The sequence below is a fragment of the Micromys minutus genome, assembly GCF_963924665.1.
Source record: "Micromys minutus genome assembly, chromosome: 20".
NCBI lineage: Eukaryota > Metazoa > Chordata > Mammalia > Rodentia > Muridae > Micromys > Micromys minutus.
Window position 1 is genome coordinate 20638402 of NC_137955.1, and position 72089 is coordinate 20710490.

At 44.2% G+C, this 72089-nt stretch overlaps 4 pseudogenes across 4 annotated transcripts; 2 read left to right on the forward strand and 2 right to left on the reverse strand.

Annotated features, from left to right (window-relative positions):
• Positions 1–11367: 11367 nt before the first annotated feature.
• LOC308433668 (ribosomal oxygenase 2-like) lies at positions 11368–12786 on the forward strand (annotated as a pseudogene). The gene has a single exon. The product of its transcript is annotated as a ribosomal oxygenase 2-like (transcript).
• Positions 12787–26673: 13887 nt separating this feature from the next.
• Positions 26674–31767, forward strand: LOC308433669 (BEN domain-containing protein 4-like; annotated as a pseudogene). The gene is made up of 2 exons: positions 26674–26798; positions 30574–31767. The product of its transcript is annotated as a BEN domain-containing protein 4-like (transcript).
• A 4012-nt stretch (positions 31768–35779) lies between these two features.
• On the reverse strand, positions 35780–36432 carry LOC308433747 (large ribosomal subunit protein uL16-like; annotated as a pseudogene). Its single transcript has one exon. The product of its transcript is annotated as a large ribosomal subunit protein uL16-like (transcript).
• Positions 36433–66953: 30521 nt separating this feature from the next.
• LOC308433670 (coiled-coil domain-containing protein 25-like) lies at positions 66954–70454 on the reverse strand (annotated as a pseudogene). The gene is made up of 3 exons: positions 70199–70454; positions 67187–67753; positions 66954–67029 (listed from the first exon to the last, which is right to left on the reverse strand). The product of its transcript is annotated as a coiled-coil domain-containing protein 25-like (transcript).
• Positions 70455–72089: the final 1635 nt, after the last annotated feature.

Sequence of the window (72089 nt, forward strand, 5' to 3'; positions counted from 1 at the left end):
GATGGACACATACGAAGTTGTTGGAGTAACTGAATGATGAGTGTCTTGATCCCGTCTCATGCCTCCTTTGATATGGGGTACTAACGCACCACTAGCCTGTACTTTCAGCTCCATATGGGCAGGGGCTGGTTCTTAGCCTTCCTCATTCCTGCAGTCTCCGCCCAGGCCTGTGGATATGCCTGCAGCCACCAGTCCGTCTGATCTGAGGCAGGCTGTTTAGAGTTGGTACTTGTCCTCCAACTGGATGGTTAGAACCTGCACAGGCTCCCCTTCTGGACCTCTAACCTGTGGTCCACCAGAGTGGAAGTGAATCTGTGCCCCATCTTAGTCAGGAGGTCTCTCCCCAACAGGGTGCAGGGACAGTCTGGCATTACAATGAATAAGTGGGATACCCGGCCCACTCCGAGATCCACAGATCTTCGGGTAGTCCATAAATATTTAAAACTTTGGAGCCACATGTCCGGGGCTTCTGTTGCTGGTGTCCCCTTTTTTTCTTGTTGGGGCAATTTTTTTGTCTCAGTGGCCTTCTTCTTTATAGTAAGCACATTGACCTTTGCCAAGAGGCTCCCTCCTAGTGCCAGACTTGATTCCTAACTCCCTGGCCCTTCACTACTGTGGCCAAAATCCTACAAATTCCTTTTTTGTCTACTACCCTCCGGTCCTCTCTTTCCTCTGCCTTCTGCTTCTCTCTTTCTCGCTTCTCTTCCTCAGTCTCCTCCTTATGAAACACTTTCTCTGATTCCTTCACCAAATCCTGCAAGGTATAGTTTTGGAACCCCTCTAGCCATTGTAACTTTTTCTTAATATCTGATGCTGACTGCTGTATAAAGGTCATAGCCACCTCTGCCTGCTGACCCTCAGAGGTTGGGTCAAGGTATAACCCCTGTCAAGAAACACAGAAGGCGGCTCAACAGGTCCCTGAAGAACCTCTCTTACCTTAGCCAAATTCGTGGGTCACCTTGCGGCTCCCTTGAGACCTGCCACTAGAGCCCGGCGGTAGACCTTGAGAAGCTCCTTACCTTCTGCAGAGTTGTAATCCTAGTCAGGGCGGATCAAGGGAAAAGCTGCATCTATAAGATTAGGGAGATTGGTGGGGGTCCCATCTGGTCCTGGAACATTTTTTCTAGCTTCCAGGAGGATCCTCTCCCTCTCTTCCGTAGTAAAGAGGACCTGCAAAAGCTGCTGGCAGTTGTCCCAAGTGGGCTGATGAGAAAACATCAGGGACTCAAGGAGTCCCGTCAGGCCCGAGGGGTCCTCTGAAAAAGAGGGGTGGTTAGTTTTCCAGTTATACATATCGGCTGATGAAAACGGCCAATACTGTAGCAGGACTACTTCTCACGGAGCTGGGGCGGGTCCATAAGCCCGTAATGGTAGGGCAATAGCAGAGCCAAGCCCCGCGCTATTTCCCGCTGGGCTTCGAACCCGGGGGCTTCGGGTCCCGGCCGCTGGTTCTGTTTCAGAGGCCGTCTGGGAGTCAGTGGGAGTCGGCGCCTGTGGGGGACTTGCATGAGAAGCCAGTTGAGGGTATGGGGGTGGAGGGTTGTCGAGGAGAAGAAAACCATCATCAATTTCAGGATAGATCTTCGTGGGGGCCGATGGCGCAGGTGCCAGCTTGTTCGAGGCCACGGCCACCGTTGCCGTTTCTGCCCCCGCTGTCCAGGGTCTCACCCAGGATGTCGGGTTTTGGACCAGGTCCTCCCACACGATGATGTATGGAACCTGATCAGGGTGTCCCCCTGAAGCCTGAAAAACAATTAGCTTAACAGTGGAAATAAGAGATAGATTAAAAGTTCCCTCCGAAGGCCATCCTACGCCAAAACTCGGCCATTCGGGACAGGGAGCAGAAAGTTTGCCACGGTCCTTCCTGACTTCAACAGAAAGATTATGGGCCCTTGTCTTAACGTCCGTCCAATGGTTCAAAGTCAGTGTTAGTGGGGTTGTCACAGTCTGGCCCATTTCTAGTTCTGACACACACACACAAAACACTCACAGATACTACAAAACAGAGAGACAAAGTCAGTCGCCGACCTCGAGTCGACCCGAAATCCCGAAAAGAGCCAGATGGCCCAGAATTGGCCCTCTGACACAGATCGTCAAGGAGAAAAACTGATCTCCCGACTTTTCCCGTGGGGGTCCACCAGGCGTCCCTGGTCCTCCCCCTGTCCTCCTGGGACGTCTCCCAGGGCGAGCAAACGGTGGACCCTGGACACGTCTATCCCCGTCCACTCCACTCCTCCCTTGGAAGAGCAGACTCGGTTAGAGCGTTTGCGAATACCGAACTGCGATCGCACCAGACCTCTGAACAAATCACAAACACAGAATCACAATCTAGACAATCCACAAACACAGAGTCACAACAGGACAACAAGAAAAGAAAGGAAAGAAAATCCTTACCTCCAAGTAGGTCTAGGGCCCCTGGGTGGTCGCGCAAATCCAGGACGAGCCCCCAAATGAAAGACCTCCGAAGGGAGACCCTCACTCAAATCTCAGGAGAGGCGCGCACCCAGCGAGGCACCGAGACCAGACTTGCTGCAATCGCATGAGGAAGTTTATTGAAAGTGAAAGAGTGAGATCTCAGACCAGCATGCTGGGGTCGAGACTCATACACCACACAGGGGTAGAGGAGTTCGACCCCGGCCTGAACTTGTAACAGGCTTATAAAGGCAAAAATCACAAAGGAGGGGGAGGACAGGGGGAATGAGGAAATTCATAAGGGGAAGAATCATACATTTTTTATCAGTACACCCCCAGGCACACCTAGGGCGTTGGAACATTCCACAGAAGTCATCCGGACCTTCTGTGGTATTTTGGGAACTCAAATCTCAAGAAAGTGGGATTTCCTGGGAGCGGCAGAGGAAATCCCTAGGGCAAGGAATCAGTGTCCTTTGACAACCTTTTACTCTTCAGTACATGTTCCCGAGCTGCCAGGCTTCCCAGGGCGAAACTGGCCCTTCACTAGGGAACTGTGATTGTCAGGCTGAATCTGAAGTGTGGTTCTGCAGACTGGAATGTGATCTCCGTGCATCTATAAGTCTTGACTGAAATGCACAAAGTAACTGTATTTTGAGGCTTAGATAAAGTCTGTGCCACCCATTACTTTCTGGGCCCTCCTCTCAGGATGCTTGCAGTGGTGCAGGGTGGTGTCAAATTCAATTGGCAGGTGATGTTTGGTTCTCTTTGTGGTGGGGTGGGGTCTTGAAACAGTGCTCTGTGGTTCTTTCTGATCCTGGGGTTCTGGGAAGCCAAAACAGGGAATCCAGGCCAGAGATTTCTCACCGGAGCTGGAGGCCGGAGGCTGGTGACTCTAGGGCTGTGCCTGATAGGGAGTGGTTGAGCTTTGTTTTGTTTTTCAGCCTAGTGGATATACTTCCCCCTTGTGAAGGCAAGGGGATGGAGAGAACTGGCCCTGAGATTAGGCTTGCTGGCTCTGTCCTTTCTGCAGCTGCCTGCTAGAGCAGCCTCTCTTAGTGTGGATCCTTCTAGGTGTTTTTGCATCAGCTCAGCATGGTCAGCCTTCGGTTTGCTTTTTGACTTTTTGGCTTTTTAGGGAGTGCATTCCCCTTTTGTTTTGGCCGCAACGTTTGGATTCGGTTTTTAAGAACGAAATAATTTTAAGCGACTTCTTTTCGCCCTTCGCGGGCTTGGTGAGTACTGGCAGCAAATGCCAGCATGACTCCTTGTCCGACTGCGTTCGGGTAGACTACAAAACAAAATACCTCCTACCAAAACAAACAAACAAACAGAAACGAGGAACCCAGTGCCTGAGGCAGACTCTGCCGCATTTTATCCAAGTTGTAAGCAACCTCTCTTGTAGTAACGTTATAAGACTGAAAAACTGTCACAGAGAAACTGCGAGACTCTGATATAAAATGCCGTAGCTGTACGTAAGTCCTCCAGCACTGAGTGCGCTGTTTGTGCACGGGAGCCAAAGGTCTGGTCTATGCAAGTAATGGAGATTTCGGACAAACAGCGACTGGGCTCCAGCCTCATGGGGTTATGACCTGGGAAGTTTCTGTCTTTGTCAACGCTTTGCTTCCTACCTTCAAGAGCACTTTCATAAGGTGATGGCTAATCATCTTTTGAGGAACTGGTTGTTCCAGGTTGCTGGGAAGGCTGGCAGGCTCTCCAGACAGCTGGACTTCTGCCTTCTCTCCTGGAAGACAGACAATAGAGCCTCGGTTCCAGAGTAAAGTTCCTCTGGTGCACTAGGTTCACCACTAGTGCAGCTCCCGGAGCACTCTCCAAACCCTGATGCAGGGAGGGGTGCCTTGGTCAGTGTAGTTAGCCTGTCCCTTCGCCCCAACTGGGGAAGAAGATTTTTTTTCCAGGCCTCCCAGAGCTGATTCACACTCAGTGCCCCCCTTCCATCTGCCGCTGCCCTTCAGCGTCTGGCACCAGGGACTCTCAGAAAACAGGAAGTGCTAATGCGCCATGCCTTCCTTTAAAATAAAAATGCACTGACTGCAGCCTCATGATCTTGGCCTATGTTTCATTTATGTTACTCTTTAAAATGTTATTTACAGAGCAGAACCGACCTGCCTTGGTAGGGGAGGGTAGCTGCAAAATTTCAGGCCATGTACTTTACAGCCTCTGTCAGCCCAGCACCGGGACATCTAGTCAGACTCTGTCAGTTTTCTAACATTGCAGTCCACATGGAGAAACAAAATATCCAGAACAGCCATCCTGTTCTGAAAAGAAGCAATGCAGGAAGTGTCATCCACCACACCTGATTTCTGGGAGTCTCATAGGGCCATCGTAGGAGAAACAGTCCTCAGAGTGCTGACAGTCAGACCCGAGCTTCCATAAGACAAGCTCATGCCAGAAGCAACACCCGAGTTTTCACCAAGATGCTGAACACAAACTTTTAAGAAGTGTCTGACCAGACCTTCAGCAAACTGTCCTTGGAAAACTGGATGACCACAAGAACTCTTGTCTGACACCAGTTCACAAGGATCCATTCTTCCTGTCATACCTGAAGTTCCAAATGCTGATGGATAAAGCAAAACAAACAAAAATCCAACCCCCTTCAAACAACAACAACAAAACAAACAAAAACCCCAAACAAACAAACAAACAAACAAAATCTCATGACCAAACACTTCCTGAATAGGAAATAATTTCACCAACTGGCAAGTGGAACATCGTGAAACTGAAAACCTTAGACCCAGCAAAAGAAAAGCTCAAATGCTGCAGTGGGAGAAACTTGCTGAGGGCTTCTCCTCTGGAAGAGGATTCTTGTCTAGAAGACACCCAGGGTTTTAAAGAAGAAAATACCAAGTTGCTGAACCAACGACATGCCTGACAGACTGGACAGCCTGTTCTCAGAGACTGAAGTGCAAATGCCAATCCTCATGGGTAAGGAGTTTGTCTGTCCTTGCTGGCCAGCTGAGGAAGGTACTAACACTACTCTGACAGTCCATCTGGTCCCAGTCAGAATGGCAATGGGGGTCTTCAGGAAAGCCAATCTGGAGAGGCTGTGAGGAGTGGGGATAGAGAAGAGGGAACTCTTGCAGACTGTTGGTGGGAAAGCAAACGACTTTGGCTTCTATAAAGGACAAGATGGAGAATCCTAAAAAACAAAGCCAAAAAAAAAAAAAAAAAAACCCTTTTCATGAGTCCCAGCTCTACCAGTCCTTGGTACTTGTCTCAAAGACTTCAAGTCAACACGGTAGCTCTTGGGATCCCTGTGATGCCACTGTCGCTTTGTCAGGACCATTGCTTTTCTGCATCTGAGGTTCCTTCATTTTTATCAGGTTTTCTTTACATCTGCTTAGATTCTCAGCTCCAAGCACCAGGTCACCCCAGGCGAAGGAGTAAAGGAAGCTCAAGCCAGATGTGAAATGGTTTGAAGGACAGGTACTGTCCAGCTCTCCCTGACTGTAATTCTATAGGGCTAATTCATTCGTGTCCAGTCAGGTATCAATCATATGCAAATATCTGCTGAGATTGTGGGTTTATAACCCAGCTTTCTGCAGTTTAAAGGCTGGGAGGGGCCAGGAAGTTAGAGTTATAATGTTAAGGTCTAAATAAAATACTAATGTCTAGGTAAAAGGTTAAGACCTAGGCAACTGTCTGTCACCTGTTTAGAGCGCCACTTTGTTCTGTTCCTAGTTTTATAAGGAAACTTCCTTATATGATGTTTCTGATGTTACTAGGAAACTTTCTCATGCCCAAGTTGATTTCATATTCTGTTATGTTCTGTGCCCCTGGAAACCAATCTCGACAGAGGTCAGTAGAGCTGCTTGTTACAGTTAACTACAATAAGCGTGGACCAGAACCAACCACCCAGCAGCACTTCCTGCACCTTTGCATGAGCTTTTTATTTGCCTTTGTAAGTTATCTCTGGATGGACCCCAACATAAGAGAGATACCTGCATCTATTTGGAATAAAACCCCCATTTTGATTAGGGGGTCTGACAGCCTACTTGGCAAAAAGAGATACAGACTGTATGTAACCGACATCCTGGTTGGCAAGTTAAGACGTGAATATTAGACAAGTCCCATCTTGGTTGACAAATTAAGACATGAATGTTAGAGAAGGCAAATCTCCTGCCACAGTTGAGTACCCCAACCAATGGGAGCAAGAAAAGTTTACAACAAAGACATGTATCTAAGGAAATGCCCCATCCCTAAATCCTGACTGGTGAAATAACTTGGCACAGATGTTTGCAGATCTTAGGCTTATAAAGTCCCATAAGAACTTAACTTAGGGTTAAGTTAGGGTTAAGTTAACTTAAGGTTCAGCTCTTGAGCCTGGAATGTGGCCCTGATTGATCAGTCTTGGGGTTTGGTGTTCAATAAACCATCCCTATTTGGCTGAGATCGGTGTTTGAGTGGTTTGTGTGGCGATTCTCAGACACCAACAGTTAAGTAACTGGTAACTTCTGAGTCAGAAGGTCTAGGAAGTGCCCTCAACATTACATCGGTGAAGCCAAAGTGACGGAGCAGTCCTGTCCATTTCATTCTGCCGAGTAGGCAGGCCAAGCTCACACATCTTGTCAGCCTTGAGTTTATGATACTCCAGGTTCTGGCTACTTTGTTTCTGCGCAAAGCCAAGCCAAGCCACTGTACTGAGGATGCCTGGATTGTTGACTGGAAACCCTACTACCTTCCCTGTGTATCTGAGTGCTGAGATACCACCCAGGGCTGAATTGTGCCATGAAGAAGGGCACAGAGGTCTTCTAGAGTAAGTCAGAGCCACATGTGTCTCCAGAAAATGTGGACAATGACAAAGACGAGGAGCCAGACCAACCCTCACTAAGCTTGCTCAGGGAGAAAGAGCTAGGATTGGGACCTGTGATGTTGGAGACTGCCCTGACCAGGATTCTGCTTCTGACAGTCCCAGGCACCTAGAGAGCTGGGCACGGCTTCAAAGGGCTTTTGATCAGAAATGAAAACATCACCCAGAATCTGTTTGGAGCCCAGAAGTCCCCATGCCTGCTAAAACTTACCATAAGAGGATTCTCTGTCAGCTCCTGCTATTACAGAGACACCTCCCTCTCACATGCAAAGGCAGTTCTGTCTTCTATGTTTATCTCTCTCATCTTTCTTAAGAGTATTAAACACCTGGAAATTCAAATGTCTTATTTGTTCTCGAGATGGTCCAGTTAAGGAGCCTAACACAACTCAAACACCAGGACAATGCATATGATAAAAAATTTACTGGACTCAAGTCACTACTGGTTGATCAGGGCAGAGAACAGACTTGGGAGCTGAACTGTGACTCTGCTCCCACACCCAGCCCAAATGTTACAGAGCTTTTAAGCTTGGAGACCACAAACATCTGTGCCAGTTACAATTACAAATGTAACTTCTAGTCAAGACTTAGGGAGAGGGGCTTTCCTTATGTGGTTGAGCTATGTCAACAGATATAGCATGTAGGTTTTATAGTCCAACCAGTCAAATCCATTTGTCCTTTTGTGGTTAGGAACAGTCATTATGTTTTATGGAAGAAAAGATGAATATCAGAAGCTAGTCAGCTGCCTTAGGGCCTAGGAACTTTTAAACTTAGTTTCACCCTATGACTAAAATGGAGTCTGACAACAAAATGGCAGTGCTTAGGACATGTTTCTTTTGCTTGTTCCCATCAGCCCTAGGAAAAAGATGAGGAGGAGTGGACACGTTGGTCATAGGGCTAACTCGTTTTCTCTCTTCAGAAGGAGTCCTCCTGGGGACCTTGGTAGGCATCCTGGTGCTCATGTGTGCACATGGGCAGCAACTTTGAGAATTTGGGAAAACTCTTTCTGGGTCAACATGGGATTCTATTGAGCTGCCCAGACCCCTCCTTTCAGATCAATCTAGGGGCTCCTCTGTCACTCCCACCTTACCTTGCTTTCTCTAGTCTGGATTCACCAGGTAGACCATGGGTCTTGTGCATGACAGGCAAGATAACCAACACCATACTAAGTCCCCCACTCTCCAAATGTAGCCTTTGTTCAGGGGAGCCTTCACCTTCTGCCTCCTTCAGGTGCATACAATGTGTCAGGGCTTTCTTTTTGTTTTGTTTTTGTTTGAGACAGGATTTCTGTGTAGCCTTGGTTATTCTGGAGATCTATGTAGATGAGGCTGGTCTTGGACTGAGATTTGCTTTTCTTTATGTCCTTAGAGTAGGGAAATAGGTGAATCACCACACCTTGTCTTAGCAATTTCCAGATCTCAAATTTGTGCTACACAATTTAAACTTACCTGGGATGGTTTAACAACCATTGGGGTGGATGATCACAGCAATGCTGGGCCAGGCACAGAAAATCCAGTCTCCTGGCTTTAAGAGTGTGGCCTTTATGCACTTTCAATCTTTGAAGAGCTGGGTATTTTATAATCCTTACTTTACCTGTTGGTCTTCCAGACAGTCTAGTGTCCCAGTAGGAAATGGATCTGAGGTTGTCCTGTTCACTCAGGCAGGTGGATCCTTGTGAGTTCCTGGCCAGCCTGATTTATACAGAGAATTCTAGGACAGACTGGAGTATTTCGTGAGGCAAAGGAAAAAGAAAGCATCTGGCTCCTGAGTCTTCACTGGTTAAAATCAAACAGCTGAGATTTTGTCTTTTAAAACAACACTCTTCCTTCTAGGACATTGCTCATTATACTCTCAGTAGAAAGACAAGATTCCCTGCCAGGGAAGCATTTCCATCGAATAGTAGGGACAAGCTAGGGATGAAGGGTGATCTTTAGTTCCTCCTGCCCAGAAACTTTGGTTTCTGATAAACCTACAAGTATGACTGTGCCCAAGTCTCGTGAATAAACCCCCATTCCTTCTGAACTGGGAAAATATCTGCTTGTCACCCTTCGTGCAAATACAAAATGTCCCGTGTATTTGCTTTCAGAGGGACAAATGTGTCTTGTTGGGTTGGACCTCAGAGGAGGAAAGCCCAGTGGGTGGAAACCTGTAAGGAGACCTGCCTTGGAGACTGAGCCTTTTGGAGCTCAGGTGCTGCAGCCTATACCTTGACTACCTCCTGGTGGTCTGTCCTCACAACCTCTTCAGATCTAAGAGTCCTAGGAGGATGGACTATTGTGGTTTGCACAGGTATGGCAAACCATAGACTAGTGTGTTTGAATGCTTACCTCATTCAAACAAGGGAGTGACTCTATTAAGAGGTGTGGCCTTGGTTTCTCAGAAAAATGGAATAGTTCTACCTCAAGACAGTTATACCATTCCTGGGCATCTACCCAAAAGATGTCCCACTATACCAAAGGGGCATTTGCTCAACTATATTAATAGCAGCTTTATTCAGAATAGACAGAAACTAGAAACAACCCAGACATCCCTCAACTGAAAAATGGAAAAAAAAAAAAACAACAACAACAAAACCCAAAACTGTGTTCCATCTATACAATGGAATTCAACCATTAAAAACAAAGACTTCATGAATTTTTCAAACAAATGATGGAACTTGAGACTATCATCTTGAGTGAGGTATCCTAGATCCAAAAAGACATGCATAGTATATTCTAACTTAGGCATAAAATACAGGACACCTATGCTACTACACCCAGAGACCCAGAGAAGTTAAAGAAGAAGGAAGAATGCTTGAATGTCACTTAGAAGGGGAAATAAAATAGTTATAGGAGGAAAATTGAGGGAGGGAAAAGATGGAAGAAGGGTTTGGGAGGGCAATGGGGGGCGTTCAGAATTAGGTGTGTAGTGGTGGTGGGGGACAGGAAACAGGGCCAGATGGTCATGAGAATGAATAGAAATCTGCAACTGGCTGTGTGTGTGTCGGGGGAAGCTGGGGGTATCTGGAGGATGTGCCAGAGACCTGGGATAGGGTGTGTGCCCAAGAATCAGTGACGGTGACCTTAGCTATGGCAGCACTAATGATATGGAACCCAAAGAGGCCACCTCCTATGGCCAGGCTGGAACTGTAGTGGAGCGATAGGAACACCAAGTCACCCACAAACTTTTGACCCAAAATTTATTCTTTCTACAAGAAATGCAGAGAGATGGGATGCAGTAGAGACTGAGGGAACAGCCAAGCAATTACTGGTCTACCCTCTCATCCCACCGGCAGGTACCAATCTCTGACACCATTAATACTCCTTTGCTTGCAGATATCATCAATGCATGGCTGTCCTCTGTGAGTCAGATGGATGCAGAGACCCACAGCCAAACAGTGGACAGCGCTTGGGGACTTGTACGGAAGAGTTGGGGAAAGGGTTGAAGGCCCTGAAGGTAATAGGAAACCACAGAAAGTCCAACAGAGTCAACTAACCGGGACCCTTGGGGCTCTCAGAGATTGAGCCACTAACTATGGACTAGACTTAAGACCCCTGCACATATTCAGCAGTGCAGCTCTGTCTTCATGTGGGTCCCTAACAACTGGAGTGGGGGCCTGAGAGACCGAACCACCATTACTCTCCCTCATTCTGCTGACAGACTCTCCCACTCAGGGTCTAGAACTGTAAGAGAAGGTACATCCAGGGACGTACCCAAAATGACTGCCTAAACATGACCTTACTAAGGTCCTATTTAACATGCTAAATGGACAGGGAGAGCTCATGAAGTCTCACTCTAGACAAAGCACCACAGGGAACTGAGGAGTGCTGAGAACTGGAGAAATAGTCTTTCTCAGGGAAGCAGACCCAATGGTTATCTAATAATAAATGGTCAGCCCTGAAAATGTTCATGTGATTTATATTATAAGGGCTAAGCCGATGTATTTATATATTTATGAACATGTATTTATATACACATGCACATATATGTAGCAACAAAAAAGAAAGAAAGAAAGAAAAAGAGGCTATGAATTTGAAAGTGAGCAAGAGGTTGGAGGGAGGAAAAGAAAATTAGAAATCACTCCACCACGCTGTAGCCTTGTCAACTTGCAGATTTGTGCCGGATTTGTATTTCCTCCCTACTTGTGAACAATGCCAAAAAAAAAAAAAAAAAAAAAAAAAAAAAAGAAGCCCACAGGGGATGAGAATAAAGAAGAGTCTATTCCTTGCAAGCCAAGCAGGTGAAGGAGGAGCTACCTGACATGCTTCCTGTATTAAACTTTGACAGCCCCAGTACGTTCTCTGAAAGTTTAATCTCACCCATCAAAATAGAAACTTTTTTCAAGAAATTTTGTGAACAAAAGCCCCTTCTCATTCAGAGGGATAACCCTTCACTGGCCGCATCTTACCAGTCTCTGTTCAGCCTGTCAGATCTGAAGAGTCTCTGCAACCAAGAGCTATACTATGGAAGAGATGTGAATATCTGCTGGTGCATCCGTGGGAAGAAGAAGGTTTTAAATAAGGAAGGCAAAGCTGAGTAAAAGTTTAGCGTAGAAGAAGGCAACAATGCAGTTCCACAAGCCACGGAGATGTAAGGATGAGCTCTGGGGGATCCAGGAAAAGCTGGGATGTTACTTTGGCTCCTTAGTAGGCTTGAATGTGTACATGACCCCCGCAGAATCTCAGGGCCTTTTCCCACATTATAATGATGTTGAAGTTTTTATCCTGCAGTGGCAGAGAAAGAAACCCTGGTGCCCGTACTCCCCAGATGTGCCCCTGGTGCACGAGTATAGCGTGGAGTCTGAGGGCGGGATTGGCTCACCAACACATGACTTCCTGCTGAAGCCTGGCGATTTTTTGTACTTCCCCAGAGGGACCATTCCTCAGGCAGAAATTCCTTCAGGCTGGGCCCCACTCTATTCACCTGATTATTAGCACCTACTGGAGCAATTCATGGGGAGATTTCCTTTTGGTTTCCATTTTGGGGCTTGTATTTGACATTGCAAAGGAAGACGTGTCGTTAAGGACTGGAATGCCCAGGCAGATGCTCATGAATGTGGAAACCCCAGCTGAGGTCACAGGGAAGTTGAGTGGCTTTCTGAGGACTCTTGCAGACCAGCTTGAGGGTAGAAAAGGACTGCTGTCACCAGATATGAAGAAGGGCTACGCATGCGCAGACTCCCTCCTTTCTCTGTGGGACACGGAACACAGACGGTGGACCCAGGTGAAAAGTTGCCAAGGTTGGACAGCATAGGAAGACTGCAGTTTAAAGACCACGTTGTCTTCACATTAGGGCCAGAGCAGAATCAATCTGATGAAGCTCAGCAAATGATAGTTTACGTCTATCATTCTCTAAAGAATGTGAGACAGATACACACGATGAGAAAAGAGGCGGGAACAGAGATTTATGTACTTCGCTTTCCTTTATATGTGGGTGCTCTAAAGCAAATCTGGTGCAGATCAACAATTTGAGTTAAGAACCTGAAACTCGACACAGATGAAGAAAAGGAGAACCTGGCACCAAAAAGAGACACTTCTCTCTGGACTAAGTCTTTAATCCATGTGCTCTAGTGCCTTTATGCAGAGAATGTTATTTTCTCTACAAGTCCTTTCAGTGAAGAGAAGACTTAATTCTTAGGGGAGTGTTCTGTTAGTACTCCGGGTGGAGGTGGGGTTACACAGAAGAACAAGCAGAAGAAGCTGGTTTATGTCCTCACTGACATGAGAGGGAAAACAGGAAATTATTAAGCATCCCAGGCTGTGATAAAACAATACTTCAGACAAGTTTATTTAATCCACTGTTGTAGAAAAGGCACATCTCCAGTCCATATGTCATATAGAATTATGTCATTTAAAAGAAAAAAAGTTAGAAATCAAGTAATTATAATATAAAAAATAATTATAATTAAAGTATATATATTTATTTATATTCTTCTTTTTCATATGTATGCACCATATTTCCTTGAGGTGGTACCAATTTACCTTACTTATGACCTTCTACCAACATGTGCAGTTGTTGGCTAGATCTATATAGCTAAATTTATCAAAGTTCCAAATTAATATCTGCTCTATGATAGCTGCTTTCTATAGTTTGTCTGAATCCAATGACACAATCCCACTTTAGTGACTGTGGATGTAGTCAAATGGCAGAACATTTTCCTGCCATAGGATAGTCCTCAGCACTGCAAGAGAAAACAGAAAAAGTGATAGTCTAAATTTTCTAGTAGCTGGAGATTTTAGTTTTTATATTTAGGTCTTTATTTGTGGTATTTATGTTGCATATGAAGTAGCCATTTAAAATCCTATCTCAATGTGGAAATAAAATTGCTACAGCATCATTTTGTCTTATTAATATGAAATGACTTATCATATGCAAAACATACATATATACTTGTAACTGTTTTGATCTGCTTCCCCAACTAACTGTCATTCCCAAGAGACTTGGAGTCTGAAGCCCGAGGAGAGAGGAATGGATTTGAGATGACTGTATTTGTTTCTGTCCCATGGTGGAGACACCTAAGACTCACGGCCATTTCTGATGCAGTTGGCCTACATCTCTCCCCATGAGCAGAGTGTGGATTTCAGGGCAGAGGCTCCATTGCCAGCTTCCTGACAAACGCCTGGGAAGTTAATAGAACACAGCAGAAAGAACACAACAGTTGTCACAGTGACAAAGGAAGAGACTCCTGATCCAAGTCTACTGACGTGGGGAGGGGTTGTGAGTCACCGTGTTCTCTCCCACTGTCTCTGCAGTCATGGCCTTGTGCTCAGTACCAACTCCTCTCCTCCCTTTCCGACTCAGCTCTCAGGCTACAGCCGACCCTCCGGTGATGGTCCCGAGTCTATGCCTCCAGCCTTCAGGTCCCGATTTCTACTTTAGTCCTGCATCTTCTGTGCTTTCTGCAGCTCTCACATCCTGTTTCTGTCCAAACACACTGGCTCCGGTAACAGAAAGAGCTGGGGTTTTCCTGCTCACTGCAACAAAAGTATCTTGTGTAAAGAGGTTCTTCCGGGTGGCTTATCAGCACATTTGTTGTAATCTTATTCGTTACAATAACAACAGTTCAAGGTCATTACTTGACTATGACAGTGTCTCTGTCACAGGAAGCTCCACATGCTTTAGAGGAAAGAGGGTTCTTGGGAAGAGTTGTCAGAGCCCAGGTGAGGGTGTATAATTCCTTTGTCTGGGCAATAAGAAATGAATGCAACACCACTTCTGCACTTCCTCAGTAAAAAGGACAGACAGGCCCTGAGTTGCCAGAAAACTCCAGAGACTGGCAGAAAACGAGAGACTGGAGAGGGCAGGACGGTCTGCATCACACGGCTCTCTTTATTCTGTTTTGTTTTTGTTTCTTCCTAATGGAAAAGGGATATTGGCACATCTGCATCATGCTAACAATTCCTTTCCTGTTCGGTGTTCAGTCACAAGCCAAACGGTTTAATCTTCCTCTCACATTTCACACATTTATCGATCTATGCTTCTGCTTTGTACTTCAAGGAGAATTCCATTTCTTCCTTTCTGCTAGTTTGTCATCTCTTGCCTTGGCGTTTCAAGGGTGATTTTGATTGGTTTTTCATATCAGATACTGTATCTTGGATTCACTGAGAGAATGACAACCCTTCATAATTTCTTCTGTAAAGAACAGTCCTGGGAGTAGAGTTCTTCAATACTTCATCATCAATAGAAAATACCAGACATTCTTGCAGAACCTCTGTCTCTAATACAAAAATGACATTACATAATTTGGTGGTAAGGTCAAATGAGTATTATCTTGCATCTCATAGTTCAGCATTCTTTCTATACCAGCTTTGATTGATTTCTGGACATTGCATGATTTGTTCAATAGAAATGTATACAAGTAGAAGTTTTTCAGATTGAATTCTGTGGAGATGGGATAGATAATAAACAACCCTGGGCTATTTTTCATTGTTTTATCACTGTAAATACCTGACTGCAAAAATGTTGTATTAGAGTTGGGTTTGGAGAAGGTGTTTGGCTTAGATACCACTTGCGTATCTTCAGGTCAGAATCACAGCCACCCTAGTGACCAGGACTGACTGGTTGGATCCAGAGTAGCTAAGATCTGAACTGTTCCAGCCTGGTCACTAAGCCATGGGTTAGTCTGGTATTAAAATGGCCACACCAAGTTGCACCTTAGGTCTCTTTGCTTTTAATATATTTTTTCACCCTTTTACCGTCAAGTGATGTCTGTACTTGAAGATAAACTGTGTTTCTTGGATGAAGCACAGAAGGGATCCCGTCTTCACATTCATTGTTGGTTTGTGTCATTTTACTGAGAATTTGAGACCATTGATTTTGAGAGATATTTATGAGCAATACTTGTTAATTCCTGTTTTTTTTTTTTTTTTTTTTTTTTTTTTTTTTTTTTTTTTTTGTAGTTGTACTGGCTTGTTTGTGTGTCATTGACACAAGCTGGAGTTATCACAGAGAAAGGAGATTCCCTTGAGGAAATGAGATCCAGCTGTAAGGGTTTAAAACTTTGTCTTACAAGTTGATAGATCTTTTAGTATATCCAAACTAGAAGGTAAACTGCAATACGTGTTTATTAATCATTCATAGGTAAAACCTGATAAAATTAATTTATGTACAAGATTTTATTTATTTATTTATTTTATGTGTACAGGTGAATGTCTGTCATTCGAGAGTCCAAGGCATTGGGACAGGGAGGGAGGAACACGCTCTGCTGCTGTTGGGAAGATGAGACCAGGCTAATCAACTACAGCTATAATGACCTAATTATATTATACTTTGAAAAATAAGATAATTATAATTAAAATATATTTTCCTTTACTTTATATCCTGTATAATTCTCCTTTATCATATGGACTTAATATGCTTTCTTGAGGAGTAAAGCCAGATTTAGATTATTTATTACCTTGTATCAACAGCAGCAGTTGATAAATCTGCATTGATAAGTTTATCAATACTTTCAAGTGGTATCTATTTTAAGATAGTGGCTTCCTATATTTTGCCTGAATTCAGTAACATTTTAGTGACTGTGGCTATAGCTCAGGGGCAGAGCATTTTCCTGCCATATCAGTTCTTGGCACTGCAAGAGAAGACAGAAGTAAGTGCATATTTTCTTGTAGCTGGAGATTAATTTTCATATTTAGGTCTGAATAAAATTATCCCGACTCTAATTTCCATATTAAGTGCCTGATGATGTGAAAAACTTACATCTATGCTTGTGACTATTTTAACCTGTGTTTCCCCAACTAACTGTCATTCCCAAGAGACTTGGAGTCTGAAGCCTGAGGAGAGAGGAATGGATTTGAGATGACTGTATTTGTTTCTGTCCCATAGTGGAGACACCTAAGACTCACGGCCATTTCTGATGCAGTTGGCCTACATCTCTCCCCATGAGCAGAGTGTGGATTTCAGGGCAGAGGCTCCATTGCCAGCTTCCTGACAAACGCCTGGGAAGTTGATAGAACACAGCAGAAAGAACACAACAGTTGTCACAGTGACAAAGGAAGAGACTCCTGATCCAAGTCTACTGACGTGGGGAGGGGTTGTGAGTCACCGTGTTCTCTCCCACTGTCTCTGCAATCATGGCCTTGTGCTCAGTACCAACTCCTCTCCTCCCTTTCTGACTCAGCTCTCAGGCTACAGCCGACCCTCCGGTGATGGTCCCGAGTCTATGCCTCCAGCCTTCAGGTCCCGATTTCTACTTTAGTCCTGCATCTTCTGTGCTTTCTGCAGCTCTCACATCCTGTTTCTGTCCAAACACACTGGCTCCGGTAACAGAAAGAGCTGGGGTTTTCCTGCTCACTGCAACAAAAGTATCTTGTGTAAAGAGGTTCTTCCTTCCGGGTGGCTTATCACATTTGTTGTAACCTTATTCGTTACAATAACAACAGTTCAAGGTCATTGCTTGACTATAACAGTGTCTCTGTCACAAGAAGCTCCACATGCTTCAGAGGGAAGAGAGTTCTTGGGAAGAATCTTGTCAGAGCCCAAGTGAGGGTGTATAATTCCTTTGACTGGGCAATAAGAAATGAATGCAACACCACTTCTGCACTTCCTCATTAATAATAACAGACAGGCCCTGCCCACCTAGAGGCTAGAGGCCCTTTAGTCAAAGATACCAGAAAATTCCACAGACCATCAGAAGACAACCTGAGAGTAGAGCAGACAGGACAGTCTGCATCTTGTGGCTCTCTTTATTCTGTTTTCCCCCCAAGGGGATCAACTTGAGCATAAACAATTCCTTTCTCCCTCACTGTTCTATCAGAGCCAAATCTTTTCATCTTCGTCTCATAATTTTATATAACAAACTTTCAATCTAAGCTCATGTTTTGTACTCCAAGAAGAACCCACTTTCCTCCTTTTTGCCAGTGTCTCATCTCTTGTCATGATGTTTCAGGGGTGATCTTGACGGATGTTCATGTCTTAGGCCCTCAAACTTAAAGGTTGTCATGCCTTACACCGAGCATGCCTAGTGTGGAGGTCAGAGGTCAATGCCGTGTGTCATCCTCAATCACCTTTCTTTAGGAGACAGGCTTTCTCACTGAGCCAGGCTGGCCAGCAGGACCCATGATCCTCCTTGTCTCTGCCTGTCCATGTTGAGTGTATAGGCACACTTTCTACCATCTGGCTTTTATGTGGGTGCTGAAGATCAAGTCCAGTTCTCATGATTTTCTTGGAAAACTGTTTTGCTACCTAACCATCCTCTCTACCTACATTTTTTTGTTAAAAAAATGGAAGTCTGAAAACTAGGAATTTAACTCACCGATGGACATTTGTCTACAATGATAAAGGCCATGGGCTCCAGTCTCAGCACACACACACACACACACATACATACATACACACACACACACACACACACACACACACACAAATTAAAAAAGAAATGTCTTAAGAGAGTGCAGTCCACTGATATTAGAGAATTGCTTATATGTAACTTAGCCTTCTCTTCTTCATTGTGCACATGAAATAAAAATAAAAAACAAAAGCACATAATAATTAGATGTCTAGTGCCAATTGCAACACAAATTATCCGTATAGTGATCAGAATCTACTGAAGACTTAATAACAAATATTCACATTTATTAAAATGAACATCTTATAAGTAGATCTGTCATATTTCATAAAAAGTATTATCCCCGTCTCTTTAAAGCTGTCCCAGAGAGTGCTCAGTGAGACTGTCCTGTGACTGCTGGGGACAGCATCTCTCTCAATGCTCTGGTCATCCTCCTGTTCAGAGTGAGACCCAGCCCCACGGCAACCAGGCTGGAGAACAGGATGGAGAAAGACAACTGAAGGACGGGCTCCTGGAGGATGCTGAGGGACTGAGATAATGTTTATCTGGTGGAATCAGGTGCTTGGCTGTTTTCCTTTAGAAATCAGAGACCTAAATGGTTTATTTTCAGATACGTGTATCTTCTCCATTCTCCCGAATTTTTCTGATTTATGTTGTTTTCATGGAAGAATAAAGAAGTTTATTGGAGGTCTTTTGTTTCATTTTTGGTCCATTTTGGAACATACAGCTCTAGTGTGTAACCTGGTAAGGGATATGTAATCAATACAATCTAGTGACTGATTACTTTTCAATTACCTTCAAATTATAAGTGTGACTGGGTCAGGTTTATTTTTGTTTTTTATTTTTGCTTTTGTTTGTTTCTTTTTCAGACATGGTTACCCCCTGTAGCTTTGAGTGTCCCGGTATTCACTGTGTACATAGACCAGTGTAGTCTCAAACTCACAGAGTTCTGCCTGCATCTGCCTCCCAAGTACTGGGACAAAAGGCTGTGTCTCTATACCTACCTATTAAGTGGTTTTGAGAATGTAGTTTTTAGAACTTTTAAAAATCAGTGCCTGACTTACAGGGGAAAGAAGTTGCAAAGACAGAAGCATGCTGTAATGTTTCCCATCATAATTCTTGTGATCATTCCTGTGTGTACGCGTTTGTGCATCTGAGAGTTTGTGAATCTGAATGCAGCTATTTTTGGAAGTCTGAGGACTGCAATGCATCCATCTCCTTGAACTGGAGTTACAGGTGGCTGTGATCTGCCTGACATGGATGCTGAGCCTTGAACTAGAGGCCTCCTCAAGAACTGAGGCCCCTAACCACTGAACCATCTCCCCATCCCCACTGTCATTTCTTAACCAGAGGTTATAAAGTTGTTGGTTTCTTTTTTAAAGAACTGAATTCTAGAGTTAGTAATCAATACAGCAGGTATTGATTTTGCCTTTACAGAATTTCTGCTAGTTCTTTTGTCTCTCTCTTCCCTTAACAACTTCATCCTCCAGCAAGTTGCTCTCCAGTCTGCCAAATATCTGGTCTGTGCAGGTGAGAGAGGCTTGGGAGGAACAGCTGGAGATCACCACTCCACCGGGTCCTGACCTAGGAAGATATGCAGAGGAAGATAGCCTCTGCCTTGTTTCCGTGTTGTTTTCTTTGGGCTACTGTTCCCTGCAAGCATGTTTCCTTTCCAAAAACCGTTATTTTTAAAATAGAAACAAACTGAAAACCGCCTAAAAAACCCCTGGCAAATGTTTCATTTACTTTATGATTAAAAATGTTATTTACAGGATGGAGCTTTGGTGTGGTGCAGCAGATTGAATGAGAAGAGGAGGGGGAGGGGGAGGGGAAGGAGGGGGGAGTAGGAGAGGAACCAGACTAGTCCTAAGGGGTTGAGAACTTTATTATGGATTTAAGAGAGGACACAGAGAGACATCTGAAAAACTCCAAAGTGAAACTGACCACACACACATCATGCTGGGCCAAGAGAGGAGAGAGGGGGAAGGAGAGCAAGGGAGGTCTCTTCTACCAAGAGGGTGGGCCTGGGTCATGAGGATTTTAGTTTTTTGATTTTGTTTTGTTTGTTTGTTTGCCTAACAAGTTCACTCCCCCTATGCTGAAAGCAAGTGATTAGTAGGGAACCAAGGATACTTCAGATACCAGAACAGCTAAGTATGCGCCCCCACAATTTCTATAAATTGCTGTGCATTTTCAGTGGAGATCTGGCCTTGACCTATGGTTAGCATCAGGGCCCACCCTGGCGAGCCCAAGGACCGCGTGAGGGAAGGCACTCCATCCAGGGTCCAGGCAGTGGTTTCTCCAGCAGCCCACCAGTACCCCACTTCCACAGTGCTGGCCTTTCTGGCAAATTTGGGTCCTCGCACCAGGGTAGGCCTTTCCAGCTCGTATCTTGTTGAATATATGCAACCTTCTAGGCAAGCAGCGTTTGGTTTCAGTCCAGGGAAAAATACCGATAAAATTTTAATTGTTTCTATCATAGTTTGACATCAGCCTCACATTCCGCTTCCCTAGGCTGTGCCAGTCCTCAGACAGCCAATGACACAGTCCCACGTGGGACTGTAAAACCAGAGAGCCCACACTGGCTGAGGAAGGGTCTGCCTCTCTGTCCTCAAACATGTTCAGAAAGATCTGTTGTTTTAAACCTTGCTAGACTGAAGAAACTGTCACTGGAAAAAATCAAATCAGTTTAAGACTTTACAGCAGACTGCCTGTGGCCAGCTCTGCCTTACTGTACCCAAACTGCAAAGTAAGACCTATTATTCTAAACCATACAAGACTGAAAAAACAGTTTCGTTTCCCATAACGGGTCAGGGCTGCCCAACACTCGGAGGGAGAGCTTCCCAGGGTAGTGGTGAGCTTGGGAGGCTGGTCACTGGTAATAATACAGTATTGCAGTGCACAGAGCAAGCCCAGCAGTTCCACGGCTACTTTCTATGCCAGAAGACAGAAACAAGGCTCTAGTGGGGAGACCGGGACTAGGGCCAAGCACCATCATGCCGGGTTGGGGTGCCATAGAACAGGAAGTCTCAGACTGCTGAGCCAGGGCTTTTTGCCCAGTGAGGTCAGCCCTACACTCTGTTGAGGAGATGGCCCATTTTTGTCTTGCCTTCTGGAGTAGATTCCTTGTCCAGGGTTCTCTTTCCTGGTTGCTCTTCCAGAGGTCACGAGTTCAAACCCCAGCAACCACATGGTGGCTCACAACCATCTGTAATGGGATCTGATGTCCTCTTCTGGTATGTCTGAAGACAGCTAGTGTACTCACATAAAATAAATATGTAAGTACATTTTTATGTACTTACATAAAATAAATCTTAGAAAAAAAATCATACCGAATTGGGCGTGGGAAGCATGTCTTTTGAGGAGGCAGAAGGAGGCAGAGCTATGATTAAGGACAGCCAAGGCTACACAGAGAAACACTGTCTATCCTGGCTGCTGCCCTTTATTCTTTGGTACCAGTGAGCCTTAGAGCACAGCAGGCTCCTGTGTGCTACTAGCTGCCTGCAAGCATGCTTCATTACCGAACGCCTTCATTTCTCAAAATAAAGAGAACTGCCTAACACTCCTGGCAATTTATTGTATGCTTTAAAATGTTATTTACACGGCGGAGCTGGGTATGGTAGTGCAGACTGAATGACAATAAAAAATAAAAGGAAAATTAAAAAAGAAAACAAAAGAAATCAAAACAAACAAAAAAAAAGAAAAAAAAAAGAAAAAAAAAAAAAAAAACGAAGACCAGAATACCCCTAAGGGGTTTCAGTTTTCATTATGGATTTACTGGCGAATACAGGCCGAGCTGGAGACATCTGGAAAAATCCAGAATAAACATGGCTAGACCTTGTGCTGGGCCAAGTGAGGAAAACGGAGAGAAAGAGCAAGAGGGAAGCTCCAGACCATGAGGGATGCCCGGGGATGAGAAGCTCTCCTAGCCAAAATGGCCAAGTTATTCGGGGGCCAGAGGTGCTCAGAATCAGCGTTAGTGAAGGGAGCATGTAGTCCCATGTACTTGAGGTGCTAAGAGAATGGCAGTTAGGTCACATTTCACCTAGAACCATAACACACCCCACCCCCAGCCAACAGAAAATAAAATGTCCAGAACCGTTTTGTCTTCCAACAACAGTGAAGGATGTCACTTCATATAAGTTCAGCGTTTCATAGAACCCAGTGGAGAGATTTCTGGCTACAAGCCGCTACAGTTGGCTCTCGGGCTGGGCCTGCAAATTTTCCAGGTTCTTTGTTTTGTTCTGTTTTTACCTAGCCTATCCTTTTTGCTGATAGCAAATGCTTTGTAGGGTGTCAGAGGCCATTTGGTAGTTCCTGGATTTAGCTGTGTATTTTCAGCAGAGCCCTTGCAGAACTGTTCTGAGTTTGCTCTCTCTGTTGGAAGCCAGAAACAGAAAGGCTCTGGTGGAAGATGTGGTGGCAGAGGTGGGGAAGCGGGTGTGGGGGAGCGGGGTGCGGGGTATATGCGTGTGGGGGACACGGTCACGCAGATCACGCAGCTTTGCCTTAGCAGCAAGTGCCTCCTGTGTTTCTGGCCAGTGTTTACTCAGTTTTATGCTTAAAACTGCTCTGTACAGAGCAGACCTGGGTGTGAAGGTGCAGACTCCAATCCCAGCACTCTGTAGAAGCAGGAGGAGGGAGGCTGTGAATCCCAAGCCCATTTTAGCTCAGGCATCAGGCAGGAGGCAGTGGCCCAGGCAGGTTCTTCGGAAATTTTCTTAAAAATCCTCAATTCATATGTAACCACAGTAAAGCCAGGACAGCCAGTGCATTTCTTGCAAACAGAATACAAGATTCGTCCCCTCGCAGGACTTCTGAATGGGGGAGTTACATCCCCATTTATTTGAATCATACACTTTTTTATTTTTTAAAAAAATTAAATTTAGATGTCAAGGAATGTCTATGGCATCCTACAACTGGGCATACTTATGCCCAGGTGAAATGAAAGGACCCACATACTGGCATATGGTATGGTCCTGATAAAAGGGACCAATTAATATAGGGAAAAGGGTGTTGTGTTTTTTTCCCACGGGATGCTGCAAGAGCATGCTAGCTGCCAGAGTGGTTGGTGAGACGTGCTGATGCTGAGACAAAGGACCCTGCTTCCCTCCAGGGTGAAGAGAGAGCCTATAACTGCAGTTACATTGGCGGTCCTCCTCGGACTAGGAACAGCAGGCGCTGGAACAGGAATTGCCTCCTTGGTTACTTCTACCCAACAGTATGCTCAGCTTAGTGCAACGGTCAACAGAGACCTCCAAGAGCTGCAATTGGGTCTTAAAAATCTCAAAGATTCTGTCTCCTCTCTCTCAGTCTTACAAAATAGGAGAGGATTAGACCTCCTCTTTCTCCAACAAGGTGGATTGTGTGCCGCTCTTAAGGAAGAGTGCTGTTTTTCTGCAGATAAGACAGGACTAGTTGAAGATAGCCTACAAAAGGTCAAAGATAGTTTAGAAAAAAGAAAGAGAGAGAGGAAACAAAAGAATCCTGGTATCAAACTGGTTTGCTACCTCTCCTTGGCTTTCCACATTATTACCTGGTGTTCTGGGACCTTTGGTGGGATTCCTCCTGCTCATTTCGTTTGGACCTTGGGCTTTTCAAAAATTAACTCAGTTTGTTAGATCTCAAATAGATGCTACCTTCGCCAATAAGACTGTTTCATCAGTGCATTACCACCGCCTAAAGATTCAAGACGAAGAAACACCCATTGAAGAAACATCCATTGATGGTGAATTGCCAGAGGCCCCAGGGCTAGATTTTTCCACCTTGAGCATCCCCTGGTATAATAAGCTCTGGAGATGCCCATGGTAGGAATAGCATGATGCCACACGTCAGGTGCACACCCATTTGGCTGTAGAGTGACTCCATGATGGGAATATCGGGAGGCCTTGTCGGCTGAGCACACTCCACAAGGGGTGCTGAGCAAGGATGTAACCCCCGTAGCCTAAGACAGAGGCTCTACCCAAAAAATTATGCGTTATGTCAGGGTGCTAACTGTGGATGCACATCATGTGGCCTAAGACAGGCTCTCCATCAGTTATACAGGTAAGGGGGATATGTCAGAGACAGACTAGCCCTCAAGGCCAAAATGCAACCTCCTCTAAGTCTGGACCGACAAGATAAGCCAGAAACACCTGTGACTTTCAAGAATAGCCAAGCGTTGTTGTTGTTGTTGTTGTTGTTGTTGTTGTTGTTGTTGTTGTTGTTCCAAGACCATTGCCCTGGCCTCCTACCAGGCTCCGCTCCTCCCCAACCCCTCTCCTTACTTCCTCTTTCTACAGCTTAAAACTCGCTGCCTTTGAAACATTAAATGAGACCTTGACAACCGTTTTTCTTGGTCTCGCTCTTCTTTCTCTCCCATTTCCCCACAGGCATGGTCTCCCTCGCGCCCTCGAATAACTGGGTCCTGCAGGACAGGACAGGCAATACCTTCAATAAATGCTTTTTTTCAAAAACTGGATGGCTAGCAAGTAAAATTCAATTAATCCTCCCTTTCTTTCTCTCACCCTGTAGAAATACCAGTTCAAATGGTCCCAAGACCACCCATCCTATGATACCCAAAAGCTCTAAAGCTAGCAGAAAAAGAAGTAGCCAAAAGACTTCAGGGATCTCCCTATAGGTAAGCTTGCTGAGGGAGAGCCAGGCAAGGAGGGACCGGGAAGCCCTCCTGAACTACCTACTTCATGACTTCCCTAAGGGCGGGCGCCACAGCCCTCTCCCCCTACCCCGAGGGCGGAAAGGCGAACACCCTCTGCCCCTCCCCGTGTTTAAACCTCCAAGCCTGAACGCGACAGCTAGGTACCCAGACAGGAGCTGGGTAGACAGGCAAGAGAGGGACAGACAGCCCACCGCAGCACCGATCCTCACCGACAGCAACTCCCGCTATGTAAATCAGGAGCCCCGGCGGGGGTGCCAGGAGGGCAAGCGCCTTCCCCCCACCGCCCGGGATGGCTAAACACGTGCCACCCCAGTTTCACACGGAAGAGCCGGGAAGAGCCGGATGGGAAAGAGGCAGACGCTCGCAGAGCAGAAAAAGGGGAGGAGGTCCCGGGACAGACCAGACGGGACACCCTCCTTCCCTGCTCCAGAACAACCCCCAACGGAACGCCTGGTCCACAAGCACCTGCCACGGACACCCGGAGCACACCTCCGGGCTCAAGGGGTTTGCAACTCCATAAGAACAATACTAGCCACCCAGAGCTCCCAGGGACTAAAACACCAATCAAAAAGTACACATGGACGGACCCATGGTTCCAGTTGCATTTGTAGCAGAGGATGGCCTTGTTGGGGATTAATGGGCATTAATGGGAAGAGAAGCCCTTGGTCCTGCCAAGACTCGATGCCCCAGTGTAGGGGAATGTCTGGGCCGGGAGTTGGGAGGGGGTGGGTGGGTGGAGAACACCCTCACAGAAGGGGGGGGGGAAGGGATGGGGGTTTGTGGAGGGGAAACTGGGAAAGGGGATAACATTTGAAATGTAAATTAAAAAAAGAAAAAAAAAAAGGATAAAAGAAAAAAAGGATAAGCTTTCTTAATAGGTCTCTGGTCACCAAGGAAATAGTGCCACCATCTGGCAAAAACATGATATGACACTAAAAACATTAGGTCAAGCAAAGGAAGTTTGTCAAGTGCCCACAGATAGATAGATAGATAGATAGATAGATAGATAGATAGATAGATAGATAGATAGATAGATAGATAGATAGATTGATAGATAGACAGATAGATTGAAAGTTCGTGGTATCCAACTCAAAATGTTGGTCATCAAGAAATCGAAGGAGAGCCAATGCTGGGGAGGCCAGGAGGGGTTTGGAGAACTGGGACCCTTGTAGATTATTGGTGAGAAGGTAAACTTCTCTGGTCCTCTGATGGTTGGGACGAAGAATCCTCACAAAAACTAAAAAGAGCTTTTCTGGCCTAGCTAGAGGTCTGGGTGATCGCCATTAAGACTCAGGACCCGCCTGCAGGTGGCTGAGCCCCCAGAACAGCCATCTCTCCTACCTGAGCCCACAGGGAGCTTGCCACACACCCTGCCGGCTGTCCCAGAAGTGAACGCCTGGAGTTCTCAGAGGACAGATAGCATGACTGGTGAGAGCAAAGAGAAAGTGGCCAACTCTGCCTCTGTGGAGCGTGTTTGGAAACGGGGCTTTGAGGTGGTGTATATGACTGAGTCTATTGATGAGTACTGCGTACAGCAGCTCAAGGAATCTGATGGAAAGAGCCTGGTCTCAGTGACTAAGGAGGGCCTGGAGCTACCAGAGGACGAGGATGAGAAGAAGAAAATGGAAGAGAGCAAGGCAAAGTTTGAGAATCTCTGTAAGCTCATGAAGGAGATCTTGGACAAGAAAGTTGAAAAAGTGACAATCTCCAATAGGCTTGTGTCTTCACGCTGCTGCATTGTGACAAGCACCTATGGATGGACAGCCAACATGGAACAGATCACGAGGGCCCAGACACTGTGAGACAACTCTCCAATGGGCTACATGATGGCCAAGAAACACCTAGAGATCAACCCCGACCGCCCCATGTTGGACACCCTGCAGCAGAAGGCTGAGGCAGACAAAAAACGAGAAAGCTGTTAAGGACCTGGTGGTGCTGCTGTTTGAAACTGCTCTGCTCTCCTCTGTTTTCTCACTTGAGGATCTCCAAACTCACTCCAACCATATCTATGGCATGATTAAACTAGGCCTGGGCATTGATGGAGATGAGGTCACTGCAGAAGAGCCCAGTGCTGCTGTTCCTGATGAGATCCCCCCACTGGAGGGTGATGAGGATGCCTCTCGCATGGAAGAAGTAGAGTAAAGGCTCCTGGGAAGCCTGTGCCCTCTGTAGAGTATCCCTGTGGCTCCCCCAAGAGCCTTGACTGGTCCTGACCCACCTGGGTCTGCTCATGTCTACAAGAATCTCTTCTATCCTGTCCTCATGCCTTAAGGCAGGAAGATCCCCTCCCACAGAATAGTAGGGTTGGGTGTTGTGTATTGTGTTTTTTTCTGTTTGTTTTATTTTGTTCTGCAATTAAAAGTATGCAAAATAAAGAAATTGCAGTTTTATACAGTCCTATTCTGCTCATAAAGTAAACAAAAAGAAAAAAGAAAGAAAGAAAGAAAAAAAAGAATTGCTATGGTCATGGTGTTTCCTCATAGCAATAGACCCTAAGACACCACAAGCCTGCAAGTTTTCAGTTGTCTTGGTCATTGTGTCTCCTCATAGCAATAAAATAGTAATTCAGATTATATACAAAATGATGTCATTTGCAGGAAGATAGAAGCAACGAGAGAAGTCACATTGAGTGAAAAAGTCTCAGAATGACAGAAATTGCATGTCTCTTAGGTATGGCTACCCCCCCCCCCACACACATATAGACACATAAAATATGTCCTAAGCATCTGATGGCAGTTGGAGAAATTTCAGGGAGAAGTTGGCTAATAGTGGGAGTGGGAGATTGGAGAAATAACAAGTCATTGGCTTATGAATGGGCTCAAAGCGACTACATAATTGCATATAATGGCATTATGTAGACTGATATCAGGCAACAAACAAACATTTTTCAAGTGAGTGAGTAAATGAATGAAGCACCCATGAATTTAAAACGAAATGACAAAGCATCCTGTGGTGAAGCCCTCTGAGTTGCGATCAAGGTGCACCGATGGGGAGGGGGGTGCAGTGGGATGCACATGGGTTCCTGGATCTTTTCTGCAGCAATCCAAAGTCGGGAACACCAGCAAGTCTCCAGGACTTACACTGTCATTGGTCCCATGCCTAAAGGAAACAGTCAACATCAAGCACTACTGGTTCACTTTGTTCTAAAGTTTTAAAAAGGGTGTTTTTGTTCCCTGTTTTGTTTTTTTCCATAACGGGAAGAAAGGTTTATTTTAGGAGAGAGTTGAAGCGGGGAGGCAGTCTATCACAGCAAGGTAGGCACAGCAGCAGGAGAAGGCAGTGGGGCAGTGGTCACATTTCATGAGCAGCAAAAAAAGTAGAGATGGAAGGAGTGGGCCTAAGCTCCCCAAACTTACAGCAATGCCTTCTCCAGCCTCCCACCTGCCCCCACTTCCTCAAGCAAGGTTCACCAACTAGAGGGTTCCACAACTTTCCAGAACTGTTCCACCAGCCACCAGATCCCCAGCGGGATAGACTCCTGTTTTGCTTGTTTTGAGACAGACTTTATCTATGTAACAGCCCTAGTTGTCCTAGAACTCACTTTGTAGACTAGGCTGGCCTCCAACTCACAGAGATCTGCTTGCCTCTGCCTCCTGAGGGCTGGGATTAAAAGCATGTACCAGAAGGCATGGCAGCATGAGACAGAAGCCTGCTGGTGACATTGCTCAAAGTTCCATCTTGTGTTATGTGACAGGAAGCAGAGTATTAACTGTGCAGTCCAGAGATATTTCTATGAGGGATTCACATATTTCTCACTCATTGTCCACTGAGCTCACCTTACTTCCTCCACAGTAAAGTCAGGAGTTCTCTTCAAGATGTCCTTCCTGAATGGCCTGGTGCAGCTCTGCTCTCAGCTTCCTTCTTTCCTCAAAGCCTCTTTGATCTCTGCTTGAATGGAGGACATTGCCAAGAGAAGTCAAATTCTCCATGTGACATCAGTAATGTCCCTTAGCATCTGTTATTGCACAGGTGGTCTGCAGTCTCACTTGCTGACCCTCCCATACCCCTCTATTCCTGACCCTCCCATACCTCTCTATTCCTGACCCTCCCATACCTCTCTATTCCTGACCCTCCCATACCTCTCTATTCCTGACCCTCCCATACCTCTCTATTCCTGACCCTCCCATACCTCTCTATTCCTGACCCTCCCATACCTCTCTATTCCTGACCCTCCCATACCTCTCTATTCCTGACCCTCCCATACCTCTCTATTCCTGACCCCTCCCATACCTCTCTATTTCTGACCCCTCCCATACCTCTCTATTCCTGACCCTCCCATACCTCTCTATTCCTGACCTGTTGAGGGCCGAAGGCTGCACCTTACAAGATGGTGCTGGTTTCAGGTGCCATGAATCAGCTAAAGTGTGGTAAATAACCACTGGGCACATGTGCAAAGAGTGGTGCGAGCCAAGTCACAGCCCATCCCGGGGTGTCACAACCAGACCACTGGTGGGCAGCCAATCACACAGCGACACGCCACCCTTGCGGGTATAAATTAGGGTGCCTTTTCCTGCCTGGTGTCTTCCTCTTCAAGATGCAATAAAGGTTTTGCTTCAGAAGGATCCTGGTGTACCTCTCTATTCCTGACTGAGTTCAGCACATTCCTCCCTAAGTTATCATATCAGGAACACTATTGCCTTAGTTTTTCTAAAGCTGCAACAAAACACCATAGTCAAATACAAATCAGGAAGAAAGGGATTAACCTGGTTTACACTTCCATATAGTAGTTCATCACTGAAGGAAGCTAGAACAGGAACTCAAACAGGACAGGAGTCTGGAGGCAGGAGCTGGTGCTATTAGGCAAGGTGCTAATTACTGGTTTGCTTCCCTTGGTTTTCTCAGCCTGTTTTCTTATAAATCCCACTGTTACAGGGTATTTGATCACATTGTGAAACCCAAGATTGAGTTATTTACTAAAAGAAGCTTTTTATAGTTGTGGTGTGTCTTTTTAAAGATTTATTTTGTGAGTACACTAGCTATCTCCAGACACATCAGAACAAGGCACCAGATCCCATTACAGATGGTTGTGAGCCACCATGTGGTTGCTGGAAATTGAATTCAGGACCTCTGGAAGAGCAGCCAGTGCTCTTAACCATGGAACTATCACTCTAGCCCTGCACCAATGTTTGAAAGTGATGAATCAGAGAACGATTTGCCAGAGAGGATATGCCCAACTCTTAGAGAAGAGAGAGGAAAGGGAAAACTGGAAATTTTACAGAGACAGGTTGAAGAGAGAACAAGCAAAACACAGGTAAAGACAGAATGAGCCAGAGAATGAGAAGGAGCCAGAAGAATAGAACAGATTGCCAAAGTTCTTATGAGGCCAGCAGAGCAATTCAGTGAGAAACAGAGAGAAGCCAGACTGAATCAGTCAGGTTGGAGAGGGAGTTTGAGCTGGAACGATTGAGTGCAATCAGCTAACCAGAGACCAGAAAGTACTAGGAAGGGGTGAGCTAATTCAGCAGTAAGTCAGTCTCAGAGGTTGAAAACATTCTAGGCCTAGATAAGATTGTACAAAGGCTAGAAGCTTCCAGGTCTAGGCCTAGGCTAGCAGATAGAAGCAGTAAGCCTCTGAGATGACAATTAGATCAGGCAAATAAAAGTTACCTTTAAAATCCACGACCACCAGCCCAGGGATGGCAACATCCACAGTGGGCAGGGCCCTCCCGCATTAATCACTAATTGAGAAAATGCCTTACAGCTGGATTTCATGGAGGAGTGCTCTGAACTGAATGAAGCTCTTTCCTCTCTGATGATATAAATTTGTGCCAAGTGGACACAAACCACCTAGTACAACTGACTCCTCATCAACTTGACACACAAATGTACCATTCTTAAGCTACAAGGTCTCCTTTCTTATTTATCCCCAAGGTCTTACATTAAACGCATAAATAGCTTTTTTTCTCTCTCCAGGCATTGGCGAGGCGGGCTGTCAATCAGCGCTGGGCGGCAGCCAGGCTTGGCGACAGGCGGAGGCGGGGCTGAGCTGGAAGGAGCCGCGCGCGGGGCTGGCAGGGCCTCGGACTTCGCATGGAGCCCAAGATACAGGCGGCGGAGGGACGCAGGGCACCCCGCATCTACAAGCAGCGCGGCCCCTACAGCGGCTGGCGCTGGCCGAGCGCTACGACAGACCTTCTCTGCTAGAGCTGTCGCCCGGTCCCCACTGCCGCCACCGCCGCTGCCCTTCGCCTCGCTCGCCGCCGTGCCCAACGCAGCTGTCCTACCCGGCGGGTTCAGGTCCGCCCCCTGCACACCCGCCGCGTCCACGAGCCACCCGAGGACTCTGGCGCCGCCGCCGCCGCTCAATCCCTCCTTCCCCCGCCTCCTCCTCTTCGTCGTCCTTTGCCGCTGTCGCCAGGGCGACGTCACCAGTCTGGAACTCACTGCAGATAGCTAGATGATCTTGGATGCCTTTGCCCAACAGTGCAGTCGTGTTCTTAGTCTTGTGGAGGAAAACTTTTGAACTCCAACCACTCTCAATCCATGATTTCTTGCGTCAAGCAGGAAGGCTCTAGTTATAACCAAGGACAGGACCAGTGTCACAGTTGTAACAGGGGTCTAAAGTCAGACCTCCTACAACATAAACATAGAAATGCAATCTATGCAAAGAAAACAACAAACTTCTGCCTTTTTGAGAGTGTTCACTGACTCTCCAAAATTATCTGCTCTCGGGGAGCTTCTCGACTTCAAGCACCTCATCAGTCAGTGAGTATGGTCGCCTGGCTAATGTGGACCCTCTCTCAGCCTCCCCAGGGCACTCGTTAGGTGGCCCGACCTTCCTGAGGAGGAGGAAGAGGAAGAAGAAAGCTACTGCCCTCGATGCCAGGAGCTGGAGCAGGAGGTTATCTCGTTGCAACAAGAAATCGAAGAGCCCAGAAGAAAATTAGAGAGCATCCCAGTGACCTGCTAGACAGTCCTAGATTACCTAAAGACAGTCCTGCCCTACAACCAGCTCCTGGTGCAGTCCGCCGACCAGCCCACCTGCGTAAGCAAGCAGCTGTTGAACAACTATCCTGTGTACATAACCAGCGAACAGGGAGACAGGCTGTGAATTCTTCTAAGAAAGACGGGAGGCGGCTCCTGCGGTACCTCATCAGTGTTCAGTGATGCTGTAGGTCCTGCCCGACAGGGGTGGGCAGTGGGGACTTTCCTGCACAACGGTGGCTCATTTTACAAAGGGATGGATCACCAGGCTTCCCAAGATGAGGTCTTCAACAAGAGTTCACAGGATGGATATAGGGACTAGCAGACAGGGTCGTCCCTTGTTCAAGAGCTCCAGTTGTCAATGTCTGTTTCCTTGTCACTTAGAGTCCAAAGCATGTTATTCCGTAACACTTTACACATCCTGGAACTTAAAACTCTTGACCCACTGCCAAAATTTCCAAATAGGAATCCACTTTAGGGTTCTGGGGGCCAATCTCTAGCACCTGCAGTAGATTTGGGGTATGTTATATCACAGAGGGAAATGTACAGTTGACATGAAGTTAGTACTAGCTCGACATTGAGGATGTCTCCAGTCCCAGATCTTCAGGGAGGCCTGGCCTCCTGCGCAGAGCTGGTCTCCAGGGAGGGTTCAGTTAGTGTTCCTGCACGTGGGGGAAGGGAAGAAAAGCTACACACGTTTTCTTTAATAAGAGCAAGCTGCCCTTCGGTTTCCTAAGATTTGATTTCAGAGTTTTCAGCAAAGACACAAGCTAGGTGAGACTGCACGCTTCTGTTTTAAACTCTTATGAGAAGAAGACAGAATAGAGGTCATGTCCATAGAGAGGGCGTAAGTGGAAGGCAGCGACTTTTCTATTACCTCACAGACAAAACTGTGTTCATCAGAAAGGCGATCTTGCAGGTTTACAAGCTGGAGACTCTCATTATATCTTTAGGAAACAGCCAAGATTCAAAACCATTTTCAAATGCCTCATTTCATAAGTTCCTAACACACAGCTTTCATAGCCTAAAGTCATACTTTGTTGACACAATGCCAGGGTGGTGGGTTCTCTGAGAACCTTTACGAGCTAGCTGTTTTGTAGATCAGACACAGGGCGTGAACGCCAGCATCTGCTGTTGACCAAGGGCCTGGTACCGTAGACATGTAGCTTCAGTGCCGTTCAACTATGCAATGGCTTCTGGGTGATTTCTCTGAAGTGTGAGGCCTTTTCTGGGCTGAGTGAAGGTTTAGCATATATAAAACGTCTGCTTCCCATTGTCACGGGTAAAATCACCCCATCCAGCTATGACTCTCGTTTTCCCACAATTCCTCGGCAGTCTCAGCTCTGAGTTACTGTTCTGCTGAACACAACTGCAACAACAAACCATAAATAACTTTAAAAGTCCCACAGTCTTTACAAAGTCAAATACAGTAAAATTTCAGTCCCTTTAAAATAGCCAGTTTCAGCTGAGTGTGGCGCATAATTTAATCTCAGTACTTGGGTTGCAGAGGCAGTTGGATCTTTGCTAGCCTGGTTGAATTCCAAGACAGCCAGGGCAACACACACAGAAACCCTGTTATTAATATATATATACATATATATGTATATATATATATATATATATACGTATACATATATATATACACATATATTAAATAGCCAATTGATTTTAAAATTTAAAATCCACCCTCTTAAAATTCAAACTCACAATTGTGGGCTCAAATAAAATAAAAAATACACCAAATATTTTCTTATATCAAGAGGGAAAATCAGGGCACAGGAACAATCAAATCAAAGCAAAATCAAACTTCAACTATCTAATGCTTGGCTTCATGATCTTTTGGATTCTTCCAAGGGGTTTGGTTCGCTTTTCCACTCTGCCCTCTGTAGGAACCACAGCTTGTCCTCGAGGCTCCAGTTGGCTCCACTCCACTGCTGCAGCTGTTCTTGATGATCATCCCATGGTACTGGTGTCTCTAAAATGCAGGGGTCTTCTGTTGCATCTTCACCAATAGCCTCTCAAAGGCTCTCTTTGTGGTGCCAAGCCTCAACTTCTCTTCATGACCTCTTTAATCCTGGTAGTCAACTGCCACCAAGGCTCCACCTTCGTTAATGGCCTCTCCTGGCCTCTCACAATGCCATTCCTCAGATGCTCATCAAGACCCTTTGATGACTTCAAAACCAGTAGCACCTGGGTGACTCATATTGAAAGACCCCTGGAGGGTATCTTCCATCTGAAGAGACCCGTCCCAAGGAACAGCGAGGCCACTCACTTCGGATGCAAGTAGCAAGAGGTTTATTTAGATACACAGGTACCTGTGGGCACACAGTCTCTCGGAGGACTTGCGCACCGGACAAAGGGGCAGTCCCCTTTTAATAGGGCTTGGGGGGCAGAAGCAAGGTACAGAAGCAGAAGCATAGCAACAGGGTTCTAATTGGTTAGTTTAAATGTGGCCAGGGAGTGGGCCCAAGGACAGGGCTCTAAGGAAACAGCTCTTGATAACAGCTGGGGCTGCAGCTCCTGAGAATAGTTGCCTTGGGCTTATCTAAGTGTGGGAACTATGGCAGAAATATGGCTCCAAGGACACAACTCTTGGTTCCAGTGGGGGGCTGCAGCTTATCCGAAAGCTGGGCTTGTCTGAATGTCTTCCTTTCTTTGTCTATTGCTAGCTGGCCGCCCACCGGTATCTTGCTTGGCCACCTGGGACCCTGACCTAGCCTGCACAGCCTTACAGACCCAAGTTCTCGGAAGAGGAGGGCGGCCTTGGCCCCTCCTTTGGGACAGGGAGTTGTTTTTCGTCCTTGCCTCAACATGTGTGGCAGGATGTCCTTGCCTCAACATGTGTGGCAGGATGTCCTTGCCCTGGTCCAGGTGGTCAACTTCAGATATTTTTTGTTTTGACAGAGACTGGGCTGTCCTCTGGCTCACTTTTGTTTCAGTATTTTTTTTATCCCTGCCTGTTCTGGGCCTAGCACAAAATGGCGTTACTGCAGCTAAAGCAGGAGGGGGTCTTTCAATATTACCAAGTTTGGCTGCCATCATGAGATACGATCTTGGGCAATTCTGGAACATACTTTCTCTGTGCTCTCAGGGAACACTTCCCAGAAGATTTCACTTCAGTGATACTGGTCTCTTCTCAATCACTGCTAATTTCTTAGCTCAAGCTAACCAGTACCAATTGTCCTAGTAATGCAAAGGTTTCAGTTCAGTGGTGCTGGTCTCTTGCTAATCATGCTTGGTTCTTCAGCCTCAGCTGTACCATAAGAACAGAATGTTAGTTCAGAATTAGCAAATGGTTGTACAAGCTTGCACTCCCACCAGCAATGGAGGGATGTTTCCCTTGCTCAACATCCATGCCAGCATCTGCTGTCACTTGAGTTTTTGATGTTAGCCATTCTGACCAGTGTAAGATGGAATCTCCAAGTTGTTTTGATTTGCATTTCCATGATGACTAAAGGCTTTTTAACACTTCTTTAAGTGCTTCCTAGCCTTTTAAGATTCTTCTGTTTAGAATTCTCTGTTTAGCTCTGTGCTTCATTACTTAGTTGGGTTCTTCAGAGCCGGGATCCAGCTCTAGTGGGATCTTCTTTCTTGTGGGTTCTTCTTGAAGCAGCAGAGGGGGAAGAGCATTGGTGGAGGTTAAGACTTGGTCTTACCAGATTTAGGGTTGCTGTATAATAGAAATTTTACTAAGTCTAAGTTACTGTGCTACTGTAGCTGATCTGCCTTCTGTTTTCCTCTGAGACCAGAAACTGCAGTCCCTGGCACTTATCCCTCCTCCTAAAACAGCAAACGATTAAGTAAATAGCTTTTGTACTGTCTCAGCAGGAACTGCTCAAAGTCGCAGGAAGAAAAAGAAACACTTTGAAAAGTGATTAGAGAGTTTATTAGTAAGTTGTAAAAAGTTTCCTATGAAAGCTGTGTAAGTAAAAAGGGAGAAAGTAGAAGGATCCTAAGTGGGGAAAGGCAGAAAAATTATCCTAAGGGATAAAACTCCTCTCTCTCTTCTCTCTGTCCTTAGCACTTATATATCTTTCAGAATACACTATCACATGTTAAAAAGTTCATTACAAGTTCACACACAAAAATTAAATCATAGATGGAAACAAAAGTTTATTTATTTATTTATTTTCGACTTGATGCAAGATTTATTGAATATGATTTGGTAGGGTATAGGAGAGCACTGTGGAAGCCTTCAGGAATGCAGGGCTCTCCACTTGTCCAGAGGATCACGACTGGGGATATATTTGACACCACAGCCATCAGGAATGAACCGTTTCTCAGCAACCATGTCTTCAAACTCATCTGCATTAAACTTGGTGAAACCCCACTTTTTTTGTGATATGGATCTTCTGGCGCCCAGGGAACTTGAACTTGGCTCTATGCAGAGCCTCAATCACGTGTTCCTTATTCTGCAGCTTGGTACGGATGGACATGATGACCTGGCCACTGTTCCCTGGGGCTTCCCAAAGGCACCACCCATACCTGTCTGGAACCTGTCAGCCCCAGCACAAGACAACATCTTGTTGATACGAATGACATGGAAAGGGTGGAGCCTCACCCGGATATGAAAACCATCCCTGCCACAACTCTTTACCATGTATTTGTTGGCACAAATACAAGCAGCCTCCAATGCTTCAGAAGAGAGTTGTTCATATTCATCTGACACCATGTGGCCACAAAGTGGGAATTCATCCACTTTTGCTTTCTTCCGTTCCAAGCCAAAGATTCGAATCTTAGCATCAGGGACACCACGGCAGAAACGAGACTTTGGGTATGGCTTGTTCTTACAATCTCGGTAACACCGGGCGGGGCGGCGGCCCATGATGACAATAGGATCCTCGGTGGCGAGCCAGAGTAAAAGAGGAAACAAAAGTTTGTAACAGAAAATATTTACATGGATATCCATTAGGAGTAATTATCTGGCTAAACATCCATTGCTGGTCACAGCTCCACAGGTTCACTGAAGGTTTAAAACCATAACTAAGTTATTAGTGACGTTTTGTATAGATAAACCCAGACAATATTTTATCCTCTGTCCTAGCACCTGTAATAAATTGTTAGTTTCCTTTTTATGACCTTTGGTTAATTGTTTTACAACTCCTTGGAATGTGCTCTGAGTAAAAGAAAGTCTGGTTACTATCGAAGAACAATTAACTAGTGACATTTGGCAGAGTTCTCATTGCAGTTTTGACTATCAGAAAAGGACTTAATAGTCCCATTATAAAAAGAACTTAATAATCACTAATACAATTTTAGAAATTCTTATAGGACCAACGTGAGGACTTAAGTCTCTATTTGTCTATATAGCATCACTACAAGACAGTACATCTTCATAGATTTGCAGACATCTGCTCCAAAGGGGTGGACTGTTACTTAACTATCGTTATATATGTTTAATAATAACAGGAAAAGTATATTAATATCAGGAATCTTTTTTAAAATGAATTCCCATACAGCTTTGCTTAACAAGAGCAAATCTATTGTAGATTATGCAATAATCTGAGGCGGCCATCACAGGAAGATCACCTGCTAGTTATTAGCTTGTCTCATTATGACTTCTGACACTTTGGGTTGTTGGTGTTTACATTCTTGAATTCTTTATAAATTTTGGATATTAGTCCAATAACTGGCCCAACTTGAAACATGAACAAGCACCAGTCCCCGACACTATTAATGATGCTCTTTTGCTGGTAGACAGAAATCTAACAAGGCTGTCTTCTGAGAGGCTCCACTCACCAACTGACTCAGACAAATGCAGACACTCACACCCAGTGGATGGAGCTTGGAGATTCTTATGGAAGAATAGGAGGAAGAATTGCAGCCCCTAAAGGGATAGGAATTCCACAGGAACAACAACAGAATCAACTAACCTGGACCCCTGGGGCTCTCAGAGTCTGAACCACCAACAAAAGAACATACATGGGCTGGACCTAGGCCTCCCCACACATATGTAGTAGATGTGCAGCTTGGTCTTCATGTGGGTGCTGAACAACTGGAATACGGGCTGTCCCAACGGCTGTTGCCTGTCTGTGGGATGTGTTCTAGCTGGACTGACTGCCTTGCTTGGCCCCAGAGGGAGAGGGTGTGCCTAGCCTGGAAGAGAAGTGCAGGGTGGGGAAATACCTAGGGTATCCCCACCTGCTCAGAGGAGAAGGGTGGGGGTAGGGAGAGGAACTGTAGGAGGGGTGACCTTGGGGGGGGAAGTGAGCAGGATGTAAAGTAAGTAGAAGTAAACAAACAAACAAATAAAACAAAATAGCGAGTAGCAAGGATAGAGTCTTAAACTTCCCTCTGAAACTTTATAAGCAAGGCCCTGCTCTCAACACTCTTATCCAAGCTCCCACAGGACATTCTACTGAGCTCTCAACACTCTTTGGCTTTTCCAGCCCAAAGTTCCAAAGTCCTTTCACACTACTCTCAAAAACAAACAAACAAACAAACAAACAAAAAACCCCAAAACAACAACAACAGTTCATATCTATCAAAGAAATAGCCCACTACTGTGTTACCGACTTGTCTTAGGGTTTCTATTGCAGTGATGAAACACCATGAACAAACACAAGTTGGGGAGGGAAGGATTTATTAGGCTTACACTTCCACATTGTAATTCATCATTGGAGGAAGTAGGACAGGAATCAAGCAGGGTAGGAGCTGGTGCAGAGGCCATGGAGGATGTTGTTAACTAGATTGCTTCCCCTGGCTTGCTCAGTTTGCTTTGTTATAGAACTCAGGACAACCAGCCCAGGGATGGCACCACCCACAATGGGCTGGGCCCCCCCCATCACTAGTTGAGAAAATGCCTTACAGCTGGATCTCACTGAGGCTCCTTTCTCTGTGAAAGCTCCAGCTTGTGTGAAGTTGACATAAATTCAGTCAGTAGAGGGTGGAAAGGGTTTATTTCAGTTTCCAGTTATAGACCACCATGAAGAGAAGTTAGGGCAAGTCCTGGAGACAGAACCAAAAGCATAGGCAGGGAGGAATGCTGCTTACTGGCTTGCTCCACATAGTGTGCATAACCAGACTTCTTTCTTATAGGACTAGAACCAACTTCCCAGGGATGACATTACCTACCATAGGCTAGGCCCACCCACATTAACCACTAATCAAGAAAACACCCTATAGATTTGCCTACTGGCAATCTAAATGGATATCTTTTTCTCAGTTGAGATTCTCTTTCCTAAATCACACTAACTTGCCAAGTTTGAGAAACAAAATAACAACAAAATCTGACAGTGACAGAGGGGCTACAGAAATTCAAGGAGACTCTAGGTGGATAATGAGTGACAACAGTTGTAGCCATGGCAACTGTCTTAGTGTGGGTCCCATTGCTGTGAAGAGACACCATGGCCACAGCAACTCTAATAAAGGAAAACATTTAATTGGGGCTGGCTTACAGTTTCAGAAATTTAGACCATTGTCACCATGGGAGGAAGCATGGCAACATCCAGGAAGGCATGGCGCTGCAGAAGGAGCTGAGAGTTCAATATCTTGATCTGGAAACAGCAGGAAACTGAGTCGCGAGGCCTAACTTGAATTTATGAAACTTCAAAGCCTCCCCCAATTGCACCAATCTACTTCCTTCAACAAAGCCACGCCCACTCCACCAAGGCCACACCTCCTAGTAGTGCTACTCCCTGTGAGCCTTTGGGGGCCATTTTCTTTCAAACTGTACAGCATACCTTATCTACATATTATGGGGGTTGTATCCCAAAGATGGCAAAAAGACAAATGTAAATGCTCTACCAGCTAATAAGTTTTGTGTCATGATAGTTTTCATAGCTTTCACTTATTTCATATACTGTCAGATATGATTTTTAGAAATTTGATTTTCAGTTCACACTGTTGTGGGCCCCTTTAGCCCCAGAGACCCCATCTTGTAATAAAGTCTCAATCTTGTACAAGGGCGAATGCTAAGAAACAGCTAGATTCCAGGAACGGCTTCTGGCCACAGATGTCCCTTATGAACTTAGAACACAATTTCTTATCCTATACTTTTGTTGGTTAGCACCCAGGCAGGACACAAACCCAACAGCTGCTAAAGAGGCTCCAATTGGCTGGTCTCCGTCCAGGCCAAGTTATCAGGGAAAGCCAACTGAGGCACATGGCTAATAATAACCCACTTAAGATACCAGGCGTGAAAAGCAGTTGGAAACAAGCAATATGTCTGTACCCAATTGGTTGCCCCTAGTCTTGCTCCCACCCAACCTAGTTTGTGTTTTCTTGCTTTAAAAGGTTGATTTGCCCTCCCATCCCCCCACCCCGCCTACCATTTTGAATCCTGAACCCAGCGATCTCCTTGGTATATTATACCTTCTGAATAAAGATACTTTTACTGGCTTGAATTTGGTTTTAATGGTGGATTATTTCCCAAATTCTAGGACAGTAATATCACCACTGGTTTACCTGAGGCCTTGTGAGACAGTCTGATCCCAGAACTCAAGGAAAAACTCACAGTGAGAATGTCAGGTTTGAGGGTATTTTATTGAGATGGAGATGAACATGTACAAAGAGAGAACGTTGTGCACCGAGGGCAATCCTACGAGGCTTCTTTGTTCGAAGAAACCTCCCAAGTCCTGGTACCAAAGAGAGGCAGAGGGAGCTGGGAGCTGCTCCCGGGGGTGGGTGTTGAGGTGGTGGACAAGACTTGAGACTTGGGAGTGGCTGTTCTGAAGCAGGAGGAAGGCATCACAGCGAATGTCCCGCGTGGATTTCAGGTGTTTTCTTCCTTTCTTCTTGGAGGACAGCGAAATGGTCTGCCGCAGGCTGAAGGGTCAGGTTCCTCACTTTTGGAGATGCCTGAGGCTCCTTGGGATTCTCAAGACAGGGGACCCATTCACGTTGCTCTTCTGCTGGCTTCAGTGTGCTCTGCTCTCTGCGCTTGTGTTTCGGACAGGCCCCACTCAGGAGACCACAGGGCTCAGCACGCAGCGGCTTGGTGAGGTTCCAGGGATACCCAGAGAGCTGCCCCAGCTTTGGAAACAGAGGAAGCGGCAATGCCTGAGAATGCCCAGAAAACAGGTCTTCCGGGATTAGGTGCTCTGGTGCCTGTTGGGCAGAATCCCAGGCCTCCCTCACACAGAGCTGGGACTGCTGCTCCATGGTATCCCTGTTACGGCAGGTGACAGCCCCTGTGTGGTCAAAAGCCTTCAGCACTGGCCTTTTTGATACTCTTCCCGAGTCCTATGGCCACTGAGGCCCACCAGGTGGTGACTGGAAAACCAGAAGGAGAAAACTGATCAGAAGGTAGATTATAGAGGGGAACCTTATGTGACAGTGGGTTGATCTTCCTTTTCAAAACTACTTGGAGGTGGAGGCAGGAGGATCAGAAGCTCAAGGTCATCTACACATACTGGACATTTGAGATAAGCCTCAGTTACCTGAGAGTCGCCTCAGTCAATAAATTACTCAAGCCAGAGGGATATGCTGCAGTATTGTTAGAGTGAAGGACATTGCTTTTCTAGAAGAATGACTCCAGCAATATTATCTGAACTCTCCCATCTTTTAATCTGCTTTATGTTGTAATGGAAGCAAAGATGAAGTTTAATTTTACAGGCCTGAAGGGCCTAGGCAGACCTGTTGCTCTTTCCCAAAAACCTGGGTTCAGTTCCCAGCACCCGCGTGGTGGCAGGTAACTACTCTTAACTTCAAGAAGGGACCTGACACCCTTTTCTGGCCTCTTTTGCACACCAGTCACAGCTCTGCTCAGACGTGCAGGCAGGTGAAACAACCATACACAGAAAACAATTTCAAAAGTTACAGAAATTAGTAGAAATGAACATCTAGAGCATTCTGTCGGAAGCTAATTTGCTTTGTTACTGATGATACATTTCCACAGCTTAGACCGAATCTGAATAGAAACAGTGGAAGATCAGAAGGTCTGATGGCGACTCAGCTAAAACTCAAGTGGCTGGGGACTCGAAGCTTTCTCTTGAATGACTCTTTGGAAGTGGAGATTGACTCTAGTCCAGATCTTTAGAGGTGGAAAGATAAATCTATGTCACACATTTAGATGACAGCCAAGGGGACTTGCTCCCTGCCTGCTTGCCAAACTCTCTGGCAAATTCATTCCTTCACTGGTTTTAGAGACTTTTGAGATGAATAACTACTGGATCTTTGGACTTTGCATTGTTGGAATAGTCAGAAAACAGTTTGTAAGCCACTCTAATAAATCATTTATAAAATACAACTGTATTACACAATATGTAATATATATATAAAATAACACACACATATTCGCTCTATCAGCTGTAGTTCTCTAGAGAATCTTGACCTATACGAAGGAATTGGGTCCTTTCTCTAAGTGAGTTAGTGTTCTCTTCATAACTGTGGTGTGATGTAACACACAACCATTCATATGAAATCGTCCACTGACCAAAGCATTAGCTGATACAAATATGAATCTTATGGGTCTGAAATTGATGTTTAACTAGTCTGGTTAGTTTAACTAGTCTGGTTAAGATCAGCCTTTAAGAAGCACAAGGTAATATAGTTTCCAGTGCTGCGCATTGTGGTCAAAGTCTCACACAGAAAGAGGAAGGATTAACAATTCCCAGACCTTAGGCTGACAAAGATCAGTGGAAAGCCCAGAGTCATTTTGTTAATGACATCTACAGGTTCAGCAGTGATGCTCCACAGGGTTATCATGGAGATAAGAAATGTCATCACCCAATGTCATCGCAAAGTCACAGCTCAACACTCCAAACATACACTTGTGTGACTGTGTACAGACCTACTGGGCTTTCAGTTACACAAAAGCATGGCACATACAACACACTCATGTAGAGTGTATAGTCCATGATGATGACAGCAAACATGTCAGGGGTGGCTTACTCTTCCCTCAGAGACCTGAGCGTGTTGGATGGTGTCAACACAGTCAGAATGGGTCTTCTGCCATAAGCTAGACTTATAGAAAAGCCCTCATAGACACTATGAAAAAGGTGTCTTCCCATCCCCAGTAGTTTGAGACAGGGTCTCACTATATAGATCTGGTGGCCTCGAAACTCACTGTTTTAGTTAGGGTTCTTTAGATTCAGAACTTATGAAATCTCTCTCTATGTTAAGGGAATTTATGGTAATTACTTACACTCAGTAGTCCACCTAACACAACGGGCAGCTGTGAATGGGAAGTCGATGAATCTAGTATTGTTCAGTCTCACGAGGAGGCTAGTTGTTTCAGCTGGTCTTCTGTATAAGCTGGAATCTTGAAGTAGGATCCAACAGACACACAGGCAAGTAAATGCAAGCAGTCGAAGAAGACCGAGTCTTCTTTCTTCCAAATGTCCTTATGTAGGCCTCCAGGAGAAGGTGTAGCCCAGATTAAAGGTGTGTGCTACTATGCCTGGATCTAAAACTTGCTTTGTCCCAGGCTGACCTTGAACTCAGAGACCTTGCATCAGTTTCCTGGGATTAAAGGGGTGTACTACCTTCCTGAACCTAAGCTTCTCATGGCCACTGTGCCTCAAGATCTCTACCCCAAAATCCAGGTCAGAAACCTGTCTTTTAGCCCCGAGATCTGGATCAGAGATGTGCCCTCCATTTCTGGATTTTAGTTCATTCCAGATGTAGTCAAGTTGACAATGAGGAATGGCCATCACACTTACTAGGTAGATCAAGCTGGCTTGGAACCAGAGAATCTATCTGCTTTTGCCTCTAAGATCTGGGATTGAAGGCATGTACCACTATGCCTCCTGACAGATGTGTTTTCATAGTGATTTTAAATCTAGTCAAATTGACAACGAACTCTTACATGAACAATTTATCATGTGATTGAGATACCGTCTATGCATATAATGTATTTTTAGCTCTATCCATTAAATTTGGACCCAGAAAGACAAATGTTGCATGTTCTTTTTCCTCTGTGTTTCCTAACTCTAAGTTTTCAAATTTGAGTATATAACTTGGAGTAGTTTCAGAAAGCAAAAATAAAAAGGGTTGGAGGGAGGAGAATGGGAGCTAGAGTGGGGTAGCAGGATACAAGTAGTGTGAACTGAGAAATGGGAAGGGGGCGGGGCTTAACCAGTGAGGTAGGAGGTCAGTGCACAAGAAGGGAGAGACAAAAGGAAAAACCAATACCAACGATGCTTTAAAAAGCCATAAGGAATTATATTATTTTTATTTACTAAAATTTTATATATTATGTGCAAGTGTATGTGCATGTGCGTGCGTGCGTGCGTGTGTGTGTGTGTGTGTGTGTATAAAATTAACAACTGTTGAGGGAGACTTACTCATCTTCAGGACCAGCTCCCTATTGGTTGTTTAATTCCAAATGGATAGCCTTGAAACCACACACACACACATAAGCAACACTAAATAGACTCAGTAGTTTGTATTTATATTCTATATAAATCTATACACATATGTGTTACAGGGTATTTGATCACACTGTAAAACCAAGAAGTGTTTCTAACTGTGGTGTGGCTCAGCCTTTGTCCTAGAGCTTTTGCCCTTGTCTGAAGAGTCTACCTGAGGTTAAGGTAAAGGGATTTATATTAATTAAATTGACAAGAAAGTCTCAACAAAGCCCAGCAGAGACTTTGTTCTCTGGTTAAGTCTCATGAAGAGCATTTTAAACAAGTATAGCAAGCTGAAAGGGAAAAAATATAAAATATATGTTTTGAGCATTAAAGGGGCACCAGGAAGAAAAATGTAACTGAATTCTGTGTTCATGAATATTAAATTAAATTAAGGGAGTAGTGACTTTGGAGCAAGATCCCACCTAGCTAAGTTTAGGTCCAGGCAAAAAATGGTAGTACAATTCTTTAATCCCAGAAGGCAAAGAGAAGCAGATCTCTCGGTTCAAGGCCAGCCTAGAGCATGTTCTAGGTGAAGAAAAGCTTACATCCAGTACATAGCTTTAATCCCAGCATTTCAGGAGACAGAGCAATGCAGATCTCTCAGTTCAAGGTCAATCTACAGATCAAGATCCAGCACAGCTAAGCTTAGGCAATAAGGAAGTTGGAAAACAGAAAGCTGGTCATAGAATAAGGGGAGCATGTTCCAGCTACAGCAAGCAGTAGCAAGCAGTGGCTCTGGCTTTAGAGTGAAAAATAGAAGGAACTACTGGGACAATTGAAGCTGGTTATCTGGAGCTAAGAAGTTAGTGATGATTAAGAAGAGACCAGCATCACTGAGGTGAAGTCTTCTGGAAAGTGTTTTCTGGGAGCACAAAGAAACTGTGTTCCAGTGATAACCAAGGTTGTACCTTGTGCTGCAGCTGCACTGTTATTTGGTAATGTGTAAGAGTTACCCAGGTGATACTGGTTTTGAATCGTGAAGGGGTCACAAAGAGCAGCTGAGGCTTGGCTCTGTGAGAGGCCATAGAAAGCCATTGGCGAAGTTGCAGCCTCAGTTGTAGTTGATAGAGTAGGAATGAGAGGGCCATGCAAATGATTTGAGGCTTGGCACCATTAAGAGAACCTATGAGAGGCTATTGGTGAAGCCTGGTTTCAGTGGAAGATCCCAGTGTATTGGAGATGCCAGTACCATGGGATGATCACTAAGAACAGCAGCAGCAGCGAAGTGGATCAACCTGAGCTTAGAGTGCTACAGAGGGCAGAGATAGAGAGGTGATGCCAGCCCTTTGGAGGAGCCCAGAAGATCACGTGTGGATCCCAGACATTGAGACAAGAAGCTGTAACATTGAAGTTGCCTTGGAGCCCCAAGATGTTCAAGATGCCAGAGCCATAGGATATCTGCTGAGGAAAGCTACTAACAGGGAGTGGAACTAATCCAGGAGAAAAGAAGTTTGTTGCTGCCAACAAAGATAAAAAAGGGGTAGGAGATCTGATAACAGCTTTGACATTACACTTGGAAATGCAGAGTTTGGAGTTTGCCCAGCTGGTTTGACTCAGGGATTATAGTTATTGACTCTCAAAAGGGACTTTGAACTTTGTACTTTTGACATTGTTAGTAGACTGCGATAGACTAAGGGGACTTTGGAAGTTGGACTAAATGTACTTTTTAAATTATGCTATGGCTAGATATGGTCCAAATAGACTTATGTGTTTGAAACAAGCTTATGGGGGCCAGGGAGTGAAATGTGATGGTTTGTATGTGATTGACTCAGGGAGTGGCACTGTTGAAAGGCATGACCTTGTTGGAGTAGGTGTGAGCTTGTGGGTGTGGGCTTTAATACTCTTGTCCTAGCTGTATGTGAGTATTCTGCTAGCAGCCTTCAGATGAAGACGTAGAACTCTCAGCTCCTCCTGCACCATGCCTGCTTGGATGCTGCCATGGTCCTGCCTTGATAATTGACTGAATCTCTGAACCTGTAATCCAGCCTAATTAAATGCTGTCCTTTTAAGAGTTGCTCTGGTCATGGTGTCTGTTCATAGCAATAAAACCCTAACTAAGAGACTGTAATTTAAACATATAAAATAAAAGCTATTTATTGTAAATATATGCTGCAATGTGCCTGGAACAACCTTTGTTTATCTTTTTGTAAGAGAAGAAGTGGAAGCCAGGTGATGGGGACACATGCCTTTAATCCCAGCAGCTGGTAGGCAGAGGCAGGCAGATCTCTGAGTTCATGGCCAGCTTGGTCTAAACAATGAGTTCCAGTATAGCCAGTGATGCATGGAGAAACATTTTCTTGAAAAAACAAAACAGAAGGGGTGAAGCAGAGAAATTGCCCACAAGGACAAAATCATCTAATAAAACAATTTTCAGAACACAGTCCTGTTTATAGGACTTAAACAACACACAACATAACTTGAAATTGTTATCTCAATGGCTTGGAATCATCACAGCTCAAGTGGAGACTAAAGATAGTTTAGGAGAGAATGCTGTGGGTGCTTAGAAGCTGAGGGAGACAGAAATGTCTGAACCTTCTATACCAAGAAGCATTTGAGTGCCCAAAAGATCAACCAGGGTCTATGTATTTATAAGCTTGAGCCTGAGCTTACTCACCACTGACCCACAGGACAGTTTGGTGAAGCAACCCCAAACTCTCAATGGGATAGACAAGGTTTTATAGCAAATGGCAAGCAAGGTGTAAATGTTTCTGGTCTGGCAAACATTTTATTATGGGACTATTATGGCCTTTTCTATAACTGGCTGGTTCTCTAAGCTAAACCATAAGGTTAACTTGTGTTTTCCTCCCAATTGGTGGTTGTCAGTCAGTGAAGTGCCTGGGGCAGACTTGTAACCTGAAGGTGAAGATTTGTTGGGGGTAGCCTGGAAACTGGTGCTTGGTACCAGCCTGTTAGTTAACTAAAGTTCAACCTTAGGTCAGGCTCTCTGAGATGGAGTCTGAACTTAAGGTCTGATCTCTCAACCCCATTGAATGATATCTGACGTCTTCTGGAAAGATGCTTGGTTTGTGGGAGTCTTGCAGGTAATAGAATCAGCCTAGGCCACCAGTATTGAGTCTCCAGGCAGATACCTCTGTGATCCATCACAGGATGCTCTGTGCATTGACATGGTCAGGGCTATCTGCAAGAGAAGGGACAACAAAGTAGAAATGGAGAGCACATAATGAGAACAGCGGTATCCAGAGGAGGAGCCTAGAATAGTGAGACTAGCCCAGGTAAGTAGCTAGGGGTAGGGAAAGGCCAAGAGACTTGTGTGTGTGTAGTGTTTAAATGTATAACTAGTCCCCATGAGGAAGGCTGAAAGGGCCTGAAGACTAGCATGGACATACTGATAGATGCTATGGATATATGTTAATTGGGGAGCTATATGACCCTTTTGCAGGAGCTAAGAGAAATGGCAACTGGCTTCACAAGCTCCTGAGTGTTAAGTTTCAAACCTGGGACAAATGGACAACCGAGATACCCACCATCATAGCAAAGCAGCCCTGGCCACCAGGTTCACCTTGCATTTCTCAGTTCCTACCTGTTACAGGCTTCTCCTGATCGGCATACCCCACCCTCCGTGCTAAACTACTTTAGCCCATGTATTAGTCTGTGCTCCCCTTTGCCACTCTACTCCAACCATTTCGGCTACCTACTCTTTTTCATGTACTCTCTTAGGCAGTCTCTAGGCCAAGAGTGCCCCTCCTGGGGCACCATCCCCCAAGTCTAGCTCAGTTTGGTCATGATCACTCATGTCTCTCCCTTGCCATCCATTTTATCTATAATGAATATTTTTCCCTGTCATACCCAGGAGCCATTAATTAATTAATTATTTTTTAATTCACTGAGGAATACTGGCTTTTGTCTAACTGTGAGACATGCTCCTGTGGTCAAGGCTGAACTCACTTTTGGATATTTGAGCTGACTTTTGGAGCTGGGAAAAATGGAGTTTCCTTTAAAGGTGAGAGTCCTATGCTTACATAAGAAAGCTTAGTGCTTCTGGAGTCCCAGCCATTGAGAAGAATTACTCAATGAGGTCAATTCCAACTTTGGTTCAGTGTTGAGGAAAGAAAAGAAATGTAATGCATTCTGGGATAGACAGGAGTTGCAGTGGAGAATCTGAAGAACTGTTGGGCCCGAGCGAGATGGGCTCTTTTTGGGGACACTTGACAAATATCCATCTGCCCCATGTGTGTGGCTGAGGCTTGCTCAGGGCCTCCCCTGTGCTCACTAAGCCCCAGCCTCACCGAGTTAGTTGCCTTTCCACATTCTAACTCTTCTTTTGATACCACACCTCACTGTGCAGCCCGGGCTGTCTTGGAACTCATTATGTCTGTCTGCCTTTGCCGTGTCTGCCTCCCATAGTCTGATTTGTTCATGTTTGTTTAAAAATTCATAGGCTTCACAGTAGAAAATGGATTTGAGCTCGGTGTGGTGGTGCATGACTTGATCCCAGCACTCAGGATGAAGAGGTTGGTGGATCTCTGAGAGTTCGAGGCCAGTCTGGTCCACAGAGTGAGTTTCAGTCCACTCAGGGCTTCACAGAAAAACCATGCTTCAAACAGAACGAAATGAGAAAAACAAAACTAAAAAAGAATGGGTTTTTATTAAATTCCCATACCTTAAAATAGGTTTGACATTAGGGAGGAACAAGGCTTCTATTTGTGTGTGTATACACTTGCCTGTGCACACGTGTACGAAGAACAGATGTTGACATCAGGAATCTTCTTATATTGTTTCCTGCCTTTCAATTTCTTTTCTTTTTGAGATCATGTCTCTAATTGAACTAAAAGTTGTCATTTTGGCTAGGGTGGCTGTGAGCTCTCAGAATCTGCCCCTCTCAGTTCTTCTTCCAGAGAGCATTAGTTACAGCAAGCCTACCACATTACGTGGGTTCTAGGGATATAAATGCAGATCTGGCTTAATCCTTCACTAAGCCAGCAATTAAGATCTCTAAACTTAAGTCTAATGACATTATGAAAAGATTTTTTTCCCTTCTCAGTCAGTTCATGCATTTTGTGTAGAAAATTCAGATATGTGGATAAGCTACTTGATACAGCAATTTTAAAAAAGATTAAAAACATTACTCATGCTTTGACATTTCTTCCATGTAATAAAATTCCATGTCTTTTTTTCTTCTTCTAACTAGTGCTGTGTTTTTGATGAAACCACCAGTAGTAACAATGGATGGTTGTAATGTAATTGTTAAACCAGAATTCTGTGTAAAAAGACATATGAGATATGGTTTAGTTGGTTGGGCACTAGTATCGCTGCTGTTAGATCTGTGTTTTGTGTGTGAATAAATGCTAATATTGTACTTTTAAATTCTCCTGTAGTAATTGTTGTCTCTGAGGCTTATTCCCCCAGTCTGCTTACCAGGGCCTAGTCCTGGAAGCTTCTAGCCTCTGTATGATCTTACCTAGGTCTGGAATGGTTTTAGCCTCTGAGACTTACTGCTAAATAAGCTTGCCCTTTATAGCTCTTTCCAAATGTTCATTGGCTGGTTTAACTCAGCTGTTCTGGCTCAGACTCCTCTCCAAGCTGACTGATCCAATCTGGCTTCTCTCTTGGCCTCTGACTAAATAGCCCTGCTTGGTCTTTACAACCTGTCTCTGTATTTTACTCTAGTAAAATCTTTCTTTTTCTCTGTGCTGATCTGTTAGGAGCCATAATGGGACAAAATAATAACTAGCAGGTGATTTTCCTGAGATGGTCTGCTTCAGATTTTTATATAATCCATGACAGATTCACTCTTATTTGTTAAAGCCGTAAGAGAATTCATTGTAGGAAAGATTCCTACTATTAACGTGTTTTTCCTGTTGTTATTAAGCATATATAACATTCACAACATTATCAACCAACCAAACCCTCCAGAACTCCCAGGGACTAAAACACCAGCCAATGAGCACACATAGGGAGACCCATGGCTCCAGCCGCATATGTAGCAGAGGACGGCATTGTCTGGCATCAATGGAAAAGAAGCCTTTGGTTCAATGAAGGTATGTAGGGGAATGCCAAGGGGCTGAGGTGGAGAGAGTGATTGGGAGAGAGAGCACTTTCATGGAAATAAGTGAAGGGGAAGGAAAAGGGGGGGAAAGGGGATAACATTTGAAATGTAAACACAGAATATCCAATAAAAAAACTACAAAAAAAAAAAACCCAAAACAAAAACCCAATCACTATGTATTAGCCCACCCCTTCAGAGCAGATCTCTGCAGATTTGTGAAGATGTACTGTCTTGTAGTGAAGCTATATAGACAAACAGATGACTTCCTAAGTCTTAATGATGATACTATAAGAATTCATAAAATTGTATCAGTGATTATTAAGCTCGTTTTTATAGTGGGACTACTATTAAGTCCTTTTCTGACGGTCAAAACTGCACTGAGAACTCTACCAGTCTCCCAAGTGTCACCAGTTAATTGCTCTTAGATGGTAACCAGACTTTCTCCTACTCAGAGCACATTCCAAAAGGTAGTTAAACAATTATCCAAAGACCATAAAAAGGCAACTAATGATGTAGAATAGGTGGTAGGACAGAGGATAAAGTATTGACTGTGTTTATCTATACAAAAATCCACTAATAACTCAGTTATGGATACTCATAAACTTACAAAGACCTGGTGGAGCTGTGCCAGGTGATGGATATTTGGCCGGATAATTACTCCTAATAGATACACACTGAACACTCTCTGTTGTAAACTTCTATTTTGATTTATGATTGATTTTTTGTATGAACTTTTTAATTTCTTAGTCAGGGTTTATATTCTTGTACAAACATCATGACCAAGAAACAAGTTGGAGAAAAAAAAAAAAAAAAACTCACAGACCACATGAAGCTCAAAAAAAAAAAAAAAAAAAAAAAAAAAAAAAAAAAAAAAGGCCAAAAGGTGGAAGCCTCAGTCCTGCTTAGAATAAAAAAACCCAATAAGTGTATAGCACCCTCTCAGAGTGGGGTCCACCTAGACCTTAAATCATTAATAACTCAAGAGCTAAGAAGATAGCCTTGTGACAATTTATGGTATTTAAAAATCATTATGTCTAATCTTTACAGACCAAGAAAACCTTGACTATTTCCATGTTATGTTTTGTTTTACATATATTTTATGATCATTGTGAATAGTAAGATTTCAATGTATATTATCAAACCTTTAAAAAAATCAAGTACTGACAAAAATATATTCATTTAGTTTTATGCTAAAATGTTTTTAATGATCTGTACATGTATCTCTGTTTTTTTTTTAAAAAATAATGTGGTAAGGAAAAAAAAGTTTAAATCTGTTAAAAAAAACAAACAAGTTGGGGAGGAAAGTGTTTATTCAGCTTACACTTCCATATCTCTGTTTATCACCAAAGGAAGTCAGGACTGGAACCCAGGCAGGTCAGGAAGCAGGAGCTGATAACAGAGGCCATGGAGGGATGTTACTTACTGGCTTGCTTCCCCTGGCTTGCTCAGCCTGCTTTCTTATAGAACCCAGGTCTACCAGTCCAGGGATGGCACCAACCACAATGGGCTGGGCCCTCCCCCTTGATCACTAGTTGAGAAAATACCTTACAGCTGGATCTCATGGAGGAATTTCCTCAACTGAGGCTCCTTTCTCTGTGTTAACTCCAGCTTGTGTCAAATTGATACAAAACCAGCCAGTACAAATTGACCCCTTGTCAACTTGACACACAAACACATCACTATTAAGCCTCAACCCTAACTTTTTTGTTCATCCCCAAGATCTAAATAACCTTTAGAGTCCCATAGTTTTTATAAACTCTTACATATTAAAATTGAAACACCTTTAAAATATCCAGTCTCTTTTAAAAATGAAAGTCTTTTTACAAGTTGTCTCTGAACTCTAGGTTCCACTTCTTCCTTCAAGAGGGAGAAATATCAAGGCACAGTCAAAATCAAAATCAAAATCAACCTCTAACCATCCAATGTCTGGAAATTCACTTATAAACTTCTGGGCTCCTCCAAGGGCTTGGGTCACTACTCTAGCTCTGCCCTTTGTAGCACACACCTTGTCTTCTAGGTTCCAGCTGCCTGTTCTCCACAGCTACTGGTGTTCTTGGTGGTCATCCCATGGTACTGGCATCTCCAACACACTGCTGTCCGTCCTGGGGCACTAATTGCAACTACTTCACCATCCCCTGCTTTTATTCGAGTTTTGAGAGAGCCCAGTAGTCTAAGGCTAAACTGGAACTTGAGCTCCACCTGCTTGCCTTAGCCTCCTGAGTTCTGGAGTTTTGGCCCACTTCTTTATGGATTAGATTTATCCGTTCATAATTTTTTAAATTGTAGATAATCTCCCTTCATGCTTGTACTTGCAAAAAATGCTATGCCATTATTTTCTGTTTTACATGTAAAGAGGATTATGAAATGTTCTGTCTCCTTTCCATGTTCTGTATCTTTGTTGTTGTTGTTTTTCTTGTTTTGTTTGCTTGGTTGTTTTGAAATGTTCTCTTACAGTGTAGTCCAGTCTGGTTTTAAACTTGAGATCTCCTGAGTTTTGGGATTACAAATGTGTCCTACCACCCGGGGCTTAACATTGTATCTAAATTAATTCCTATTAAAAGTCAGTTAACTCTTTTTTTTTTTTTTTAAATTTGACCTAAAAATATAAAAAAAATCTTTTGAAATAAAAATTTCTAGGACTACATTTTCAGGTTAACAAATTTGGGGGGGATATTTTTAGTTTTTAAATCCACACACAAGGTAATAGTCATGATTTCATAATTGTGTCATTTTTTTCTCTTCTTTCTCTTTTTTCTTTTCTTCTAGGTTTTTAGGACAGGGGTCACTGTCCGGGAACTTGCTCTGTAGATCAGGCTGGACTTGAACTCAGAGATCCTTCTGCCTCTGCTTCCTACGTACTGGGAGTAAAGGCGTGCACCACCACGGGTCAGCCTTGCTATGACATCTTCAATGTTCTGGTTGGTTTTCCTCCCCTCTCCACTCAGCCTCTATGTTTTCAGACCTTTAGGTCTTTGGGAACTTCAGTATTTAGGATTGTGACATAAGCCTCAGAGACGTATGGTATCTATTTCCTGCTTTTCTACGTCTCTGGCTCCAACTCCCTGTTTGTCACAATCTAGTCTTGACCTGGGAGTGACTCCGTTTCCTTTTAGTTCTAACAAACTCCATCTAGAGCTTCACTGGCTGCCCAGCCCCCACCCCGATAACCACACTCTGTACAACTATGCCTGCAGTTTCTGGAGGTCCAATGTTTGTAATGTATTTAAAAAAGCTCTAGTCAGACAAAACTTTTGAAACCCTTGTTAACAGGAGCTTGTGCTTCCTACCCCATCTCTACAGGATGTAACTGTGGTTTTGTCTTTATGAACCCTACCCTGCCTCTCTCAGGGGTCAAGAGTATATTATGGTGTGAGCTGGCTCTTTAAACCCTGGCAAATAAGACTCAATAGGGCCATCATTGAGGGACATTCTCCTGTGTCTGGTATGAAAACAATTTTCCCACTTCTTTCCTTCCTTCCTTCCTTCCTTCCTTCCTTCCTTCCTTCTTTCCTTCTTTCCTTCCTTCCGTCTTTCTTTCTTTCTTTCTTTCTTTCTTTCTTTCTTTCTTTCTTTCTTTCTTTCTTTCTTTCTTTCTTTCTTCCTTCCTTCCTTTCTTTCTTTCTTTCTTTCTTTCTTTCTTTCTTTCTTTCTTTCTTTCTTTCCCTCCCCCCCTCTTTCCTTCCCTCCCTCCCTCTCTCGCCCCCAAATCCTCAGTGTGTTCTCTGACCTCTTGGCACTAGCATTGTTTCCTCTTTCATTATTTCAGGACCTACCTGGCTGTCTGGAACTTTCTGACCTGAAGTTGATGTTCTGGGACCCACCTGCTAAGAACTCAGAAGCTCCAAGAATGGCGATTTGCTTTTGTGCCCGCCTCCCTGCTTCCTTTTCTCCTTTTACCTCTTCCCCTTTAAAAGCAGAGCCTACAGACCTATTAAAGGATATGTATTGATGCTTTAATTCTGTCGCCTTTGGAAAGGTCACACTTTAAAGAAAACCCAGCAAGTGGGTCACTCTGCTTTTCCTACCAACCCTGTTAGCATCTACAAGTCCTCAAAGACCTCCTAGAGTGAATTCAGCCTACACCAGTGGTTCTCAACCTGGGGTCTGCACAACCCTTTCACAGGGGTCCCATATCAGAAATCCTATATAGCAGATAATTACATTATAATTTATAATCGTGGCAAAAGTTAGAGTAATGAAAGCAACGAAACTAATTTTATGGTTAGGAGAACACCACAAGAGAAACTACAAAGGTGGCAGCATTAGGAAGGCTGAGAACCAATTACCGAGAGATTCTTGCTCCAAACTTGCATACATACAATCTTGACTTAACCCTTTACAAGCCTACTCCTCAGTGGGTGAATAAGGAGAAGGCTTTAATCACCATGAAAATTTCAACCAGAACCATGACAATTCTACGTCAAGGTAAGAGAAAAAGTTTTCAGCAGACACTGCACGAGGCCCCCACTGGTGTTCTCAGGCTCCTTCCAGGGAACGGATTGAGGGGTGCCATGCTGTAGGACATTCACACGGCCCAGAGTTCTCTCCTTCCCAGGGGCCTCCCTGATATAAGCCTTGGTTTTCAACAGTTTTTTTTGGAGACAACCTGGGCTTCAGGAGATGCTCAGGACATCTTTCCACCTCCGTGGATGGTGCCATCTTCTGACTAGTTCAAGGTCTATCAAGTCGTATTACTACAATCCAGGTCACTGCTGGAAAGGAGGCTCAGTGTTTAAGGACACTGTCTGCCCTTATAGAGGACCCAGCTTCTGGTCCCACCATCAGCAAGGCACTTCTGAACACTTATAACTTCACTTCTAGGAGATCTGACGCCTTCTTCTCCCTCCCTCTATCCCCCTTCTCTTTCCCCTCAGAGACTGTGGGGTACCCCTGGGAACTGGGTATCTTCCAGCCCTGGCACATGAAGTCTCTGCAGGGTTAGGCATATCCTTTCTCAGTGAGGCCAGAGCACTCGTATTAGGCTCCACAGTTAACTTCGTCTTATTCCCTTTTAGGGGAATGAGTGCTGTGTTTTGCATCAATAAGTTACCACCTACCCACTGTACACTCCCAAGATCCCCAGATCCCAAGTCACAGGATAGGCCTGCACCCCTGTTTCTACATGGAAACAAACATTCTCTTATCCCGGCTGTCTTAGGGTTGTTGTGAACAGACTCCATGACCAAGGCAACTCTTACAAGGACAGCATTTAATTGGGGCTGGCTTACAGGTTCAGAGGTTCAGTCCATTATCATCAAGGCAGGAACATGGCAGCATCCAGGCAGGCATGGTGCAGGAGGAGCTGAGAGTTCTACATCTTCCTTTGCAGGCTGCTAGCAGAATACTCACTCCCAGGCAGCTAGGATGAGGGTCTTAATCCCACACCCACAGTGACACACAACTCCAATAAGGCCACCTTCTAAAAGTGTCACTTCCTGGGCCAAGTACATGAAAACCAAGGAGACGTTCCTCTATTCCAAGATTTGCTAACCATGACTTGGATACCAGAGCAAGTAAATGAAATACCATTAATTGCACCAGTTGTTGGTCTCAAGGTATTTGAACAGTTCTCCAATGTTACCACCAGGTGGCGCCATCTAACCAGATCCGAGTCCTTAACTTTTTTTTTTTTTTTTAAGATTTATTTATTTTTATATTTATGTGAGTACACTGTTGCTCTCTTCAAACACACCAGAAGAGGACATCAGATCCCATTACAAATGGTTGTGAGCCACCATGTGCTTTGTAGGATTTGAACTTAGGACCTCTGGAAGAGCTGTCAGTGCGCTTAACCTCTGAGCTGTCTCTCCAGTTCCGAGTCCTTAACTTTTAAGTAAGGCTGGCTAAGTAAGTATACAATAGAAAATGATTCGTCAACTATTAAAAAAATTGCACAAGAAGGCTTTAGAAAAGATTTTCAGTGTATTTAAAAGCATGCCAAGCAATAACATTTTATCGAGAAAAGTATATATGTATTGGATCTTTAGTTTTTGAGGTAAAACGACAGTCGCAAACAATGTTTTGTAAATTTTTAAATTTATACATTTATAATTTTAAGTATATTACTTATTCTTAATATGTAATTATGTGTTATATAAAATCATATATTATCTATTTATATGTTATATAATACATAAAATAAAAATATAAAGTATAAAATTATATAATTTTATTAAAAATTACAAAAGAATTATATAAATCAGTTCTTGTTTGTCAATACATTTTAAGCTCTCATTTTGTTTATTTGTAATTACTACTTTGTGTGTATGATATAGATGTGTGGGCAGGTCTGTGTGGAAGACCAGCTTCATGGAGTTGGATCTCCCCTTCCACATGGAGGTTCTGAGTTCTGGGGACAAGACACAAGTCATCAGCCTTACAATGTTGGGTGACAAGCGCCTTTACCTGCTGAGCCATCTTACTGTCCCACGTTTTGAAAGATTATTCATGTCATTCCGTGGACTGAGTATCAGAGTTACAAAGACAGTTACTTGTGAGCTGTTTGTAGGCAGCCGGAAAGGAGAGGTGTGTAAAAGCATCAGGCGTGAAGCCAAGGGTGTGACCTCCCATGAGAGTGCTTCCCTTTGCCTCCCTCCTCAGTCTCGTTCAGGTCAGAGGAAAATCTGAGCTGGTTGCAGCTGTTCTTTGTTTTGACACTTTCTCCGAAGGCATAGCCTGCTCTCTTTTTCATAGAAAGTCTGCACTGCAGCCTCAAGACTCAGAATGATTCAAGTCTTCAAAGGCTTCTACCCGGGGCCCAGAGCCTCTAGTTCAGGCAGCTGCTATCGGTGTAGTGAGAGGGAGAAGGGCATGTACTAGGCTGGTCTTCCCTGCTTTGGGGTCTTGTTTCCCAAACACAGGAAATCACTCTAGGTTTTAGAAGTTTTCTGCCTACCTCCCTAGTCTTGGGATGACCATCACCTGAAGAGAAAAGGACGTGTGGATGACTTACAGGTGAGGTACTCCCCTCTGCACTTCAGTATGTCTTTCCTAATAGCTAGCGCTTCTTACCTTTCTCGGTGAGCACCTCCATCTTATTAACCCCTGTGATTAAACTTGTACTAAAATAGCTTGGGGCTGGAGAGATGGCTAGAGATTAAGAACATTGGACGCTGTTCTAGAGGATCTGAGTTCAATTTCCCATCATGGAAGCTCCCAACTCCAGTTCCAGGGGATCTGACCTTCTCACTCAGACACACATACATGCAGGCAAAACACCAATGTACATGGATAAAGATTAATAAATCTGAGAAACAATACTGTTATTACCCCCCAGCTCTGCTTCATTTAAAAAAAAAAAAAGGACAACAAATTTTCTGTTTGTTATTCTAGGCTTTTAGTTTCCTCTGCTGAGGTCCTTGACCTGTTCCAGACAACTTGGTTTTCTGCACGGTGAGTGTGAAGTGGGGGTCACTGAAGATTGATGTTTACTTCATCGCATCCCCTCTCCAGATCCCCTAAAAAATACCATCATTTTAAATCCTGAGACTTTTCTACCGTGTAGAACAGAAATGTTGGACTGGACGATTTAACTTCACTCTGCCTAGAAGAGTCCTCGAATTGTAACTTATTCCAATTCTTTCCTGAAAACCACATTGGACAGTTTCTCCCTCCAGATTTCCCATTTCTCTGGGATTTCATAACTAATTTTAACAAAGTTTATCCTATCATATCCGGATGAATGTTTTGGCAGCATGCATGTTTATGCACCCCATGGGGACCTGGTGCCTATAGAGGGCAGAAGAAGGCAACACGTCTCCTGAAATTGGAGTTTCGGATTGTTGTGAGCCACCGTGTGGGATCTAGGCATTGAACCTGCATCTTCTAGAACATTCAGTCTCCCTAACCACAGAACCACCTCTACCACCCCATGCTTTTCCTTCCTTATGCCACTTGACTTCCCAGCATCACTGAAGCAACACACTGTGTGGGAAAGCGGCCTACCGTTCAGGCACACTCCCGGGCCCGTTTTCCTCCCTGTCCCACTTACTGGTCGTTGTTTTTTGGTAATCTCAGTCTCTGGGCCTAGTTCCTGTATCCTGCCACCTTTCAGATTCTCTCCTCGGCTTTTTATTCCCCGTGGCATCAGGATTTTATTTTTATTCCCGATTTTGTTTTGTTTCATTCCAGAGACCTCCTGCAATTTAGTCCAGGGCAGTTCTGACTCTGAGATAAAATGAATCTTTTCTAGTTGTGCTGTATGAGCACAGGAAATGTGAAAGAGGCAACAGAGAAGGTCAGCGTTTCATTTAACATTGATTTCGATGAAAATAAGCCACACTCGGCTGGTGCATAGGCTGTTGTATTCACTGCTTTATGGAAGACACAGGATAGTAGGAAAATCAGAGAAAAGACACCTTTGCTCCCCTATTTTGAAACAGGGTCCTGAAGAAGTGATTCCAGTGGGAAAGACATGGAAGGGATACTACTTAGGATGCAGAAGTTTCTGCAGAAAGATGCAAGGGTATAAAAAAGAGATGCTGCTGGGACTGAAGGAGTGACCTGACCCAGGAAGGATGGTGTTAGCTGTCACTCAGTGAGTGAAGGCTCCTAGGAGCTTTCTCCAACCTTATACCCACTGCCTCGGGTCAAGGCTAGGCCAAGTTCAATCCTCCTCTTAGCAGGAGCATGAGTATTCTTGAAAAACCACAGAATGTACTGACTGATGGTCACCTGACCTCTGATCCCATGGCCTGTCACATGGCCTGTCACATGCTTGCTAGCCAATAGATTCAAAGGCTAATACACTTAGCCAATAATTTTAAATTATAACCTTGCTGATGTAACCTGTACCTCTAAAGAGTATAAAAACTGCTTGTAACAACCTTTTGGGGTTGCCTCGCCTCTGGATGTAGGCCACCCCAGTGCACTGGAAGAATAAACCTCTCACTTTTGCATCGATCTCCCATCTCTTGTCTCATTTACTGGAGCCTCAAATAGATAAGACTCGATTTGGGTCTCACATGAGCAACGGTCCTGCCGTGCAAGGACAGCACTGCTTTGCCAAGGCAGCTGTAGCTTTTGGTGTCCTACTCCAGACTGTCCAGCATCAGACACCACCCTGTGCTCAGGAACAGTTGTGCTCAGCCACATGTGGACAGAGACGACCACATATGAAATGGGTGCTCCAAGTCAGCCATATGACTATGAACTCTAATGGGAATAAAAAGCTTTGGAGACAGACTTGATGTGCTCTGTCTATCACCTCTGGACAACCTGGTCTAGCTTTTCTCTCTGTCGTCTCCTGCTGGTCTTGCTGTGCCAGCATCTTCCCTGTGGTAAATCCCCAAGGAATTCACATCGGAACACACATTGCCCTTTCCCATGTGCCTCTGCTTCTGAGCTATTTCAGTACTGGTGCCTCCACCTACAGCTTCTTAGCACTGGACTCTGGCAAAGGGTATTATTACAAGTCATCGTTCTATTCAGAGACAGGGTTGAACAGCGTTCATTAGAATTCTCAAATGTAACTTCCTCAGCATGCTGCTCAGTTTGGGTTGAGAACCAGAGAGAAGGCAGCTCCTTTAAAACTTGCCTTATAGTTTGCTTCTTTCTGGAGCCGACCTTTTAAGTCCCCATCTTAATGGGCAGGTAAAGGTTTTCAGTTACCTATACAATATTCACCTTGCAAGTATATATTTGATTCATATTAAGTGCTGAGCTGAGTTTTAGATGACCAGTGTGTAGAATTGAACAAACTAAATCTTTCCTGGCCTCACAGGGGCTATTTTCTAGGATGTATGAAGACTGAAAAGCTCACTCAAAAGCCACCTCACCTTGGGATCCACCACATATACAGCCACCAAATCCAAGCACTATAGCTAATGCCAAGAAGTGCTTACTAGCAGGAACCAGATAGAGATACCTCCTTTGGGACTATGTTAGAGTCATACAGATACAGCTGAACATGCTTGCAGCTAACTATCAGACTGAACTCGGGGACCCTAACAAGGGTGCTAAAGAAAGGACCTAAGGAGCTGAAAGGGTCTGCAACCTCATGGGAAGAACAACATTATCAACTAACCAAACCTCCACAACTCTCATGGACGAAACCACCACCCTTTGTGCACACATTGAGAGACCTATGATCCAGTTGCATATGTAGCTGAAGATACCAGTGTCTGGCATCAACGTGAGAAGAGGCTTTTGGTCCAGGGAGGGCACATTTTCCCAATGTAGGGGAATGCCAAGGCAATGGGGTGGAGAGGGGGATCAGAAGGGAGTGCACCTTTGTGAAGGCAACTGGAGGGGGGGATGGGAGTGGGTCAGGGTAAAGAGATAACATCTCAAATGTAAATACAGAGTATCTAATAGAAAAACAAGAGTAAATTGCAGACACAAGAGAATGTGTTTAAGGTACTTACTCCTTTTCTAAAAAAACAATACAAGTTTCTGGTGAAAGCATTTGGTTTCTGCAAATATAACCTTAGATTTAGCTTTCTGCAGATTTCCTTGCCAGTAGAACTCTTGGCATTAAAATACACCAGAATTAGACATAATTCAAGTGCTCTCTAAGAGTGAAGTGGTTATATTACATTCACTCAATTAATTTTCATGTAGATACATGGAAGTTTGAAGGCTGTTATGAACATTTGGTTTAAAAATGTCAATATATACAATCTGATAACTGTCTGACAAACAAAAGCAAACCCAAAACTATGCAAAGAATAGAAAACAAAAGACTGTGAATTGATTATTGGTAACAGTGTTCTACAGATTGTGGATGCTATTTTATTCTGCATATGATTCTTTGATAATTAAAACTATTCTCCCAAACAAGTCCTAAGTCCCCCTCCCTTATACACACACACACACACACACACACACAGACACACCATAAATACAAGGACACACATCACACACACACATCACATACACAGACACACACACACACACACACCATAAACACAAGGACACACACACACATCATACACACACACATCACACACAACTTGTTTTTCTGTTCTTGAGATGCCCTTACTGCACATTGGACCGTTTCCATCTCCTGTCCCTGTCTTCCCGTTCTCGAAGGCAGCACGTTCGCACAGCATGATGGTACTGTGTAGGTTTACAGCGTGAATAGGGTTCAATAAAATTTGTTTTGATGCTTATATTTTGTTCAAATTCTACTCTGGGGCTTATAAATGGGCAGCCTGTACTGTATGCTTTTCTCTGTGGCAGGGTCAGTATTATCTGCCCATGAGCGTGGACATAATTGATCTTGGGAAATATAATAATAATAAAAATTCTCTTGGGTCGATGAGGTGGCTCAGCAGGTCAAAGATCTTGCCTCAGCAAGCCCAATGACCAAGAGCTTAATGGCTGGAACCTGCAGAAAGGCAGGAGGAGACCCAATTTCTGAAAGTTGTCCTCTAAGCTCCACATGAGCTCTGTGACTCACACACACCCCTGCCCACATCGTGAACCTTCCCATAAAAGCAATGAGTAAGGAAACAATCTTGCTGCTGACTAAACACTAAGCAGACTGTGACATCCATCTATCAAGCAATCTCTAAAGAGAAAGAACCACAACCTCATCTTTTAAACTAGTTAATCAGGTACAACGTGCAATCACTTTTTTCTTTTAATTCTTTTTGGTGTAAACAGTAATGAGACAGTTCTTCAGAGCGAGGATTTTTGTAGCAGCATCTGCTGGAAGATCTCATCCTAGACTCTCTAGGTAATGGGCTGGTTATCCGTGTGAGCTAATTGGGCTCACGCAGTGGAAAAATAAAATCTCCTGTCTGTGTGACAGATGGGGTTTTTGTACTTTGGAACCAAGGTATCCACCAAAGTTATGCTCCCAAGGTCCCAGGAAGCAGAAAGAATGTCATTGCCTCCTTTGATGTTTAGCATTTAGAGAGGGCTGTGGGTCTAGTCTACTCTTGTGTCCTAAAGTTGGGCAAAGCTTTTTTAGCTCTTTAAACATCTAAACAGGGCAGGTGAGATGGCCAGTGGGTGCTTTCTGCCAAGTCTGAATTTGATCCTAGGACACCCATTGTATAAGTAAGGACCAGCTAACTCTTGCAGCAACAAAAGTGACTACCAAACATTTAACCAAGTATGCATACACTGGAAAGACACAGAAAGAAGATCAAGGCCACACTTTCTAGTCAGTGCTCTCTCCAGGAAAGGAGTGTATTTCCTCTTTTCTAGCAACACTGAGAATTTAGGCTTCTTAAATCCAAATTTGTCTTCTCATTGCCAGGGGCTTTAACAGGCTCTCATTAGAAAGTTCTGCCAGAAGGCTCCCCCTTCCCTGTGAATCTTTTTAAAAAAATATTTATTTATTTTTATTCATATGTGAGTACACTGTAGTTGTCTTCAGACACTTCAGAAGAAGAACATCCCATTACAGATGGTTGTGAGCCACCATGTGGTTGCTGGGAATTGAACTCAGGACCTCTGGAAGAGCAGTTGGTGCTCTCAACCACTGAGCCATCTCTCCAATCCTGTCAGAAGGCTCTTGATTGATGAACAACCTGTGGTCTCCCAGCCTTAACAGTTCCCACACTGATTAAATGTCCGGAGGCACTTTGCAGCTAAACCAATGTCTTCTCTCCTCCCATTGGCTTCTTTTGAGTTTGGTAAGTTTTACTTGCAGGGATAAAACAGGTCAGAGGATACGAGGAAAACATGTCACTTCCAGAATCGGCATTTATTCTTAATGCTCAGCTTCTCACTGGCTCTGTTATCTCCATCTGAGCTCAGACATGCTTAGTATGCCATAGTCTTTCTCTTAGAAGCTGGTCCCCAAATGTGATAGCAATCCCATCCTGCATCTACCACATGGCACCTTTCATGAAGAATGTCCATGCCGGTCATGGTTTGTATTTGCTTGGCCCAGGGAGTGGCACTATTAGAAGGTGTGGCCTTGTTGAAATAGGAGTGTTACTGTGGGCGTGAGCTTCAAGACCCCTCATCCTAGCTGCCTGGAAGCCATTATTCTGCTAGCCGCCTTTAGATGCAGATGAAGAACTCTCAGCTCCAGCTGTACCATGCCTGCTCGGATGCTGCCATGTTCCTGCCTTGGTGATAATGGACTGAACCTCTGAACCTGTGAGCTGACCCCAATTAAATGTTGTCCTTGTAAGAGTTGCTTTGGTCATGGTGTCTGTTCATAGCAGTAAAACCCTAAGACAATGCCTGCCATTGTTTTTAACTTTACAACAATCCCATGATTTATAATCTTTTTTTCCATAATAGCTACAGTATCCATTGATACATTAGATACAAAATGTTATGATTTCTGTATCATAGTTTATTTCACACATATGGTTTTCAGCTCTCTAGTCTGCCTTCTCTCTCTTGAGACAAGATTTCACTATGTAGCACAGTCTGGCCTGGAACTCTGTTTTTACATCAAAGGGCAAAAGAGTTAGTTTGTTCTGATGTCAAAAGGGTGACCATGGCCTAGAAACAGATCGAGGTTACCCCAAATTTCAAGTTTCATCAGTCCCCCCCCCCTTTAAATCACAGATCTAAGAAAATCATGAAGTGAATATTTTCCAAATACGTTGGTGGGAACATCAGGTATACAGATGGGCTACATCAATGTGGAGAAATCCCTGCTACAGACCTCAGATGCTGTTCTGATGACATGCTTGGGTTTTGGGTTGGTGGAAGCTAGAAGCTAATTGTCTGTTAGTACAATCTGAAAGGTGTTCACATATGTAGACACAAGGATATTAAGTCAGAAACAGAGGTGTGCAAGAAATGACTGTTAAAAGGAGCTAAAGGTATCTGAGGGCAAAATGTAATTAGGGCCTGCAAGTGTTCCATCCTCTCCTACACTGTCAATCAACAGATGTTCCGTATGAACCACATCTGGAACTTCTTTCTAGGGAAGTTCCTAAGTGCGCACAAAACATGCATTTGCCTAATAATACGGTGGTGGACTTGCTTTCTCTCTCTCGAGAATAGAGAATAAAGGTGTATAGAATCGGAGGTTAACACGGGGCATGTGTGGTTTAAATGTACTGAATGAATTAATATTCCCTAATCCTTGTCACTTAATATTTTAGTCAAGGTTAAGTTTGCACATTGAGAGGCTGGAGAGATGGCTCAGTGATTAAGAGCACCAGCTTCTAGAGGACCTGAGTTTAACTCCCAGCACCCACGTGGCAGCTTCCAACTGTCTGTAACTCCTGTCCCAAGGGATCTGATTCACACATGCAGGCAAATCACCAATGTACATGAGATTAAAAAAAATGTACGCTGAAAAAAGCAGATGCTGCTCGAAGAGTTGCTAGTCTTATTTGTAGAAATTACTCAATTCTTATAACTTAGGAGCTCCAAAATTGTCTCCAGAGAGGCTGATAGAGTTTTTTGAAAAAACCAGGAGACTTGTTGTTTTATCCAGAGTAATTTAACCATGAAATACTTTCCTTTCTTTCTTTAAAAATACTTTGTTGATTATGCACTTCTAGAGTTAGCAGGGTGTAGGAGTATGAAAATGAGGGGCTCAGCCCTCCTTTTCTGATCCACAATGACTCCCCTTCTCCCTTTCTGGGGACTCAGACCTCAGGACCTGCATTCTTCACTTTTACTCTGTATTTTGCATTTTGCCCTAACAGCTCAGCTATATTCTTTATCAGAGATGAAAAAAAAAGCTTCCTGTTATCATAAATCACGTCTGTGTTTTATGACCGCTGATCTAACTAAACCAGCAGGGCACACTCAATTCATCACAATGGGAATCTCAGTTCAGAGTTTGAACCTGAAGCTTGTGAATCTACAAGTGACAGTGTGAACCTGATAGTGGGAACCAGGCGGTGTGAACCGGAGAACACAGAGGACTGAGGCAGAGGACGGAAGCTGGCGAGGAAAGGCACTTGGTTCTGTTTTTCTAATCTTTCCCATGGGAATTCTGGATGTGTTAGTAGTGGGAATAATAACACAGCTGGGGAGGTGCAGCAAGGAGACCCGAGTTCAAAAACCCAGAACACACACTGAACACTGGCTGCGAGGCTGAGCTGGGGTGTGTAGCTCAGCGGAAGTGACTAGCATAGAATGCATGAGCTTTTGTGTTCAATCCCAACCCTAGCCTCAGCAAATGAGAAAGTAGAAAACTGACGGTGGCAACACACACCCGTGATCCCAGCGCTGAGTGGAGACAGATGGACCCTTGAAGCTCACTGGACAGGCAGTTTAGAATTGGAGAGCCCCCAGATTCAGCGAGAGACCTTGTCTAAAATAAAAAGCAGGAGAGCAAGGACATCAGATGCTGGACTTTGGCATTCTCACATACATCAACACACATGTACACACTTCTCTCCCCACACATGTTAATGCCTATATGAATATACAAATGCACTCACAAATAACAATAATTTGTATATATTATTAAAAGTTGTCAGGTACTCAATAAAAGAGCTAGTCTGCGAAGCAGAAGGATGAGATCAAAGCTTCCAACTCTTTGCTTTATTTTTTGTTTAGATTTATTCATTCTATTTTATGTGTATGAGGGTTTTGCCTGTATGCTTGTACATGCATTACCCGCATGCTTGGTCGCCTTAGAGGTCAGTGGAAGGCGTCAGGATTCCTGGACCTGGAGTTACAGCAGTGATCCAGCATTTGGATCCTGAGGACCAAACCCAGGTCCCCTGCAAGAGCAACAAAGGCTCTTCCTCACCGAGCCATCTCTGCAGCTCTCAAAGCTTCTGATTCTGGAAGCTGAGAAACAAAATTTTATTTATTTATTTTTTCTGATAAAAAATGATACTTTATTATACTTCTTTTTAAATCACAGAACTCCAGTACACACACACACACACACACACACACACACACACACACACACACACATCTCTCTGGTGCTGACTTTCATACCCCTCAAACTGGCTAGCAAGTTATGCCTCAGGGAATTTTCCAGCTCAATTCATACTCAACCTGGAATACCAGGGGTCATCGATCTGGTTTTGCCCATACGTCAGTATGATAGCTGGGACATTTGCTGAAGAAATCATTTCTGCTGGCTCAGCATCCCAGTGCTGTGGGGACTGTGTGGTGCTCTAGAGTTTGGATCTGCATGCCACCCACTACCCTGAGGGCCTTGCTCTCTCCTCTCACTGTTCTGCACAGGGGTTCCTTTAAACACTGTAACAAAAAGGTAGCTACTGGACAGCAGGTGGCTCAGACCAGTACTTATGCTACAAGTGAAATCACTGAACTACAACTGCCAGGTTACAATTCAACATCAGTATTACTCCAAAGGGGAAAGAAAAAACAGGTACCTTGGCTGGCTAGGGAAAATGCTTGGTTCTTTCTAAAGCTTGCAATCCACAGAGGACTTTTGTTTCATGATACAGTCAAGACAGTCATGAGGCAATCTGTGTGTCACAGCACTCTTTCCTGTCTCCCTCCACACACAGAAATGGCTTCAGACTCTAGTTGTCACATCTGCAGCTTGAATCACTTGTGATTTCCAGTGATGAGTTTACAAGCTTGGTTAAGATCAGCTATGTACCTACGATGGAGCCCTCGCCTCAGAGGAGTGAGAACATAACCCTTAGAATAAGCTAGGAGCTGGGCCAGCTACTCTGACGCCAGCAAGAGAGAACTTGCCAACACTGAAATGCAAGTTAAGTAAGCACTACTGCTGGCTTCAAACCCACCTACCTTCCCTCTAATTGAACCGCTGTCGGGAGGGCCTGGCCTGAGCAACTCAATGGTCTTCTTCATAGAATTAGGTATTTTAGAGATAGGAAACACATTTCATGACGTCTGTTTCCAGGACAGACCACAGCCACAGAAACACTTTGCAGAGTCAGCCTGTTCCAGCGTCTGTCTCAAAAACAGAGGCAGCCAGCCTTCGTGAGGTACTGCCAAAAATATTCTCCTTTCCCTAAACTTAAGTTGTCTTCAGGTTCAACTACATTATACATCTGTTCTTTTTATCAGCAAAAAAAAAATGACTTTTTTTTTTTAAACTCCAAAATCCACTGATGCCTATGTAGAATGAAGGTAGAATTTTGGTTGGTTGGTTTCTGTAATTCAGAACCTCGATGAAATAAGAAGCTCTGTAATGGTCTGCACGTTCATGACTTCACATTCCTTTGCTCAGCTCACATGAACTCATCAGAATCGTTACCATCTTGATTTGAGGACATATTCTCAACTCTCGTTAGTGACAAGTAGCTCCTGTAGGCTCATAGAGAGTGGCACTATTATGAGGTGTGGCTTCATTGGAGAAAGTGTGTCATTAGGGGCGGGGCTTTGAGGTTTCAAATGGTCAATCAAGACCCATCATCACTTTCTTCCTGCTGCCTTGGGATCAAGATGTAGAATTCTCAGCTACTCTGCCTTTGGGACACCATGCTTCCTAAGTTCATCCATTTCCCTTTTCTTCTTCAGTTCTTCTTTCTCTTTCCTCTTCATTTCCCGAATCTGGGAATCTTTCTTCTCATTCCTCTCTTTACGGTCTCTGCTTTCTTTCTCTGCTGCTAGGTCCAGAAACGTATCCAATTTGGACATTTCTAATCAGTTCAAGATTTCGTTCACTTTCTTCTCCACTGTCACGATCTTTACAAACTTCTCCCCGTGAAAGCCAATCTGCCCCACATCCATGTCAGCTGTTATCTTCAGCTTAGACTATGGTGTGTAAACCACATTAACGTCGTTCATCTTGCAGCCTTGAATGCTATTGACCTTCACAGGCTGGGCACAGACCGTCAGAACCTCCTTGGGAATGTCTTCTCTTCCCTTCGGTCTACATGAGCCGAAGAGACTTTGTCCATGTGAAACCAAGCATCTTCGGGCCAGCCGTACTTTGTCAGATCTTCATTTCCGTAGTTATCCTTTCTCATGTGAACAGTGTAAATATATGAATTCACACACCATGATCCTGGTAGAAGACTGGTAACTCCTGCTCAAAATTCGAAGCTCGAGATACCATGGGTGGGAAGGTCGGCTGGCTTCCAGGCACTCCTCTGGGCACCGAGAACCCACATTTTAAAAATTCCTACAAAATACCGTCTTCTGGGTATGACAGACATTGTTATCATAACTCAAACGAGCTATGTCTATTTACCTGTACTGGGCCTGCTCAAGACTGGCATTGTCAAATGTCAATCACATACAGGGGAGGGACTCATCTCTGCTGAACTAGTGGCTCCTGATATATTCTAGGAGAATAGCCATCGCTTATCTATTGATAAACCTGCTGGGCTCCAGTGGACAGTTTCAAACCTATTGTCACCGAGACAGCCCTGATAAAACTCAGTGGGTACCAAAACAAAGCAAAGAGTCAGGAGTGTGGGGAAGTGATTTATAGAGAGTGGGAATTGATAGAGGGATTGTGTGGGAGGGGGTAGGTGCAGGGAAGGGGAGAGCCATGAGAATGCATAATATACAGGTATGAAGTCGTTGAAGGTCAAATTTAATAAATTTAAAAAAAATCTGGTTACAGCAAGTTTATTAATCTGAAATGACAGGTCTAGGTAGAATCACTGTTACCATTTCATAGATCTGACCATTTTCTCTAACACAATTTTGTTATTTACTCTGATGCAAATTTAAGATTCTATCACATTTTGACCTGTGTGTTGTATGCAGCCACGGGCACCCAATCCTGATTAATGTGAACATAAAGAGAGTACTGACTCAAAACTGACAGTGCTGATATTGTCCATGACTCAAATAACTGCCGTCCAGGTGTCTGATCCCTTCACCACCTTTAATTTTATTTGGCAAATCAGACAGATGATTATCCCCCTTATTAGCACAGTGAAGAAAAAGTTCAGGAATTGCTTGTGATTGTCTGCCTTTCTTGATATGTCTTAATTTGATCTAATTCCCCCCTGTTTGATTACACGGGTGGGAAGCTGCTCTACTTGAAGCATGTAAGGAAGTTTCTTTGTTATTTCTCTCATTGTTATGACAACATATTGATTAAAGCAACCCAAGAAAAGAAGGGCTTACTGTGGCTCATGATGTAAGGGGTACCATGCATCTTGGCGGGAAAGGGGTGGTGAGGCAGGCAGAGAGCAGAGAGTGATGGACATTTGCCCCTGTACCCCTTTTTCTCTTTGCTCTTCTTTATTCAGTCTAGACCCTAATACATGGTGTGCCCGCATTCAGGGTGTGTCTTCCCCCCTCAGATAAACAAATCTCTCTGAAAACACGCACATAAGCATTGTCTATGATGTGTGTTCTAGGGGCTTCTAAGTCCAGGTAGGTTGACAGTGCAAATGTAGCATCACAGTTTTTCCGACCAGAAGGGGAAGTTCAATTAGCAGAAGAGAGAGGGGGAAGGAAAGATATTTGCTGATCTAGAGGACACAGCAGATATACAACAATACTTCATAGTTTCAATTCTTGTTATTATTTTTTGCTCAGTATTTTATGCTCAGCATTTTTTTTATGTCCTCAGGTAGTCTTTGAGAATCTGATTTCCACTCCAGACTGGATGTTTCAATGTAGCCCAGGCTAATCTACAAGTCTATTTGCCAGGGTTAGCCTTCAGCCCATGATCTCCTTGACTTAGCCTACTGAGTCCTAGGATTCTAGACATGTATCTTGAAAGTCTGGTATTTTATTACCAAATAACACTCTACTTTATATGGGAACTCTATTGGTTATTTAGTATTGTGCAACAAATTATTCTCTCAAATCATTGGCTTACATCAACAAAAATATGTATTGTATAGTGGGTGTTTTAGTATGAGGAATCTTGAAGGTTTTTGTCGGATATTCTGGTCCAGAGCTTGTCATGAGACTGCAGTCAGTTGGAGTGGTGATGTCCCATCTAAGCGTGACTACTCACTGTCACTTAACTTCAGCACGATGAACCATTCTGAGTCTCTACATTAACCACTGCATGCTGGGGGGAAGGGGAGGTAGAGGGAGAGAAGCTTATTTCACCAAGGTTGAGGTATTCTTTTCTTAAACTTGAAATCTACTAATTATATGAAACAATGAGCTTGGTTATGACATTTTCATACATTTGTAGACATACTTTGACAATATTCACCCCATTACCTTTTTACATTTTTTCTTTAAATGGTGCCTTCCTACTTTCAAGCACTACAAAAACAAACAAACAGCAAACAACTAGGTTGTACATAGGAAGGAAACGTGTCTTCTGGTGTGTGGTTTATTTTACTTGAAAGATCTCAAGCTTTCTCTCAGGACCCTCACCCAAAGACCACCTAAGAGTCGAGGTTTGTTGCAAAAGCAAGAGGATTTTATTATGCTGACATGCCGATGTTCAGCTGCCTTCTGGAAGGAGTGAACCACAAGCAGTAGTTACAGTGAGTTTTTAAAGCTGATAACCACAAACAGGGCGGGGGTATCTGAGGGAGCAGGGTACCAATGTCAGATGTTCTGTTTCTGCTGGTTTTGCCCTTTGTCAGGTACCAGCTGAGACCTTGTGATTGGCCTTCTTCTGGAACCTTGGGCTCTGGGGAGTGTTTATCGGAAGTGCAGCTGCAGCCCCAGTCCATTGCTAGCTCATCCTGGAGGAATGTTATCAGGTTCCTGAAGGGGCGCAGCTTCAGCTCATCCTCAACTCCTCCTGAGGACACTGAAGGGGCCGTTTGTAATTTTCCACTACTGGGGCCTTTCATACTGAGCACAGGGATCTCAGGCTCCATTCATTTTCCTGTACATGATGTGATTTTGTTCTTATTTATAACCAAATGATACTCCATCCAGAATATCCACGCCACATTTCTTTACCCATTCATCTATCAGTGGGGACCTATGCTAACTCGGTACCCTGACTGTAATCATATCACCTTTGACCTCTTTCCTTGCTCATACACTGAAGCACGTGGGAAGGAACAGCACAGGGTGTGAGCACAGCTAGACAGGGACCTTGGGAGCCATCCTCGAAGATGCTTATCACAAAGGCCTTTTTTTTTTATTGACAGGCAATTCTGTAGGTTAGAACTTGTCAAGAGTTACATAAAGGAGGGCTGAGAAGATGCTTCAGCGACTAAAGTACTTGCCAAGCCAGCCTGCTGATCTGAGTTCAGATTCCAAGTGCTCATATAGAACAGCGGGGTGTGGTGGCATAGGCCTGTGACCTCAGTACTGAGAGGAGTGGAAACAGAATTATCTCCAGGGCTTGTTGGCCAGTCAGTCTAGACAAAAAGGTGAGTTCTAAGTTCAGTGAGAGACTCTTTACAGAAACAAACAACAAGAACAACAAAAAGTGAACAGGGATAAAAAGAAGAGCCCTAAGTTGACCCCTGGCTTCTACATATAGGCACAGACTCGTGTGCACCCTCCCCCCATATACCACACTCACATCTACACACAGGAGTTTAAGAAATCACATGTGGAAATTAACCAGATTCAAAGTCTAGACAGATCAATGAACTTCTATACAATACTGTACAATAAGTAATGCTTCTCACTGGATTTTTGTTTGTTTGCTTGTTTTTTGAGACAAGTGTGTGAGCGTGTATGTGTGTGTGTGTGCTTGTATGTATGTGTGCGTATGCATGTGTGTGTGTCCCTGGCTGTTCTGAAACTTCCTCTGTAGACCAGGCTGGCCTCAAATTCAGAGATTTACCTGCCCTTGCCTTCCCATTGCTGGGAGTCAAGGCCTGTGTCACCACCACCCAGCTCTCTTCACACTGCATTTTACACTTATTTTACACTTACACAGCACTCTAAACAAAAAGTTTATGACAGAGATAGAAACAGAACAACAACAACAAAAACCAAACCCAAACAAATAGAAAACAAGTTAGAACAAAGCTACATTTTTTCTCCTTTTATCACGTGGATGCTGGGACTGTGCTGTTAGGCGTAGTAGCAACAGTCTGACCCACGGAGCTGTCCCCTGGGCCTTAGTGATCTTCTGAAACCAAGCTTATACCAAACATGTGTCAAAGGGTCTGATTTCAAGGGAATAGAAATATCACCATGGATTTAAGCTTTATTTGATGATCATCTGGGAGAATTAAACTATTAAGTCTCTTTACTAGCATATGTAGTACCTAAGGCACTGCATACATTCTCAGTCTCAGTGTACTTTGAGTTACTTCATAACCTTATTTTTCTCCCTTCTCTGAGTAGGCTCAACACACTGCACAGTAGATGCTAAGAAAACATTGCTTTCTCAGACATACTTTCTAACCGTGAGACACTAGTTCAGAGAAACTGTGTTCACCACTGCTGTCGAGGAGTCTGAGTTCTGAAGATCTCAAGAGTTACCGTCAGCCAATTCTCTTTCTCTAAACAAAATATAG